At 45.4% G+C, this 72089-nt stretch overlaps 1 protein-coding gene across 1 annotated transcript; it reads right to left on the reverse strand.

The window, feature by feature from the left end:
• Positions 1-9187: 9187 nt before the first annotated feature.
• Positions 9188-46250, reverse strand: LOC311122266 (adipocyte plasma membrane-associated protein). Its single transcript, XM_084196655.1, has 9 exons — positions 46086-46250; positions 43295-43384; positions 39884-40005; positions 39604-39702; positions 34245-34397; positions 31119-31234; positions 30876-31036; positions 26590-26785; positions 9188-10228 (listed from the first exon to the last, which is right to left on the reverse strand). The coding sequence occupies exons 1-9, from the start codon at positions 46166-46168 to the stop codon at positions 10022-10024; spliced, it is 1227 nt and encodes a 408-aa protein (XP_084052781.1). The 5' UTR covers positions 46169-46250; the 3' UTR covers positions 9188-10021.
• Positions 46251-72089: the final 25839 nt, after the last annotated feature.

The following is a 72089-nucleotide window of genomic DNA, read 5'->3' on the forward strand; positions in this document are numbered from 1 at the left end:
ACCCACTCCGCCAAAGCACAGCCCCCGCACCACTAGAGGGATATCCCCAACCACCAACTTACAATCCTGAGACAAGGCCGAGTATAGCCCACAGAGGTCTCCACCACAGCACAAACCAAGGGGGGGGGCGCCAACCCAGACAGGAAGATCACGTCAGTAACTCAACCCACTCAAGTGACGCACCCCTCCCAGGGACGGCATGAAAGAGCACCAGCAAGCCAGTGACTCAGCCCCTGCAACAGGGTTAGAGGCAGAGAACCCCAGTGGAGAGGGGAACCGGCCTGGCAGAGACAGCAAGGGCTGTTCGTTGCTCCAGCCTTTCCGTTCACCTTCACACTCCTGGGCCAGACTACACTCAATCATATGACCTACTGAAGAGATAAGTCTTCAGTAAAGACTTAAAGGTTGAGACCGAGTCTGCGTCTCTCACATGGGTAGGCAGACTGTTCCATAAAAATGGAGATCTATAGGAGAAAGCCCTGCCTCCCGCTGTTTGCTTAGAAATTCTAGGGACAATTAGGAGGCCTGCGTCTTGTGACCGTAGCGTACGTATTGGTATGTACGGCAGGACCAACTCGGAAAGATAGGTAGGAGCAAGCCCATGTAACGCTTTATAGGTTAACAGTAAAACCTTGAAATCAGCCCTTGCCTTAACAGGAAGCCAGTGTAGGGAAGCTAGCACTGGAGTAATATGATCAAATTTCTTGGTTCTAGTCAGGATTCTAGCAGCCGTATTTAGCACTAACTGAAGTTTATTTAGTGCTTTATCCGGGTAGCCGGAAAATAGAGCATTGCAGTAGTCTAACCTAGAAGTAACAAATGCATGGATTAATTTTTCTGCATCATTTTTGGACAGAAAATTTCTGATTTTTGCAATGTTACGTAGATGGAAAAAAGCTGTCCTTGAAACAGTCTTGATATGTTCGTCAAAAGAGAGATCAGGGTCAAGAGTAACGCCTAGGTCCTTCACAGTTTTATTTGAGACGACTTTACAACCATCAAGATTCATTGTCAGATTTAACAGAAGATCTCTTTGTTTCTTGGGACCTAGAACAAGCATCTCTGTTTTGTCCGAGTTTAAAAGTAAAAAGTTTTCAGCCATCCACTTCCTTATGTCTGAAACACAGGCTTCTAGCGAGGGCAATTTTGGGGCTTCACCATGCTTCATTGAAATGTACAGCTGTGTGTCATCCGCATAGCAGTGAAAGTTAACATTATGTTTTCGAATAATATCCCCAAGAGGTAAAATATATAGTGAAAACAATAGTGGTCCTAAAACGGAACCTTGAGGAACACCGAAATGTACAGTTGATTTGTCGGAGGACAGACCATTCACAGAGACAAACTGATATCTTTCCGACAGGTAGGATCTAAACCAGGCCAGAACTTGTCCGTGTAGACCAATTTGGGTTTCCAGTCTCTCCAAAAGAATGTGGTGATCGATGGTGTCAAAGGCAGCACTAAGGTCTAGTAGCACGAGGACAGATGCAGAGCCTCGGTCTGACGCCATTAAAAGGTCATTTACCACCTTCACAAGTGCAGTCTCAGTGCTATGATGGGGTCTAAAACCAGACTGAAGCATTTCGTATACATTGTTTGTCTTCAGAAAGGCAGTGAGTTGCTGCGCAACAGCTTTTTCTAAAATTTTTGAGAGGAATGGAAGATTCGATATAGGCCGATAGTTTTTTATATTTTCCGGGTCAAGGTTTGGCTTTTTCAAGAGAGGCTTTATCACTGCCACTTTTAGTGAGTTTGGTACACATCCGGTGGATAGAGAGCTGTTTATTATGTTCAACATAGGAGGGCCAAGCACAGGAAGCAGCTCCTTCAGCAGTTTAGTAGGAATAGGATCCAGTATGCAGCTTGAAGGTTTAGAGGCCATGATTATTTTCATCATTGTGTCAAGAGATATAGTACTAAAACACTCAAGTGTCTCTCCCGATCCCAGGCCCTCGCAGAGCTGTGCAGATCCAGGACAGCTAAGCCCTGGAGAAATACGCAGATTCAAAGAGGAGTCCGTAATTTGCTTTCTAATGGTCATGATCTTTTCCTCAAAGAAGTTCATGAATTTATCACTGCTGAAGTGAAAGCCATCCTCTCTTGGGGAATGCTGCTTTTTAGTTAGCTTTGCAACAGTATCAAAAAGAAATTTTGGATTGTTCTTATTTTCCTCGATTAAGTTGGAAAAGTAGGATGATCGAGCAGCAGTGAGGGCTCTTCGGTACTGCACGGTACTGTCTTTCCAAGCTAGTCGGAAGACTTCCAGTTTGGTGTGGCGCCATTTCCGTTCCAATTTCCTGGAAGCTTGCTTCAAAGCTCGGGTATTTTCTGTATACCAGGGAGCTAGTTTCTTATGACAAATGTTTTTCGTTTTTAGGGGTGCAACTGCATCTAGGGTATTGCGCAAGGTTAAATTGAGTTCCTCAGTTAAGTGGTTAACTGATTTTTGTCCTCTGACGTCCTTGGGTAGGCAGAAGGAGTCTGGAAGGGCATCAATGAATTTTTGTGTTGTCTGAGAATTTATAGCACGACTTTTGATGCTCCTTGGTTGGGGTCTGAGCAGATTATTTGTTGCGATTGCAAACGTAATAAAATGGTGGTCCGATAGTCCAGGATTTTGTGGAAAAACATTAAGATCTACAACATTTATTCCATGGGACAAAACTAGGTCCAGTGTATGACTGTGGCAGTGAGTAGGTCCAGAGACATGTTGGACAAAACCCACTGAGTCGATAATGGCTCCGAAAGACTTTTGGAGTGGGTCTGTGGACTTCTCCATGTGAATATTAAAATCACCAAAAATTAGAATATGATCTGCTATGACTACAAGGTCTGATAGGAATTCAGGAAACTCAGAGAGGAACGCTGTATATGGCCCAGGAGGCCTGTAAACAGTAGCTATAAAAAGTGATTGAGTAGGCTGCATAGATTTCATGACTAGAAGCTCAAAAGATGAAAACGCCATTTTTTTTTTTGTAAATTGAAATTTGCTATCGTAAATGTTAGCAACACCTCCGCCTTTGCGGGATGCACGGGGAATATGGTCACTAGTGTAACCAGGAGGTGAGGCCTCATTTAACACAGCAAATTCATCAGGCTTAAGCCATGTTTCAGTCAGGCCAATCACATCAAGATTATGATCAGTGATTAGTTCATTGACTATGACTGCCTTTGAAGTGAGGGATCTAACATTAAGTAACCCTATTTTGAGATGTGAGGTATCACGATCTCTTTCAATAATGGCAGGAATGGAGGAGGTCTTTATCCTAATAAGATTGCTAGGGTGAACACCGCCATGTTTAGTTTTGCCCAACCTAGATCGAGGCACAGACACAGTCTCAATGGGTATGGCTGAGCTGACTACACTGACTGTGCTATTGGCAGACTCCACTAAGCTGGCAGGTTGGCTAACAGCCTGCTGCCTGGCCTGCACCCTATTTCACTGTGGGGCTAGAGGAGTTAGAGCCCTATCTATGTTGGTAGATAAGAGGAGAGCACCCCTCCAGCTAGGATGGAGTCCGTCACTCCTCAGCAGGTCAGGCTTGGTCCTGTTTGTGGGTGAGTCCCAGAAAGAGGGCCAATTATCCACAAATGTTATCTTTTGGGAGGGGCAGAAAACAGTTTTCAACCAGCAATTAAGTGCTGAGACTCTGCTGTAGAGCTCGTCACTTCCCCTAACTGGGAGGGGGCCAGAGACAATTACTCGATGCCGACACATCTTTCTAGCTGATTTACACGCTGAAGCTATGTTGCACTTGGTGACCTCTGACTGTTTCATCCTAACATCGTTGGTGCCGACGTGGATAACAATATCTCTATACTCTCTACACTCGCCAGTTTTAGCTTTAGCCAGCACCATCTTTAGATTAGCCTTAACGTCGGTAGCCCTGCCCCCTGGTAAACAATGTATGATCGCTGGGTGATTCGTTTTAAGTCTAATACTGCGGGTAATGGAGTCGCCAATGACTAGGGTTTTCAATTTGTCAGAGCTAATGGTGGGAGCCTTCGGAGTCTCAGACCCCGTAACGGGAGGAGTAGAGACTAGAGAAGACTCAGACTCAGACTCCGACTCGCTACATAATGGGGAAAACCGGTTGAAGGTTTCTGTCGGCTGAATGAGCGACACCGGTTGAGCATTCCAACAGTATTTCCCTCCAGAAGCCATGATAAAGTTGTCCGGCTGCGGGGACTGTGCGGGGGGATTTATACTAACGTTACTGTCTGTACTTACTGGTGGCACAGACGCTGTTTCTTCCTTTCCTACACTGATATTACCCTTGCCTAACGATTGCGTCTGAAGCTGGGCTTGTAGCACAGCTATTCTCGCCGTAAGGCGAGAATTCTCCTGTATATTATGAGTACAGCGACTGCAATTAGAAGACATCATGTTAATGTTACTACTTAGCTTCGGCTGTTGAAGATGTTGATGAACCATGTCCAGATAAAGCGTCCGGAGTGAAAAAGTTGAATAAGGGAAAAAAGTTGCGATGGAAAAAAGGAAAATAACGTAAAGTTGGCAGCTAAAACGCACAGGAAAATTACTCTTCTGTCTCGGGATAAACGTCCGGGGTGAAAAAGTTTAACGAAAAAAGATGAGTGAGGACAAAACTAAAAAGTTGGTAAATTTGTTGAACACAGAGATTGATTAAACGTTTATTAAAAGTAAAACGTGAATAGTTTGGCAGGTAGCCAAGTAGCAACAAACAGCACAGCAGTACGGAGACAATGCGGAAGCGAGACGGAAGTCACGTGATATCGGTTTGCACAGTGTCTATTACAACACGTTAGTACCAGGTATATCTTGTTAATAACAACACGTTAGTACCAGGTATATCTTGTTAATAACAACACGTTAGTACCAGGTATATCTTGTTAATGACAACACGTTAGTACCAGGTATATCTTGTTAATAACAACACGTTAGTACCAGGTATATCTTGTTAATAACAACACGTTAGTACCAGGTATATCTTGTTAATAACAACACGTTAGTACCAGGTATATCTTGTTAATAACAACACGTTAGTACCAGGTATATCTAGTTAATAACAACACGTTAGTACCAGGTATATCTTGTTAATAACAACACGTTAGTACCAGGTACATCTTGTTAATAACAACACGTTAGTACCAGGTATATCTTGTTAATAACAACACGTTAGTACCAGGTATATCTTGTTAACAACACGTTAGTACCAGGTATATCTTGTTAATAACAACACGTTAGTACCAGGTATATCTTGTTAATAACAACACGTTAGTACCAGGTATATCTTGTTAATAACAACACGTTAGTACCAGGTATATCTTGTTAATAACAACACGTTAGTACCAGGTATATATTGTTAATGACAACACGTTAGTACCAGGTATATCTTGTTAATGACAACACGTTAGTACCAGGTATATCTTGTTAATGACAACACGTTAGTACCAGGTATATCTTGTTAATAACAACACGTTAGTACCAGGTATATCTTGTTAATAACAACACGTTAGTACCAGGTATATCTTGTTAATAACAACACGTTAGTACCAGGTATACCTTGTTAATAACAACACGTTAGTACCAGGTATATCTTGTTAATAACAACACGTTAGTACCAGGTATATCTTGTTAATAACAACACGTTAGTACCAGGTATATCTTGTTAACAACACGTTAGTACCAGGTATATCTTGTTAATAACACGTTAGTACCAGGTATATCTTGTTAATAACAACACGTTAGTACCAGGTATATCTTGTTAACAACACGTTAGTACCAGGTATATCTTGTTAATAACAACACGTTAGTACCAGGTATATCTTGTTAATAACAACACGTTAGTACCAGGTATATCTTGTTAACAACACGTTAGTACCAGGTATATCTAGTTAATAACAACACGTTAGTACCAGGTATATCTTGTTAATAACAACACGTTAGTACCAGGTATATCTTGTTAATAACAACACGTTAGTACCAGGTATATCTTGTTAACAACACGTTAGTACCAGGTATATCTTGTTAATAACACGTTAGTACCAGGTATATCTTGTTAATAACAACACGTTAGTACCAGGTATATCTTGTTAATAACAACACGTTAGTACCAGGTATATCTTGTTAATAACAACACGTTAGTACCAGGTATATCTTGTTAATAACAACACGTTAGTACCAGGTATATCTTGTTAATACCAACACGTTAGTACCAGGTATATCTTGTTAATAACAACACGTTAGTACCAGGTATATCTTGTTAACAACACGTTAGTACCAGGTATATCTTGTTAATACCAACACATTAGTACCAGGTATATCTTGTTAATAACAACACGTTAGTACCAGGTATATCTAGTTAATAACAACACGTTAGTACCAGGTATATCTTGTTAATAACAACACGTTAGTACCAGGTATATCTTGTTAATAACAACACGTTAGTACCAGGTATATCTTGTTAATAACAACACGTTAGTACCAGGTATATCTTGTTAACAACACGTTAGTACCAGGTATATCTTGTTAATACCAACACATTAGTACCAGGTATATCTTGTTAATGACAACACGTTAGTACCAGGTATATCTAGTTAATAACAACACGTTAGTACCAGGTATATCTTGTTAATAACAACACGTTAGTACCAGGTATATCTTGTTAATAACAACACGTTAGTACCAGGTATATCTTGTTAATAACAACACGTTAGTACCAGGTATATCTTGTTAATAACACCACGTTAGTACCAGGTATATCTTGTTAATAACAACACGTTAGTACCAGGTATATCTTGTTAATAACAGCACGTTAGTACCAGGTATATCTTGTTAATAACAACACGTTAGTACCAGGTATATCTTGTTAATAACAACACGTTAGTACCAGGTATATCTTGTTAATAACAACACGTTAGTACCAGGTATATCTTGTTAACAACACGTTAGTACCAGGTATATCTTGTTAACAACACGTTAGTACCAGGTATATCTTGTTAATAACAACACGTTAGTACCAGGTATATCTTGTTAATAACAACACGTTAGTACCAGGTATATCTTGTTAATAACAACACGTTAGTACCAGGTATATCTTGTTAATAACAACACGTTAGTACCAGGTATATCTTGTTAATAACAACACGTTAGTACCAGGTATATCTTGTTAATAACACCACGTTAGTACCAGGTATATCTTGTTAATAACAACACGTTAGTACCAGGTATATCTTGTTAATAACAGCACGTTAGTACCAGGTATATCTTGTTAATAACAACACGTTAGTACCAGGTATATCTTGTTAATAACAACACGTTAGTACCAGGTATATCTTGTTAATAACAACACGTTAGTACCAGGTATATCTTGTTAACAACACGTTAGTACCAGGTATATCTTGTTAACAACACGTTAGTACCAGGTATATCTTGTTAATAACAACACGTTAGTACCGGGTATATCTTGTTAACAACACGTTAGTACCAGGTATATCTTGTTAATAACAACACGTTAGTACCAGGTATATCTAGTTAATAACAACACGTTAGTACCAGGTATATCTAGTTAATACCAACACGTTAGTACCAGGTATATCTTGTTAATAACAACACGTTAGTACCAGGTATATCTTGTTAATAACAACACGTTAGTACCAGGTATATCTTGTTAATAACACGTTAGTACCAGGTATATCTTGTTAATAACAACACGTTAGTACCAGGTATATCTTGTTAATGACAACACGTCAGTACCAGGTATATCTTGTTAATGACAACACGTTAGTACCAGGTATATCTTGTTTATAACAACACGTTAGTACCAGGTATATCTTGTTAATAACACCACGTTAGTACCAGGTATATCTAGTTAATAACAACACGTTAGTACCAGGTATATCTTGTTAATAACAACACGTTAGTACCAGGTATATCTTGTTAATAACAACACGTTAGTACCAGGTATATCTTGTTAATAACAACACGTTAGTACCAGGTATATCTAGTTAATAACAACACGTTAGTACCAGGTATATCTTGTTAATAACAACACGTTAGTACCAGGTATATCTTGTTAATAACACCACGTTAGTACCAGGTATATCTTGTTAATAACAACACGTTAGTACCAGGTATATCTTGTTAATAACAACACGTTAGTACCAGGTATATCTTGTTAATAACAACACGTTAGTACCAGGTATATCTTGTTAACAACACGTTAGTACCAGGTATATCTTGTTAACAACAACACGTTAGTACCAGGTATATCTTGTTAACAACACGTTAGTACCAGGTATATCTTGTTAACAACACGTTAGTACCAGGTATATCTTGTTAATAACAACACGTTAGTACCGGGTATATCTTGTTAACAACACGTTCGTACCAGGTATATCTTGTTAATAACAACACGTTAGTACCAGGTATATCTAGTTAATAACAACACGTTAGTACCAGGTATATCTAGTTAATACCAACACGTTAGTACCAGGTATATCTTGTTAATAACAACACGTTAGTACCAGGTATATCTTGTTAATAACAACACGTTAGTACCAGGTATATCTTGTTAATAACAACACGTTAGTACCAGGTATATCTTGTTAATAACAACACGTTAGTACCAGGTATATCTAGTTAATAACAACACGTTAGTACCAGGTATATCTTGTTAATAACAACACGTTAGTACCAGGTATATCTTGTTAATAACACCACGTTAGTACCAGGTATATCTTGTTAATAACAACACGTTAGTACCAGGTATATCTTGTTAATAACAGCACGTTAGTACCAGGTATATCTTGTTAATAACAACACGTTAGTACCAGGTATATCTTGTTAATAACAACACGTTAGTACCAGGTATATCTTGTTAATAACAACACGTTAGTACCAGGTATATCTAGTTAATAACAACACGTTAGTACCAGGTATATCTTGTTAATAACAACACGTTAGTACCAGGTATATCTTGTTAATAACAACACGTTAGTACCAGCTATATCTTGTTAATAACAACACGTTAGTACCAGGTATATCTTGTTAATGACAACACGTTAGTACCAGGTATATCTTGTTAATAACAACACGTTAGTACCAGGTATATCTAGTTAATAACAACACGTTAGTACCAGGTATATCTTGAGATATGCTTTATGTCTTCAGATCAGCTGAGTCCACAGAACAGTAAAATTGTGATATTATTAGTGTTTTTTTATTAAGTGGTCTTTCAGATAGTTATGGCAAAAGATAACAACAATGTTATGATCATTTAAAACATCCTTCCTTGTCGTCTGTTGGATCAAAAACATTCCTTCCCCTGTAGAGGTCCGAGGAGACACTAACTACAGCTGGGTTAGACCCCTATAACAGCCATCAGACAGATGCCAAACCAGCATGGCTAGTTACAACAGAATCTGTCCCCTGTACGGGTCAGAGGAGACACTTTAGACCAACATATTAACTAACTAAAGACATGGTTTTTCAGTTTAACAGTCTCTTGGTCATTCAGTGCACTGTGGAACCAAATGATCTGTATTACAAAGGTCGCAGATCAACTGAAACCTGTCCCTATGGACTGAAAACGATACCTGGTTGTGATTGGCAATAGACCCAGGGCCATGGGCAGGTATCACTGCTGCAGTCTCTGGACACGTCACAGTCAGGTAACTTGCTCCTTACACCCCTTCCCCCCAGGCCTGGTAAGAGAGGCCTGCGGCAGAAGTTGGTCCTAACCACAGTTCCTAACCTTATAGGTAAAGGAGAATCCCTGGTCCTGGATCAGTGGTTAGAACCACTTCTACCGTACCTTCTCTTCCTTCCAGTCTGTTATCTACAGTAGATAGCTAGCTAGCGGTTAGCTCCAGTCCTCCATGTTATCTACAGTAGATAGCTAGCGGTTAGCTCCAGTCCTCCATGTTATCTACAGTAGATAGCTAGCGGTTAGCTCCAGTCCTCCATGTTATCTACAGTAGATAGCTAGCTAGCGGTTAGCTCCAGTTCTCCATGTTATCTACAGTAGATAGCTAGCGGTTAGCTCCAGTCCTCCAGGACAGGAAGGAAGGGCAGGTCGGTGCTACCCAGGTAGAGTCTCCCCTGGTGGGGGAACACGTCGCTGACGGCCCAGGTCAGGGTGCCTGTAGGGTCATGGAGACTCCCCACCACCTCCCCTTCACCACCCAACTCCAACACCAGGCCGTATCTAGGCAACAACATGTTGTACCAGCTCAGAGGAACCACCTGGAATAAAACAGAACACAGGTTACAGGCTTTAATATGAATATCATTATATCATAGAGATCCACTGAGTATACCAAACATTAGGAACACCTTCCTAATGTTGAGTTGCACCCCCTTTTTCCCTCAATTTGTTGGGTCATGGACTCTACAAGGTGTCGAAAGCGTTCCACAGGGATGCTGGCCCATGTTGACTCCAATGCTTCCCACAGTTGTGTCAAGTTGGCTGGATGTCCTTTGGGTGGTGGACCATTCTTGATACACACAGGAAACTGTTGAGTCTGAAAAACCCAGCAGCGTTGCAGTTCTTGACACAAACCGGTGCGCCTGGCACCTACTACCATACCCCGTTCAAAGGCACTTAAATATGTTGTCTTGCCCATTCAACCTCTGAATGGAACACGTACACAATCCATGTCTCAATTGTATCAAGGCTTAAAAATCTTCTTTAACCGGTCTCCTCCCCTTCATCTACACTGATTGAAGTGGATTTAACAAGTGACATCAATAAGGGGTCATAGCTTTCACCTGGATTCCCCTGGTCAGTCTGTCATGGAAAGAGCAGGTGTCCTTAATGTTTTGTCCACTCAGTGCATATACCTGGAATAAAACCACCACAACACAGGATACAAGCAGGATACTGTATCATGTTAAACCTGGAAACAACCACCAGAACTATTAGCATTATACCATTGTACTATACTATAATATTACTATAGCATAGTACATTCCAGAACAGGACTGAGTACTAAATGGAATTAAAAGCAGACATTCCATCAGCATTATAAAACTGGTTGTTTGGATCCTGGATGCTGATTGGATGAGCAGCGTTCCAAGCCGAGCTGTATTGTCCGTCACAGACACCTGGTTCAGGTTACAAAGTGACTCAGTGACTCACTACTGTAATGGTCCAGGTTACAAAGTGACTCAGTGACTCACTACTGTAATGGTCCAGGTTACAAAGTGACTCAGTGACTCACTACTGTAATGGTCCAGGTTACAAAGTGGCTGGATTTGATTTCACGTTCAAAACGCCAGAATATCCGCGTGATTGGACTGCCAGAGGATTCTGAGACAGGATCTCCAACCCAGTTCATGGCGGAGCTGTTCAAGGAGGTTTTGGGCAATGAGGCTTTTCCCAATCTTCCTGAACTTGATAGAACCCACCGCAGCATGGCACCGAAACCTGGCCCAGGTGGCCGACAGCGGTTCCATCAAGACAAAGAAAAGGAGCTCGTCCTTCGGTGGGCAAGGGAACATGGCGACATCACTTTCCAAAAGATCAAGTTCTACCAGGATTTCACTTCTAGCCTGGCGAAGAAATGGGCCGCATTCAATGACATCAAGTCCACTCTGTACAAGAAGGGAATCCGCTTTGGGCTGACTTATCCTGCCCGTCTCTGTGTCACCTTTAACTGCGAGGTCCATTTTTCCAAAACTACTTGCCTGTATTATGGGAGTAACGTTAGTCCTAGTAATTCCTAGTAGTTCTACTGGTTCTGTCTGTATTGGTCTCACCTGTTTCCCGTTATGTAATTATGTCATCCCTATTTAACCCTCTGTCTCACACTGTGTGTTGTGCGTGTTTGTTCATGTTTTGGTTGTCATATGTGAGCGGGTTTGTTTCCTCCCTGCGTGGAGGTATGTTCATTAAGATACGTTTTCGATTAGCTCTGTGTCCTTCGCCTGACTTCGTCCTACCGCATCACACTGACGCCTTGACACTGTCACAGGAAAGGAAGACCCAGAGTTACCTCTGCTGCAGAGGATAAGTTCATTAGAGTTACCAGCCTCAGAAATTGCAGCCCAAATAAATGCTTCAAAGAGTTCAAGTAACAGACACATTTCAACATCAACTGTTCAGAGGAGACTGCGTGAATCAGGCCTTCATGGTCGAATTGCTGCAAAGAAACCACTACTAAAGGACACCAATAAGAAGAGGAGACCTGCTTGGGCTAAGAAACACGAGCAATGGACATTAGAACGGTGGAAATCTGTCCTTTGGTCTGGAGTCCAAATGTGAGATTTATGGTTCCAACCGCCGTGTCTTTGTGAGACGCAGAGTAGGTGAACGGATGATCTCCGCATGTGTGGTTCCCACCGTTAAGCATGGAGGAGGAGGTGTTATGGTGTGGGGGAGCTTTGCTGATGACACTGTCTGTGATTTATTTAGAATTAAAAGGCACACTTAACCAGCATGGCTACCACAGCATTCTGCAGCGATATGCCATCCCATCTGGTTTGCGCTTAGTGGGACTATAATTTGTTTTTCAACAGGACAATGACCCAACACACCTCTAGGCTGTGTAAGGGCTATTTTACCAAGAAGGAGATTGATGGAGTGCTGCAACAGAGGATTACCCAAGGATTCTTGTGCTCTGTTTCCGTTTCTCTAAAGGATTTGGGTTTCCTTTTTTTAAAGGTTTTTTTCATGCTACTCCTCTCTCAATCTCTCTTTTCCTTTTATAAGGATTAATGTCTAGTTCAACAACAAGTCAGGATGGTATTTTGACTTCTCCTCTTATAAGGATTAATGTCTAGTTCAACAACAAGTCAGGATGGTATTTTGACTTCTCCTCTTATAAGGATTAATGTCTAGTTCAACAACAAGTCAGGATGGTATTTTGACTTCTCCTCTTATAAGGATTAATGTCTAGTTCAACAACAAGTCAGGATGGTATTTTGACTTCTCCTCTTATAAGGATTAATGTCTAGTTCAACAACAAGTCAGGATGGTATTTTGACTTCTCCTCTTATAAGGATTAATGTCTAGTTCAACAACAAGTCAGGATGGTATTTTGACTTCTCCTCTTATAAGGATTAATGTCTAGTTCAACAACAAGTCAGGATGGTATTTTGACTTCTCCTCTTATAAGGATTAATGTCTAGTTCAACAACAAGTCAGGATGGTATTTTGACTTCTCCTCTTATAAGAATTAATGTCTAGTTCAACAACAAGTCAGGATGGTATTTTAACTTCTCCTCTTATAAGGATTAATGTCTAGTTCAACAACAAGTCAGGATGGTATTTTGACTTCTCCTCTTATAAGGATTAATGTCTAGTTCAACAACAAGTCAGGGTGGTATTTTGACTTCTCCTCTTATAAGGATTAATGTCTAGTTCAACAACAAGTCAGGGTGGTATTTTGACTTCTCCTCTTATAAGGATTAATGTCTAGTTCAACAACAAGTCAGGATGGTATTTTGACTTCTCCTCTTATAAGGATTACTGTCTAGTTCAACAACAAGTCAGGATGGTATTTTGACTTCTCCTCTTATAAGGATTAATGTCTAGTTCAACAACAAGTCAGGATGGTATTTTGACTTCTCCTCTTATAAGGATTAATGTCTAGTTCAACAACAAGTCAGGATGGTATTTTGACTTCTCCTCTTATAAGGATTAATGTCTAGTTCAACAACAAGTCAGGATGGTATTTTGACTTCTCCTCTTATAAGGATTAATGTCTAGTTCAACAACAAGTCAGGATGGTATTTTGACTTCTCCTCTTATAAGGATTAATGTCTAGTTCAACAACAAGTCAGGATGGTATTTTGACTTCTCCTCTTATAAGGATTAATGTCTAGTTCAACAACAAGTCAGGATGGTATTTTGACTTCTCCTCTTATAAGGATTAATGTCTAGTTCAACAACAAGTCAGGATGGTATTTTGACTTCTCCTCTTATAAGGATTAATGTCTAGTTCAACAACAAGTCAGGATGGTATTTTGACTTCTCCTCTTATAAGGATTAATGTCTAGTTCAACAACAAGTCAGGATGGTATTTTAACTTCTCCTCTTATAAGGATTAATGTCTAGTTCAACAACAAGTCAGGATGGTATTTTGACTTCTCCTCTTATAAGGATTAATGTCTAGTTCAACAACAAGTCAGGATGGTATTTTGACTTCTCCTCTTATAAGGATTAATGTCTAGTTCAACAACAAGTCAGGGTGGTATTTTGACTTCTCCTCTTATAAGGATTAATGTCTAGTTCAACAACAAGTCAGGATGGTATTTTGACTTCTCCTCTTATAAGGATTAATGTCTAGTTCAACAACAAGTCAGGATGGTATTTTGACTTCTCCTCTTATAAGGATTAATGTCTAGTTCAACAACAAGTCAGGATGGTATTTTGACTTCTCCTCTTATAAGGATTAATGTCTAGTTCAACAACAAGTCAGGATGGTATTTTGACTTCTCCTCTTATAAGGATTAATGTCTAGTTCAACAACAAGTCAGGATGGTATTTTGACTTCTCCTCTTATAAGGATTAATGTCTAGTTCAACAACAAGTCAGGATGGTATTTTGACTTCTCCTCTTATAAGGATTAATGTCTAGTTCAACAACAAGTCAGGATGGTATTTTGACTTCTCCTCTTATAAGGATTAATGTCTAGTTCAACAACAAGTCAGGGTGGTATTTTGACTTCTCTTATAAGGATTAATGTCTAGTTCAACAACAAGTCAGGATGGTATTTTGACTTCTCCTCTTATAAGGATTAATGTCTAGTTCAACAACAAGTCAGGATGGTATTTTGACTTCTCCTCTTATAAGGATTAATGTCTAGTTCAACAACAAGTCAGGATGGTATTTTGACTTCTCCTCTTATAAGGATTAATGTCTAGTTCAACAACAAGTCAGGATGGTATTTTGACTTCTCCTCTTATAAGGATTAATGTCTAGTTCAACAACAAGTCAGGATGGTATTTTGACTTCTCCTCTTATAAGGATTAATGTCTAGTTCAACAACAAGTCAGGATGGTATTTTGACTTCTCCTCTTATAAGGATTAATGTCTAGTTCAACAACAAGTCAGGATGGTATTTTGACTTCTCCTCTTATAAGGATTAATGTCTAGTTCAACAACAAGTCAGGATGGTATTTTGACTTCTCCTCTTATAAGGATTACTGTCTAGTTCAACAACAAGTCAGGATGGTATTTTGACTTCTCCTCTTATAAGGATTAATGTCTAGTTCAACAACAAGTCAGGATGGTATTTTGGGGCTTCCAGTCAGACTGGTGACATGGAACATTCACGGTTGTGGGGGGCAAATTAAATGCTCCAGAGTATTTTCACATCTGAAGAGCCTGAATACTGATATCGCATTTCTTCAAGAAACGCACCTACGTGTTAACGACCATACTAGATTGTGTAAAGCATGAGTTGGAAAGGTTTTTCATTCTAATTTTAACGGCAAAGCCAGGGGAACAGCAATAGTGATTCACAAACGAGTACAGTTTTCACCCTCACAGATCATTTCAGATCCTGGAGGACGTTATCCAGTTAGTGGCACCCTCTTCCAGACCCCTGTGGTAAATGTTTACGCCCCTAACTGGGATGACACTAGATTCATGACATCTCTTTTAGCCTCTCTCCCTAATCTTTGACACCCACCGCCTCGTCTTCGGCGGGGACCTTAACTGTGTTATTGAACCAAGACTCGACCGGTCTAATCCCAGAACACTTCCTCCTTCCGGGATGGCAAAAGCTCTTACTACATTCATGACCCAAATGGGTTGTGTTGATCCATTTGCGCTTCCTCCGCCCGGTCACAAAGGACTTCTCCTACTTCTCTCATGTTCATCAAGCCTACTCGCGCACAGACTACTTTTATTCAGATAGAGCCCTTCTCCCCTCTGGTAAAACTACAGAATATTCTGCTGTAGTAATTTCGGACCATCCCCCCCACATTCTGGATTTAGCTCTTACTCCGAACGCAAAACAACAGTCGAATTGGAGATTTAACACGGCCCTATTGTCTAACTAAGGATTCTGTGACTTTATTTCAACCAACATAGATGTATTCATTCAAAGCTGTATTACGGGGAAAGATACTTTCTTACAATGCTCATTATGTCAAACAAAGCAAAACTGAAACGTCAAGAACTGGTGGACTCAAGCCTGCCAATAGACTGCCAATATTCAACTTCACCACCCCCTGAATTATATGCAGAGAGGCTGAAACTTCAAACTCAATTTAATCTGCTTTCCACTGATAAAGCAGAGTTTCTGTTGCAACGAACAAAGGGGACGTACTACAAATATGGTGACAAGGCCAGCCGCCTTTTGGCAGACCAACCTATATGGTGACAAGGCCAGCCACCTTTTGGCAGACCAACCTATATGGTGACAAGGCCAGCCACCTTTTGGCAGACCAACTTAAACGCCAGTCAGCATCTCATACACCAACTTAAACGCCAGTCAGCATCTCATCTTATCTCCCAACCGCCTTTTGGACATGAGTAAAGTTCTGGACAACCCTCTGCATCTAAATAAGACAACAAAGGGTCTAAAGTTAATGCAATGTGGCAAGGCCCCAGGCCCTGGTGGCTTCCTCGTCGATTTGTATAAAATATTCTCAGATCAACTGACCCCATTACTATTAGATAGGTTCACAGGGCTATCCATTTGGATCATTCTCAGGTTACAAATTGAACATTCAGAAAAGTGAATGTTTTCAGATCAACCCTGCTGCCAAGCAAATTCCCCCTGGAGCCCTGCCTTTCCGTCAACCCTGCTGCCAAGCAGATTCCCCCTGGAGCCCTGCCTTTCCGTCAACCCTGCTGCCAAGCAGATTCCCCCTGGAGCCCTGCCTTTCCGTCAACCCTGCTGCCAAGCAGATTCCCCCTGGAGCCCTGCCTTTCCGTCAACCCTGCTGCCAAGCAGATTCCCCCTGGAGCCCTGCCTTTCCGTCAACCCTGCTGCCAAGCAGATTCCCCCTGGAGCCCTGCCTTTCCGTCAACCCTGCTGCCAAGCAGATTCCCCCTGGAGCCCTGCCTTTCCGTCAACCCTGCTGCCAAGCAGATTCCCCCTGGAGCCCAGCCTTTCCGTCAACCCCGCTGCCAAGCAGATTCCCCCTGGAGTCCAGCCTCTCCGTCAACCCCGCTGCCAAGCAGATTCCCCCCTAGAGCCCTGCCTTTCCGTCAACCCTGCTGCCAAGCAGATTCCCCCTGGAGCCCTGCCTTTCCGTCTGTCGGCCTCAGGTTTTTCCTATTTAGGTGTGAATGTAACACATTCTCTGGCTACCCTCCATAAAACTAACTTTACAAGTCTAGTCACACGAGTTAAAGCAGACTTACAACATTGGGATATTCTGCCTCTGTCCTTAGCTGGCAGAATCCAATCTGTTAAAATGAACATTTTACCTTGGTTTCTATACCTTTTTCAATGTCTTCTGATCTTTCTGCCAAAATCATTTTTTACCAAGTTGGATAAGCTCATCAGTCATTTTATCTGGGCAGGCAAATCACCTAGGATACAGTGGCTTGCGAAAGTATTCACCCCACTTGGCATTTTTCCTATTTTGCTGCCTTACAACCTGGAATTTAAATGGATTTTGGGGGGGTTTGTATCATTTGATTTACACAACATGCCTACCACTTTGAAGATGCAAAATAAAAATGTTTGTGATACAAACAAGAAATAAGACAAAAAAACTGAAAACTTGAGCGGGCATAACTATTCACCCCCCAAAGTCAATACTTTGTAGAGTCACCTTTTGCAGCAATTACAGCTGCAAATCTCTTGGGGTATGTCTCTATAAGCCTGGCACATCTAGCCACTGGGATTGTTGCCCATTCTTCAAGGCAAAACTGCTCCAGCTCGTTCAAGTTGGATGGGTTCCGCTGGTGTACAGCAATCTTTAAGTCATACCACAGATTCTCAATTGGATTGAGGTCTGGGCTTTGACTAGGCCATTCCAAGACATTTAAATGTTTCCCCTTAAACCACTAGAGTGTTGCTTTAGCAGTATGCTTAGGGTCATTGTCCTGCTGGAAGGTGAACCTCTGTCCCAGTCTCAAATCTCTGGAAGACTGAAACAGGTTTCCCTCAAGAATTTCCCTGTATTTAGCGCCATCCATCATTCCTTCAATTCTGACCAGTTTCCCAGTCCCTGCCGATGAAAAACATCCCCACAGCATGATGCTGCCACCACCATGCTTCACTGTGGGGATGGTGTTCTCGGGGTGATGAGAGGTGTTGGGTTTGCGCCAGACATAGCGTTTTTCTTGATGGCCAAAAAGTCTCATCTGACCAGAGTACCTTCTTCCATATGTTTGGGGAGTCTCCCACATGCCTTTTGGCGAACACCAAACGTGTTTGCTTATTTTTGTCTTTAAGCAATGGCTTTTTTCTGGCCACTCTTCCGTAAAGCCCAGCTCTGTGGAGTGTACGGCTTAAAGTGGTCCTATGGACAGATACTCCAATCTCCGCTGTGGAGCTATGCAGCTCCTTCAGGGTTATCTTTGGTCTCTTTGTTGCCTCTCTGATTAATGCCCTCCTTGCCTGGTCCGTGAGTTTTGGTGGGCAGCCCTCTCTTGGCAGGTTTGTTGTGGTGCCATATTCTTTCAATTTTTAATAATGGATTTAATGGTGCTCCGTGGGATGTTCAAAGTTTCTGATATTTTTTTATAACCCAACCCTGATCTGTAGTTCTCCACAACTTTGTCCCTGACCTGTTTGGAGAGCTCCTTGGTCTTCATGGTGCCGCTTGCTTGGTGGTGCCCCTTGCTTAGTGGTGTTGCAGACTCTGGGGTCATTCAGAACAGGTGTATATATACACTGAGATCATGTGGCAAATCATGTGACACTTAGATTGCACACAGGTGGACTTTATTTAACTAATTATGTGACTTCTGAAGGTAATTAGTTGCAACAGATCTTATTTAGGGGCTTCATAGCAAAGGGGGTGAATCCATGTGCACGCACCACTTTTCCGTTATTAATTTTTTTAGAATTTTTCATTTCTCTTCACCAATGTGGACTATTTTGTGTATGTCCATTACATGAAATCCAAATAAAAATCAAATTTAAATTACAGGTTGTAATGCAACAAAATAAGAAAAACGCCAAGGGGGATGAATACTTTTGCAAGGCACTGTACGTAGAGCAATACTTCAAAGAAGGAGACAAGATGGAGGATTGGCACTTCCACATGTACTGCTTTACTATTGGGCAGCCAATATTCAAAAGATGACGGTCCTAACCCTAACCCCCTGACACACACCCCTAACCCTAACCCCCTGATACACACCCATAACCCCCTGATACACACCCCTAACCCCCTGATACACACCCCTAACCCCCTGATACACACCCCTAACCCCCTGACACACACCCCTAACCCTAACCCCCTGATACACACCCCTAACCCCCTGATACACACCCCTAACCCCCTGACACACACCCCTAACCCTAACCCCCTGATACACACCCCTAACCCCCTGATACACACCCCTAACCCCCTGACACACACCCCAAACCCCCTGACACACACCCCAAACCCCCTGATACACACCCCTAACCCCCTGACACACACCCCTAACCCCCTGACACAAACCCCTAACCCCCTGATACACACCCCTAACCCCCTGACACACACCCCTAACCCCCTGATACACACCCCTAACCCCCTGATACACACCCCTAACCCCCTGACACACACCCCTAACCCCCTGATACACACCCCTAACCCCCTGATACACACCCCTAACCCCCTGATACACACCCCTAACCCCCTGACACACACCCCTAACCCCCTGATACACACCCCTAACCCCCTGACACACACCCCTAACCCCCTGACACACACCCCTAACCCCCTGATACACACCCCTAACCCCCTGACACACACCCCTAACCCCCTGATACACACCCCTAACCCTAACCCCCTGACACACACCCCTAACCCCCTGATACACACCCCTAACCCCCTGATACACACCCCTAACCCCCTGATACACACCCCTAACCCCCTGATACACACCCCTAACCCCCTGATACACACCCCTAACCCCCTGATACACACCCCTAACCCCCTGATACACACCCCTAACCCCCTGATACACACCCCTAACCCCCTGATACACACCCCTAACCCCCTGATACACACCCCTAACCCCCTGATACACACCCCTAACCCCCTGACACACACCCCTAACCCCCTGATACACACCCCTAACCCCCTGACACACACCCCTAACCCCCTGACACACACCCCTAACCCCCTGATACACACCCCTAACCCCCTGACACACACCCCTAACCCCCTGACACACACCCCTAACCCCCTGATACACACCCCTAACCCCCTGACACACACCCCTAACCCCCTGATACACACCCCTAACCCCCTGATACACACCCCTAACCCCCTGATACACACCCCTAACCCCCTGATACACACCCCTAACCCCCTGACACACACCCCTAACCCCCTGATACACACCCCTAACCCCCTGATACACACCCCTAACCCCCTGATACACACCCCTAACCCCCTGATACACACCCCTAACCCCCTGATACACACCCCTAACCCCCTGATACACACCCCTAACCCCCTGATACACACCCCTAACCCCCTGACACACACCCCTAACCCCCTGATACACACCCCTAACCCCCTGATACACACCCCTAACCCCCTGATACACACCCCTAACCCCCTGATACACACCCCTAACCCCCTGATACACACCCCTAACCCCCTGATACACACCCCTAACCCCCTGATACACACCCCTAACCCCCTGATACACCCCTAACCCCCTGATACACACCCCTAACCCCCTGACACACACCCCTAACCCCCTGATACACACCCCTAACCCCCTGATACACACCCCTAACCCCCTGATACACACCCCTAACCCCCTGACACACACCCCTAACCCTAACCCCCTGACACACACCCCTAACCCCCTGATACACACCCCTAACCCCCTGATACACACCCCTAACCCCCTGATACACACCCCTAACCCCCTGACACACACCCCTAACCCCCTGATACACACCCCTAACCCCCTGATACACACCCCTAACCCCCTGACACACACCCCTAACCCCCTGATACACACCCCTAACCCCCTGATACACACCCCTAACCCCCTGATACACACCCCTAACCCCCTGATACACACCCCTAACCCCCTGATACACACCCCTAACCCCCTGATACACACCCCTAACCCTAACCCACTGACACACACCCCTAACCCCCTGATACACACCCCTAACCCCCTGATACACACCCCTAACCCCCTGATACACACCCCTAACCCCCTGATACACACCCCTAACCCCCTGACACACACCCCTAACCCCCTGATACACACCCCTAACCCCCTGATACACACCCCTAACCCCCTGACACACACCCCTAACCCCCTGATACACACCCCTAACCCCCTGATACACACCCATAACCCCCTGATACACACCCCTAACCCCCTGATACACACCCCTAACCCCCTGATACACACCCCTAACCCCCTGACACACACCCCTAACCCCCTGATACACACCCCTAACCCCCTGACACACCCATAACCCCCTGATACACACCCCTAACCCCCTGATACACACCCCTAACCCCCTGATACACACCCCTAACCCCCTGACACACACCCCTAACCCCCTGATACACACCCCTAACCCCCTGATACACACCCCTAACCCCCTGACACACACCCCTAACCCCCTGATACACACCCCTAACCCCCTGATACACACCCCTAACCCCCTGATACACACCCCTAACCCCCTGACACACACCCCTAACCCCCTGATACACACCTCTAACCCCCTGATACACACCCCTAACCCCCTGATACACACCCCTAACCCCCTGATACACACCCCTAACCCCCTGATACACACCCCTAACCCCCTGATACACACCCCTAACCCCCTGATACACACCCCTAACCCCCTGATACACACCCCTAACCCCCGATACACACCCCTAACCCCCTGATACACACCCCTAACCCCCTGACACACACCCCTAACCCCCTGACACACACCCCTAACCCCCTGATACACACCCCTAACCCCCTGATACACACCCCTAACCCCCTGATACACACCCCTAACCCCCTGATACACACCCCTAACCCCCTGATACACACCCCTAACCCCCTGACACACACCCCTAACCCTAACCCCCTGATACACACCCCTAACCCCCTGAAACACACCCCTAACCCCCTGACACACACCCCTAACCCCCTGATACACACCCCTAACCCCCTGACACACACCCCTAACCCCCTGATACACACCCCTAACCCCCTGATACACACCCCTAACCCCCTGATACACACCCCTAACCCCCTGATACACACCCCTAACCCCCTGACACACACCCCTAACCCCCTGATACACACCCCTAACCCCCTGATACACCCCCCTAACCCCCTGACACACACCCCTAACCCCCTGATACACACCCCTAACCCCCTGACACACACCCCTAACCCCCTGATACACACCCCTAACCCCCTGATACACACCCCTAACCCCCTGACACACACCCCTAACCCCCTGACACACACCCCTAACCCCCTGATACACACTCCTAACCCCCTGATACACACCCCTAACCCCCTGATACACACCCCTAACCCCCTGATACACACCCCTAACCCCCTGATACACACCCCTAACCCCCTGATACACACCCCTAACCCCCTGATACACACCCCTAACCCCCTGATACACACCCCTAACCCCCTGACACACACCCCTAACCCTAACCCCCTGATACACACCCCTAACCCCCTGACACACACCCCTAACCCCCTGATACACACCCCTAACCCCCTGATACACACCCCTAACCCCCTGACACACACCCCTAACCCCCTGATACACACCCCTAACCCCCTGATACACACTCCTAACCCCCTGATACACACCCCTAACCCCCTGATACACACCCCTAACCCCCTGATACACACCCCTAACCCCCTGATACACACCCCTAACCCCCTGATACACACCCCTAACCCCCTGATACACACCCCTAACCCTAACCCCCTGATACACACCCCTAACCCCCTGACACACACCCCTAACCCCCTGACACACACCCCTAACCCCCTGATACACACCCCTAACCCTAACCCCCTGATACACACCCCTAACCCCCTGACACACACCCCTAACCCTAACCCCCTGATACACACCCCTAACCCCCTGATACACACCCCTAACCCCCTGATACACACCCCTAACCCCCTGATACACACCCCTAACCCCCTGATACACACCCCTAACCCCCTGACACACACCCCTAACCCCCTGATACACACCCCTAACCCCCTGATACACACCCCTAACCCCCTGACACACACCCCTAACCCCCTAATACACACCCCTAACCCCCTGACACACACCCCTAACCCCCTGATACACACCCCTAACCCCCTGATACACACCCCTAACCCCCTAATACACACCCCTAACCCCCTGACACACACCCCTAACCCCCTTATACACACCCCTAACCCCCTGACACACACCCCTAACCCCCTGATACACACCCCTAACCCCCTGATACACACCCCTAACCCCCTGATACACACCCCTAACCCCCTGATATACACCCCTAACCCCCTGATACACACCCCTAACCCCCTGATACACACCCCTAACCCCCTGATACACACCCCTAACCCTAACCCCCTGATACACACCCCTAACCCCCTGACACACACCCCTAACCCCCTGATACACACCCCTAACCCTAACCCCCTGATACACACCCCTAACCCCCTGATACACACCCCTAACCCCCTGATACACACCCCTAACCCCCTGATACACACCCCTAACCCCCTGACACACACCCCTAACCCCTGATACACACCCCTAACCCCCTGATACACACCCCTAACCCCCTGATACACACCCCTAACCCCCTGATACACACCCCTAACCCTAACCCCCTGACACACACCCCTAACCCCCTGATACACCCCCCTAACCCCCTGATACACACCCCTAACCCCCTGATACACACCCCTAACCCTAACCCCCTGACACACACCCCTAACCCCCTGATACACACCCCTAACCCCCTGATACACACCCCTAACCCCCTGATACACACCCCTAACCCCCCGATACACACCCCTAACCCCCCGATACACACCCCTAACCCCCTGATACACACCCCTAACCCTCTGATACACACCCCTAACCCTAACTCCCTGATACACACCCCTAACCCCCTGACACACACCCCTAACCCCCTGATACACACCCCTAACCCCCTGATACACACCCCTAACCCCCTGATACACACCCCTAACCCCCTGATACACACCCCTAACCCCCTGACACACACCCCTAACCCCCTGACACACACCCCTAACCCTAACCCCCTGATACACACCCCTAACCCTAACCCCCTGATACACACCCCTAACCCTAACCCCCTGATACACACCCCTAACCCCCTGATACACACCCCTAACCCCCTGATACACACCCCTAACCCCCTGATACACACCCCTAACCCTAACCCCCTGACACACACCCCTAACCCCCTGACACACACCCCTAACCCCCTGACACACACCCCTAACCCCCTGATACACACCCCTAACCCCCTGATACACACCCATAACCCCCTGATACACACCCCTAACCCTAACCCCCTGATACACACCCCTAACCCCCCGATACACACCCCTAACCCCCTGATACACACCCCTAACCCCCTGACACACACCCCTAACCCCCTGACACACACCCCTAACCCCCTGATACACACCCCTAACCCTAACCCCCTGATACACACCCCTAACCCCCTGATACACACCCCTAACCCCCTGATACACACCCCTAACCCTAACCCCCTGACACACACCCCTAACCCCCTGACACACACCCCTAACCCCCTGACACACACCCCTAACCCCCTGATACACACCCCTAACCCCCTGATACACACCCATAACCCCCTGATACACACCCCTAACCCCCTGACACACACCCCTAACCCCCTGACACACACCCCTAACCCTAACCCCCTGATACACACCCCTAACCCCCTGATACACACCCCTAACCCCCTGATACACACCCCTAACCCCCTGATACACACCCCTAACCCCCTGATACACACCCCTAACCCCCTGATACACACCCCTAACCCTAACCCCCTGATACACACCCCTAACCCCCTGATACACACCCCTAACCCCCTGATACACACCCCTAACCCTAACCCCCTGATACACACCCCTAACCCCCTGATACACACCCCTAACCCCCTGACACACACCCCTAACCCCCTGATACACACCCCTAACCCCCTGATACACACCCCTAACCCCCTGATACACACCCCTAACCCCCTGATACACACCCCTAACCCCCTGATACACACCCCTAACCCCCTGATACACACCCCTAACCCTAACCCCCTGACACACACCCCTAACCCCCTGACACACACCCCTAACCCCCTGATACACACCCCTAACCCCCGATACACACCCCTAACCCCCTGATACACACCCCTAACCCCCTGATACACACCCCTAACCCCCGATACACACCCCTAACCCTAACCCCCTGACACACACCCCTAACCCTAACCCCCTGATACACACCCCTAACCCTAACCCCCTGACACACACCCCTAACCCCCTGACACACACCCCTAACCCCCTGATACACACCCCTAACCCCCTGATACACACCCCTAACCCCCTGATACACACCCCTAACCCCCTGATACACACCCCTAACCCCCTGACACACACCCCTAACCCCCTGACACACACCCCTAACCCCCTGATACACACCCCTAACCCCCTGACACACACCCCTAACCCCCTGATACACACCCCTAACCCTAACCCCCTGATACACACCCCTAACCCCCTGATACACACCCCTAACCCCCTGATACACACCCCTAACCCCCTGATACACACCCCTAACCCCCTGATACACACCCCTAACCCCCGATACACACCCCTAACCCCCTGATACACACCCCTAACCCCCTGATACACACCCCTAACCCCCGATACACACCCCTAACTCCCTGATACACACCCCTAACCCCCTGATACACACCCCTAACCCCCTGATACACACCCCTAACCCCCTGATACACACCCCTAACCCCCTGACACACACCCCTAACCCCCTGACACACACCCCTAACCCCCTGACACACACCCCTAACCCCCTGACACACACCCCTAACCCCCTGATACACACTCCTAACCCCCTGATACACACCCCTAACCCCCGATACACACCCCTAACTCCCTGATACACACCCCTAACCCCCTGATACACACCCCTAACCCCCTGATACACACCCCTAACCCCCGATACACACCCCTAACCCCCTGATACACACCCCTAACCCCCTGACACACACAGGGGCGTGGGAGAGAGGTTTCAGCGTTGTGTCATTTTCTTGGACATTGGCAGTCATGTGAAAGTCCCTGCCAGATATATGAACAAAAACCCATGAAGACTAGAGCCTTACAACACTAATCATTAACACTGTTCACAACACAGAATGAGGATGAAGGTGAAACTAACCTTAGCCAGAAAGCGTTTGACCGCTGGGTACGGACCAATCAGGTCCAGGAATGGAGGCATGAGCTTCCTGAAGCGTGTGGTCGTTATGCCAACCAGGAAGGTTCCACGGTCGCTAAGACGGATGTTGTCAGGGTAACCGGGCATATTGCTCATGATGACCTCCTTGGTGCCAGCCTTGGGGCCTTTCAGCCAGTACCTGGAGGGAGAGAAGGAACCATGATGTTCATTAAAACAAAAGGCCTTTCAGCCAGTACCTGGAGAGAGAGAAGGAACCATGATGTTCATTAAAACAAAAGGCCTTTCAGCCAGTACCTGGCGGGAGAGAAGGAACCATGATGGTCATTAAAACAAAAGGCCTTTCAGCCAGTACCTGGAGGGAGAGAAGGAACCATGATGTTCATTAAAACAAAAGGCCTTTCAGCCAGTACCTGGAGGGAGAGAAGGAACCATGATGGTCATTAAAACAAAAGGCCTTTCAGCCAGTACCTGGAGGGAGAGAAGGAACCATGATGGTCATTAAAACAAAAGGCCTTTCAGCCAGTACCTGGAGGGAGAGAGAGAGAGAGAGGGAGAGAGAGAGAGAGGGAGAGACAGAGAGACTGAGTGAGAGAGACAGAGAGACTGAGTGAGAGAGACAGAGAGACTGAGTGAGAGACAATCAATCATTTCCAGACCCAGGGACATATACTAGTCTGTGGCAACCTAAATGCCAGAACTGGACAAGAACCTGACACCCTCAGCACACAGGGGGACAAACACCTACCTGGAGGTGACAGCATTCCCTCCCCAATATGCCCCCCTAGGCACAACTACGACAACATAACCAACAAAAACGGGTCACGACTCCTGCAGCTCTGTCGCACGCTGGGTATGTACATAGTCAATGGTAGGCTTCGAGGGGACTCCTATGGTAGGTACACCTATAGCTCATCTCTTGGCAGTAGTACTGTAGACTACTTTATCACTGACCTCAACCCAGAGTCTCTCAGAGCGTTCACAGTCAGCCCACTGACACCCCTATCAAAATCACAGTCTACTTGAACAGAGCAATACTCAATCATGAGGCATCAAAGCCAAAGGAACTGAATAATATTAAGAAATGCTATAGATGGAAGGAAAGTAGTGTTGAAACCTACCAAAAAACAATTAGGAAACAACAAATTCAATCCATTCTAGACAACTTCCTGGACAAAACGTTCCACTGTAATAGTGAAGGTGTAAACTTGGCAGTAGAAAACCTAAACAGTATATTTGACCTCTCAGCTTCCCTATCAAATCCAAAAATCTCTAACAGAAAACCAAAGAAAAGTAATAACAGTGATAAATGGTTTGATGAAGAATGCAAAAACCTAAGAAAGAAATTGAGAAACCTATCCAACCAAAAACATAGAGACCCAGAAAACCTGAGCCTACGCCTTCACTATGGTGAATCACTAACACAATTCAGAAATACACTACGGAAAAAGAAGGAACAGCATGTCAGAAATCAGCTCAATGTAATTGAAGAATCCATAGACTCTAACCACTTCTAGGAAAATTGGAAAACACTAAACAAACAACAACACGAAGAGCTATCTATCCAAAACGGAGATGTATGGGTAAACCACTTCTCCAATCTTTTTGGCCCTATAACAGAGAACAAACAGCAAAAAAATATACATGATCAAATGCAAATCTTAGAATCAACTATTAAAGACTACCAGAACCCACTGGATTCTCCAATTACAATGAATGAACTACAGGACAAAATACAAACCCTCCAACCCAAAAAGTCCTGTGGTGTTGATGGTATCCTCAATGAAATTATAAAATATACAGACAACAAATTTCAATTAGCTATACTTAAACTCTTTAACATCATCCTTAGCTCTGGCATCTTCCCCAATATTTGGAACCAAGGACTGATCACCCCAATCCACAAAAGTGGAGACAAATTTGACCCCAATAACTACCGTGGGATATGCGTCAACAGCAACCTTGGGAAAATCCTCTGCATTATCATTAACAGCAGACTAGTTCATTTCCTCAGTGAAAACAATGTACTGAGCAAATGTCAAATTGGCTTTTTACCAAATTACCGTACGACAGACTACGTATTCACCCTGCACACCCTATTTGACAAACAAACAAACCAAAACAAAGGCAAAGTCTTCTCATGCTTTGTTGATTTCAAAAAAGCTTTTTTTTTCTCAATTTGGCATGAGGGTCTGCTATACAAATTGATGGAAAGTGGGGTTGGGGGAAAAACATACGACATTATAAAATCCATGTACACAAACAACAAGTGTGCGGTTAAAATTGGCAAAAAACACACACATTTCTTTCCACAGGGCCGTGGGGTGAGACAGGGATGCAGTTTAAGCCCCACCCTCTTCAACATATATATCAACAAATTGGCGAGGGCACTAGAACAGTCTGCAGCACCCGGGCCTCACCCTACTAGAATCTGAAGTCAAATGTCTTCTGTTTGCTGATGATCTGGTGCTTCTGTCGCCAACCAAGGAGGGCCTACAGCAGCACCTAGATCTTCTGCACAGATTCTGTCAGACCTGGGCCCTGACAGTAAATCTCAGTAAGACAAAAATAATGGTGTTCCAAAAAAGGTCCAGTTGCCAGGACCACAAATACAAATTCCATCTAGACACCGTTGCCCTAGAGCACACAAAAAACTATACATACCTCGGCCTAAACATCAGCACCACAGGTAACTTCCACAAAGCTGTGAACGATCTGAGAGACAAGGCAAGAAGGGCCTTCTATGCCATCAAAAGGAACATAAAATTTGACATACCAATTAGGATCTGGCTAAAAATACTTGAATCAGTTATAGAACCCATTGCCCTTTATGGTTCTGAGGTCTGGGGTCCGCTCACCAACCAAGAATTCACAAAATGGGACAAACACCAAATTGAGACTCTGCATGCAGAATTCTGCAAAAACATCCTCCGTGTACAACGTAAAACACCAAATAATGCATGCAGAGCAGAATTAGGCCAATACCCGCTAATTATCAAAATCCAGAAAAGAGCCATTAAATTCTATAACCACTTAAAAGGAAGCGATTCCCAAACCTTCCATAACAAAGCCATCACCTACAGAGAGATGAACTTGGAGAAGAGTCCCCTAAGCAAGCTGGTCCTGGGGCTCTGTTCACAAACACAAACAGACCCCACACAGCCCCAGGACAACAACAACAACAACACAACTAGACCCAACCAAATCATGAGAAAACAAAAAGAGAATTACTTGACACATTGGAAAGAACAAACAAAAAAACAGAGCAAACTAGAATGCTATTTGGCCCTAAACAGAGAGTACACAGTGGCAGAATACCTGACCACTGTGACTGACCCAAACTTAAGGAAAGCTTTGACTATGTACAGACTCAGTGAGCATAGCCTTGCTATTGAGAAAGGCTGCCGTAGGCAGACCTGGCTGTCAAGAGAAGACAGGCTATGTGCACACTGCCAACAAAATGAGGTGGAAACTGAGCTGCACTTCCTAACCTCCTGCCAAATGTATGACCATATTAGAGAAACATATTTCCCTCATATTACAGCGATCCACAAAGAATTCGAAAAAACAAACCCAATTTTGATAAACTCCCTTATCTACTGGGTGAAAAACCACAGTGTGCCATCACAGCAGCAAGATTTGTGACCTGTTGCCACAAGAAAAGGGCAACCAGTGAAGAACAAACACCATTGTAAATACAACCCATATTTATGTTGATTTATTTTCCCATTTGTACTTTAACTATTTGCACATCATTACAACACTGTATATATACATAATATGACATTTGAAATGTCTTTATTCTTTTGGAACTTCTGAGTGTAATGTTTACTGTTAATATTTATTGTTTATTTCACTTTTGTTTACTATCTACTTCACTTGCTTTGGCAATGTTAACACACGTTTCCCATGCCAATAAAGCCCTTAAATTGGAGAGAGAGAGAGAGAGAGAGAGAGAGAGAGAGAGAGAGAGAGAGAGAGAGAGAGAGAGAGAGAGAGAGAGAGAGAGAGAGAGAGAGAGAGAGAGAGAGAGAGAGAGAGAGAGAGAGAGAGAGAGAGAGAGAGAGAGAGAGAGAGAGAGAGAGAGAGAGAGACGGAACCATGATTGTCATCAAACAAAAGGCCTTTCTGTAGTGTGAAGGTTCCAGCCAACACCTCTGATAACAGAATAATATTTACATGTTAAAAGGAAAAAGAGAGGGAGGACAGTTACTATGGAAAACACTGTCCTCTGTGTATGTGTGTGTGTGTATGTGTGAGTGTGTGTGTACCTGAGGATGCATCCGATGCTGGTCTCGGCCAGCAGCAGGAAGCTCTCGTCAGGTGACAGGGCGATGCCGTTGGGCATGTAGAGACCATCCAGCAGGACACGCACATGCCCTGACACAGGGTCAAAGGTCAGGAGACGCCCCAGAGCGTTGGTCTCTATCACCTAGAGGTCAGGGGTCAGAGGTCAGGGGTTATAGAGCTTATATAAGAAGAAAGGTCATTTCTAGGAATACAGACGGACAGACCTCTAGCTTGACGTGTCGTCGTCCCCAGCGAGAGGAGGAGTCAGTAAAGTAAATGGTTCCAGTCTGAGAGGAGATCTCCAACCCGTTCAGGAATGCAAACGGAACCCCGTCAGCTCCTAGAGCACAGCACACACAGATATTCCATATGTTAACTGGATTAGGCTTGTTGTGGTAATATCAGTTCTAAACAGATATTCCATATGTTAACTGGATTAGGCTTGTTGTGGTAATATCAGTTCTAAACAGATATTCCATATGTTAACTGGATGTACATTAGGCTTGTTGTGGTAACATCAGTTCTAAACAGATATTCCATATGTTAACTGGATCAGGCTTGTTGTGGTAACATCAGTTCTAAACAGATATTCCATATGTTAACTGGATGTACATTAGGCTTGTTGTGGTAACATCAGTTCTAAACAGATCATCCATATGTTAACTGGATGTACATTAGGCTTGTTGTGGTAACATCAGTTCTAAACAGATATTCCATATGTTAACTGGATGTACATTAGGCTTGTTGTGGTAACATCAGTTCTAAACAGATCATCCATATGTTAACTGGATGTACATTAGGCTTGTTGTGGTAACATCAGTTCTAAACAGATCATCCATATGTTAACTGGATGTACATTAGGCTTGTTGTGGTAACATCAGTTCTAAACAGATCATCCATATGTTAACTGGATGTACATTAGGCTTGTTGTGGTAACATCAGTTCTAAACAGATCATCCATATGTTAACTGGATGTACATTAGGCTTGTTGTGGTAACATCAGTTCTAAACAGATCATCCATATGTTAACTGGATGTACATTAGGCTTGTTGTGGTAACATCAGTTCTAAACAGATCATCCATATGTTAACTGGATGTACATTAGGCTTGTTGTGGTAACATCAGTTCTAAACAGATCATCCATATGTTAACTGGATGTACATTAGGCTTGTTGTGGTAACATCAGTTCTAAACAGATATTCCATATGTTAACTGGATGTACATTAGGCTTGTTGTGGTAACATCATTTCTAAACAGATATTCCATATGTTAACTGGATGTACATTAGGCTTGATGTGGTAACATCATTTCTAAACAGATATTCCATATGTTAACTGGATGTACATTAGGCTTGTTGTGGTAACATCAGTTCTAAACAGATCATCCATATGTTAACTGGATGTACATTAGGCTTGATGTGGTAACATCAGTTCTAAACAGATATTCCATATGTTAACTGGATGTACATTAGGCTTGATGTGGTAACATCAGTTCTAAACAGATATTCCATATGCTAACTGGATGTACATTAGGCTTGATGTGGTAACATCAGTTCTAAACAGATCATCCATATGTTAACTGGATGTACATTAGGCTTGTTGTGGTAACATCAGTTCTAAACAGATATTCCATATGTTAACTGGATGTACATTAGGCTTGTTGTGGTAACATCAGTTCTAAACAGATCATCCATATGTTAACTGGATGTACATTAGGCTTGATGTGGTAACATCAGTTCTAAACAGATCATCCATATGTTAACTGGATGTACATTAGGCTTGTTGTGGTAACATCAGTTCTAAACAGATATTCCATATGCTAACTGGATGTACATTAGGCTTGTTGTGGTAACATCAGTTCTAAACAGATCATCCATATGTTAACTGGATGTACATTAGGCTTGTTGTGGTAACATCAGTTCTAAACAGATATTCCATATGTTAACTGGATGTACATTGTCAGACCTTGACTGCTGTCCAGTCAGAGTTAACCCTCTACAGTCGAAGCCCTGTCTAAGCCAGGGAAGGGTTTCTAAGCTAACATACTGTAGGGAACTGTTTTAAGATGGTCACACCAAGGATTACCCCCTCCCCCCTCCCCGGCTTAGACAGGGCCTAGACTCAAGAGGGTTAAGGTTAGGGTTAGACTGTCAGACCTGCTGTCCAGTCAGAGTTAAGGTTAGGGTTAGACTGTCAGACCTGCTGTCCAGTCAGAGTTAAGGTTAGGGTTAGACTGTCAGACCTGCTGTCCAGTCAGAGTTAAGGTTAGGGTTAGACTGTCAGACCTGCTGTCCAGTCAGAGTTAAGGTTAGGGTTAGACTGTCAGACCTGCTGTCCAGTCAGAGTTAAGGTTAGGGTTAGACTGTCAGACCTGCTGTCCAGTCAGAGTTAAGGTTAGGGTTAGACTGTCAGACCTGCTGTCCAGTCAGAGTTAAGGTTAGGGTTAGACTGTCAGACCTGCTGTCCAGTCAGAGTTAAGGTTAGGGTTAGACTGTCAGACCTGCTGTCCAGTCAGAGTTAAGGTTAGGGTTAGACTGTCAGACCTGCTGTCCAGTCAGAGTTAAGGTTAGGGTTAGACTGTCAGACCTGCTGTCCAGTCAGAGTTAAGGTTAGGGTTAGACTGTGAATGTGAAGGATCAGACCTTGTTTGCTGTCTAGTAGCAGGGTCTTGTGTCCAGTCTGGGGGTTAGGGGTCAGGGGTTACCTGTCTTGCTGTCTAGTAGCAGGGTCTTGTGTCCAGTCTGGGGGTTAGGGGTTACCTGTCTTGCTGTCTAGTAGCAGGGTCTTGTGTCCAGTCTGGGGGTTAGGGGTTACCTGTCTTGCTGTCTAGTAGCAGGGTCTTGTGTCCAGTCTGGGGGTCAGGGGTTACCTGTCTTGCTGTCTAGTAGCAGGGTCTTGTGTCCAGTCTGGGGGTCAGGGGTCAGGGGTTACCTGTCTTGCTGTCTAGTAGCAGGGTCTTGTGTCCAGTCTGGGGGTTAGGGGTCAGGGGTTACCTGTCTTGCTGTCTAGTAGCAGGGTCTTGTGTCCAGTCTGGGGGTTAGGGGTCAGGGGTTACCTGTCTTGCTGTCTAGTAGCAGGGTCTTGTGTCCAGTCTGGGGGTTAGGGGTCAGGGGTTACCTGTCTAGCTGTCTAGTAGCAGGGTCTTGTGTCCAGTCTGGGGGTTAGGGGTTACCTGTCTAGCTGTCTAGTAGCAGGGTCCAGTCTGGGGGTTAGGGGTCAGGGGTTACCTGTCTTGCTGTCTAGTAGCAGGGTCTTGTGTCCAGTCTGGGGGTTAGGGGTTAGGGGTTACCTGTCTTGCTGTCTAGTAGCAGGGTCTTGTGTCCAGTCTGGGGGTTAGGGGTCAGGGGTTACCTGTCTTGCTGTCTAGTAGCAGGGTCTTGTGTCCAGTCTGGGGGTCAACAGAAAACAGTCCAAAGTAGGAGTCAGCTACGATCAGCTGACCACCGCTGTCCAACCGCAGGCCATGAGGACGACCACAGACTGGCTCGTAGTCTGTGCTGCTACCTAGAGACACACAACAACAACAGATAGAAATAGACAAACTCATAATTCTGTTATTCCTTTAGCTCAGTCTTCCCTTCTAACCACTAACCCTTAACCTTCTAACCTTCGAACCCTCTAATCTGAGGTCTTGGGTTGAGATATCAGCTCTCTGGGTTCTGTCAACTGTCTTCTCTCTCTGTTTCTCTCTCCATCTCGCTCCCCCCCCCCCCCCCTCTTTCGGTCTCTCCTTCTCTGGAACAACAACAGAGGATGTATAGAGATGTACTGGACCATGTCTAACACAACCTGGCAGACACAGTCACATAGTCTGTTTTGGCCTGAGCTCAGAGGAAGACAATCGGCTGCCGGCCACTTCAACAGAGATCTGAACAGAACACTCACTGTCTGTTTTGGCCTGAGCTCAGAGGAAGACAATCAGCTGCCGGCCACTTCAACAGCGATCTGAACAGAACACTCACAGTCTGTTTAGGCCAGAGCTCAGAGGAAGACAATCAGCTGCCGGCCACTTCAACAGAGATCTGAACAGAACACTCACAGTCTGTTTTGGCCTGAGCTCAGAGGAAGACAATCAGCTGCCGGCCACTTCAACAGAGATCTGAACAGAACACTCACGCAGTCTGATTTGGCCTGAGCTCAGAGGAAGACAATCAGCTGCCGGCCACTTCAACAGAGATCTGAACAGAACACTCACAGTCTGTTTAGGCCTGAGCTCAGAGGAAGACAATCAGCTGCCGGCCACTTCAACAGAGATCTGAACAGAACACTCACAGTCTGTTTAGGCCTGAGCTCAGAGGAAGACAATCAGCTGCCGGCCACTTCAACAGAGATCTGAACAGAACACTCACAGTCTGTTTTGGCCTGAGCTCAGAGGAAGACAATCAGCTGCCGGCCACTTCAACAGAGATCTGAACAGAACACTCACAGTCTGTTTAGGCCAGAGCTCAGAGGATGACAATCAGCTGCCGGCCACTTCAACAGAGATCTGAACAGAACACTCACAGTCTGTTTTGGCCTGAGCTCAGAGGAAGACAATCAGCTGCCGGCCACTTCAACAGAGATCTGAACAGAACACTCACGCAGTCTGATTTGGCCTGAGCTCAGAGGAAGACAATCAGCTGCCGGCCACTTCAACAGAGATCTGAACAGAACACTCACAGTCTGTTTAGGCCTGAGCTCAGAGGAAGACAATCAGCTGCCGGCCACTTCAACAGAGATCTGAACAGAACACTCACATAGTCTGTTTTGGCCTGAGCTCAGAGGAAGACAATCAGCTGCCGGCCACTTCAACAGAGATCTGAACAGAACACTCACAGTCTGTTTAGGCCTGAGCTCAGAGGAAGACAATCAGCTGCCGGCCACTTCAACAGAGATCTGAACAGAACACTCACAGTCTGTTTAGGCCTGAGCTCAGAGGAAGACAATCAGCTGCCGGCCACTTCAACAGAGATCTGAACAGAACACTCACAGTCTGTTTTGGCCTGAGCTCAGAGGAAGACAATCAGCTGCCGGCCACTTCAACAGAGATCTGAACAGAACACTCACAGTCTGTTTTGGCCTGAGCTCAGAGGAAGACAATCAGCTGCCGGCCACTTCAACAGAGATCTGAACAGAACACTCACAGTCTGTTTAGGCCTGAGCTCAGAGGAAGACAATCAGCTGCCGGCCACTTCAACAGAGATCTGAACAGAACACTCACTGTCTGTTTTGGCCTGAGCTCAGAGGAAGACAATCAGCTGCCGGCCACTTCAACAGAGATCTGAACAGAACACTCACAGTCTGTTTAGGCCAGAGCTCAGAGGAAGACAATCAGCTGCCGGCCACTTCAACAGAGATCTGAACAGAACACTCACAGTCTGTTTTGGCCTGAGCTCAGAGGAAGACAATCAGCTGCCGGCCACTTCAACAGAGATCTGAACAGAACACTCACGCAGTCTGATTTGGCCTGAGCTCAGAGGAAGACAATCAGCTGCCGGCCACTTCAACAGAGATCTGAACAGAACACTCACAGTCTGTTTAGGCCTGAGCTCAGAGGAAGACAATCAGCTGCCGGCCACTTCAACAGAGATCTGAACAGAACACTCACAGTCTGTTTAGGCCTGAGCTCAGAGGAAGACAATCAGCTGCCGGCCACTTCAACAGAGATCTGAACAGAACACTCACAGTCTGTTTTGGCCTGAGCTCAGAGGAAGACAATCAGCTGCCGGCCACTTCAACAGAGATCTGAACAGAACACTCACAGTCTGTTTAGGCCAGAGCTCAGAGGATGACAATCAGCTGCCGGCCACTTCAACAGAGATCTGAACAGAACACTCACAGTCTGTTTTGGCCTGAGCTCAGAGGAAGACAATCAGCTGCCGGCCACTTCAACAGAGATCTGAACAGAACACTCACGCAGTCTGATTTGGCCTGAGCTCAGAGGAAGACAATCAGCTGCCGGCCACTTCAACAGAGATCTGAACAGAACACTCACAGTCTGTTTAGGCCTGAGCTCAGAGGAAGACAATCAGCTGCCGGCCACTTCAACAGAGATCTGAACAGAACACTCACATAGTCTGTTTTGGCCTGAGCTCAGAGGAAGACAATCAGCTGCCGGCCACTTCAACAGAGATCTGAACAGAACACTCACAGTCTGTTTAGGCCTGAGCTCAGAGGAAGACAATCAGCTGCCGGCCACTTCAACAGAGATCTGAACAGAACACTCACAGTCTGTTTAGGCCTGAGCTCAGAGGAAGACAATCAGCTGCCGGCCACTTCAACAGAGATCTGAACAGAACACTCACAGTCTGTTTTGGCCTGAGCTCAGAGGAAGACAATCAGCTGCCGGCCACTTCAACAGAGATCTGAACAGAACACTCACAGTCTGTTTTGGCCTGAGCTCAGAGGAAGACAATCAGCTGCCGGCCACTTCAACAGAGATCTGAACAGAACACTCACAGTCTGTTTAGGCCTGAGCTCAGAGGAAGACAATCAGCTGCCGGCCACTTCAACAGAGATCTGAACAGAACACTCACTGTCTGTTTTGGCCTGAGCTCAGAGGAAGACAATCAGCTGCCGGCCACTTCAACAGAGATCTGAACAGAACACTCACAGTCTGTTTAGGCCTGAGCTCAGAGGAAGACAATCAGCTGCCGGCCACTTCAACAGAGATCTGAACAGAACACTCACAGTCTGTTTAGGCCTGAGCTCAGAGGAAGACAATCAGCTGCCGGCCACTTCAACAGAGATCTGAACAGAACACTCACAGTCTGTTTAGGCCTGAGCTCAGAGGAAGACAATCAGCTGCCGGCCACTTCAACAGAGATCTGAACAGAACACTCACAGTCTGTTTTGGCCTGAGCTCAGAGGAAGACAATCAGCTGCCGGCCACTTCAACAGAGATCTGAACAGAACACTCACAGTCTGTTTAGGCCTGAGCTCAGAGGAAGACAATCAGCTGCCGGCCACTTCAACAGAGATCTGAACAGAACACTCACAGTCTGTTTAGGCCTGAGCTCAGAGGAAGACAATCAGCTGCCGGCCACTTCAACAGAGATCTGAACAGAACACTCACAGTCTGTTTAGGCCTGAGCTCAGAGGAAGACAATCAGCTGCCGGCCACTTCAACAGAGATCTGAACAGAACACTCACAGTCTGTTTAGGCCTGAGCTCAGAGGAAGACAATCAGCTGCCGGCCACTTCAACAGAGATCTGAACAGAACACTCACAGTCTGTTTAGGCCTGAGCTCAGAGGAAGACAATCAGCTGCCGGCCACTTCAACAGAGATCTGAACAGAACACTCACTGTCTGTTTTGGCCTGAGCTCAGAGGAAGACAATCAGCTGCCGGCCACTTCAACAGAGATCTGAACAGAACACTCACAGTCTGTTTAGGCCTGAGCTCAGAGGAAGACAATCAGCTGCCGGCCACTTCAACAGAGATCTGAACAGAACACTCACAGTCTGTTTAGGCCTGAGCTCAGAGGAAGACAATCAGCTGCCGGCCACTTCAACAAAGATCTGAACAGAACACTCACAGTCTGTTTAGGCCTGAGCTCAGAGGAAGACAATCAGCTGCCGGCCACTTCAACAGAGATCTGAACAGAACACTCACAGTCTGTTTTGGCCTGAGCTCAGAGGAAGACAATCAGCTGCCGGCCACTTCAACAGAGATCTGAACAGAACACTCACAGTCTGTTTAGGCCTGAGCTCAGAGGAAGACAATCAGCTGCCGGCCAGTTCAACAAAGATCTGAACAGAACACGTGTGTAACAGTGTTGCTTCCGTCCCTCTCCTCGCCCCTACCTGGGCTTGAACCAGGGACCCTCTGCACACATCGACAACAGTCACCCTCGAAAGCACCGTTACCCGCCGCGGCCCTTGCAGAGCAAGGGAAACAACTACTTCAAGGTCTCAGAGCGAGTGACGTCACCGATTGAAATGCTACTAGTGCGCACCGCTAACTAGCTAGCCATTTCACACCGGTTACACATACACACAGCTAAACACTTCCCAACAGAAGGAAGAGACAGTCTCAGTGTTCCATACCAGGGGGCGCACTCCAGTAGAACATCTGAAATATGTTTTCTCACCTGTTTCATACCTACTGAACACAACCCTGATCCGTAGACAGGAGACCCCAAAACAGATTCCATCATACAGTGGGGAAAAAAAGTATTTAGTCAGCCACCCACTTAAAAAGATGAAAGAGGCCTGTAATTTTCATCATAGGTACACGTCAACTATGACAGATTACATGGCCATTAAGGCCAGATGGTTCTTCAAGATGTTCAAACGTTCATAAATGACCAGCAATAGTATAAAGTAATCCTTCTACACCCCCCCCACCCCCCTCCCCCTCCCCCCATAAAAAATAAAATACAATAAAAGGTGGTTGTCCCACTGGTTATCATAAGGTGAATGCACCAATGTGTAAGTGGCTCTGGATAAGAGCGTCTGCTAACTGATGTAAATGTAAACGATATTCCCAGTGGTTGTAGAGGGTGCAACAGGTCAGGACCTCAGGAGGAAATGTCACTTGGCTTTTTATAGCCGAGCATTCAGAGGTCGAGACAGCGGGAGAGAGAGAGAGAGAGAGAGAGAGAGAGAGAGAGAGGTTTCCCATGCCAATAACACCCTATGAATTTAATTGAATCGAGAGAGAGTTGAAAACAGCAGGTCCGGGACAAGGCAGCACGTCCGGTGAACAAGCAGTTAAGTTAGTTACTGACCACACTCCTGTAAGTCCTGTCCCATGTGGGTGATGAGGGTTAGAGTCTCCTGCTGGATCCTCCACAGCTTCCCATCCACCGTCCCTGTGTACACGTTACCTAGGAGACAGCAGGGGTTAGAGGTCAGGGTCAGACAGGCCACAGGGTCTCATAACAGTGGTAGGAGTTCTAAAAGGGTATTTCCAGTGAAAGGTCATATAAACACTGACGAGGCTGATGAAAAGACACGATTAAATTAAAACCTGCTGAATGATAAAACAACTCAGACAAGAGTTCTTACCCTCCTGGTCGGCAGTGAAGGATTCTGGTCCATGTAGTTGTCCAGTGAACAGTCTGCGTCCGTTCTGTAGTCTGGTGTTGACAGCCAGTGGGCCCTCCAGGAGTGGAGGGGGTCCTTTGAATCTGACAGACAGACAATAACTATTTAACCCCTAAACTGACAGACAGACAATAACTCTTCAACCCCTAAACTGACAGACAGACAATAACTCTTCAACCCCTAAACTGACAGACAGACAATAACTATTTAACCCCTAATCTGACAGACAGACAATAACTATTTAACCCCTAAACTGACAGACAGACAATAACTATTTAACCCCTAAACTGACAGACAGACAATAACTATTTAACCCCTAAACTGACAGACAGACAATAACTATTTAACCCCTAAACTGACAGACAGACAATAACTCTTCAACCCCTAAACTGACAGACAGACAATAACTATTTAACCCCTAAACTGACAGACAGACAATAACTATTTAACCCCTAAACTGACAGACAGACAATAACTATTTAACCCCTAAACTGACAGACAGACAATAACTCTTCAACCCCTAAACTGACAGACAGACAATAACTATTTAACCCCTAAACTGACAGACAGACAATAACTATTTAACCCCTAAACTGACAGACAGACAATAACTATTTAACCCCTAAACTGACAGACAGACAATAACTATTTAACCCCTAAACTGACAGACAGACAATAACTATTTAACCCCTAAACTGACAGACAGACAATAACTCTTCAACCCCTAAACTGACAGACAGACAATAACTATTTAACCCCTAAACTGACAGACAGACAATAACTATTTAACCCCTAAACTGACAGACAGACAATAACTATTTAACCCCTAAACTGACAGACAGACAATAACTATTTAACCCCTAAACTGACAGACAGACAATAACTATTTAACCCCTAAACTGACAGACAGACAATAACTATTTAACCCCTAAACTGACAGACAGACAATAACTATTTAACCCCTAAACTGACAGACAGACAATAACTATTTAACCCCTAAACTGACAGACAGACAATAACTCTTCAACCCCTAAACTGACAGACAGACAATAACTATTTAACCCCTAAACTGACAGACAGACAATAACTATTTAACCCCTAAACTGACAGACAGACAATAACTATTTAACCCCTAAACTGACAGACAGACAATAACTATTTAACCCCTAAACTGACAGACAGACAATAACTATTTAACCCCTAAACTGACAGACAGACAATAACTATTTAACCCCTAAACTGACAGACAGACAATAACTCTTCAACCCCTAAACTGTTTCCCTCTGATAACACCAACCTGTCTCTATACACAACCCTTCACCTCCAACCAAATCCCTAATAACATCTCCTTCCTCCCGAACAACATGTAAGGCTCAGAGTCTATGGGTGAGGGGAAGATGTGTGTGTGTGTGTGTGTGCGTGTGTGTGTGTGTGTGTGTGTGTGTGTGTGTGCGTGTGTTTGTGACATCAAATGTTATTTGTCACATGCGCCGAACACAACAGGTGAATACAACCTTACAGTGAAATGCTTAGTTACAAGCCCTTAACCAACAATGGCATTTAAAAGTAAAAAAATAGTTAAGAAATTATTTACTAAATAAACTCAAGTTTTAAAAAAGTAACACAATAACATAACGAGGCTATATACAGGGGGGTACCGGTACCGAGTCAATGTGCAGGGGCACAGGTTAGTCGAAGTAATTGAGGTAATATGTACATGTAGGTAGAGGTAAAGTGACTACGCATAGATAATAAACAGAGTAGCAGCAGCGTGTCAATGTAAATAGTCTGGGTAGCCATTTGATTAACTGTTCAGCGGTCTCATGGCTTGGGGGTAGAAGCTGTTAAGGAGCCTTTTGGAACTAGACTTGGTGCTCCGGTACCGCTTGCCGTTCGGTAGCAGAGAGAACAGTCTATGACTAGGGTGGCTGGAGTCTTTGACCATTTTTAGGAGCTTCCTCTGACACCGCCTGGTATAGAGGTCCTGGATGGCAGGAAGCTTGGCCCTAGTGATGTGCTGGGCCGTACGCACTAACCTCTGTAGTGCCTTGCGGTCGGATGCCAAGCAGTTGCCATACCAGGCGGTGTTGCAACCAGTCAGGATGCTCTTGATGGTGCAAATGTATAACTTTTTGAGGATCTGAGGACCCATGCCAAATCTTTTCAGTCTCCTGAGGGGGAAAAGGCATTGTCGTGCCCTCTTCATGACTGTCTTGGTGTGTTTGGACCATGATAGTTTGTTGGTGATGTGGACACCAAGGAACTTGAAGCTCTTGACCTGCTCCACTACAGCCCCATCGATGTGAATGGGGGCGTGCTCTGCCCTTCTTTTCCTGTAGTCCACGATCATCTCCTTTGTCTTGATCACATTGAAGGATATGTTGTTGTCCTGGCACCACAGTGCCAGGTCTCTGACCTCCTCCCTATAGGCTGTCTCATCGTTGTCGGTGATCAGGCCTACCACTGTTGTGTCGTCGGCAAACTTAATGATGGTGTTGGAGTCGTGCCTGGCCATGCAGTCATGGGTGAACAGGGAGTACAGGAGGGGACTGAGCACGCACCCCTGAGGGGCCCCCGTGTTGAGGATCAGTGTGGCAGATGTGTTGTTGCCTACCCTTACCACCTGGGGGCGGCCCGTCAGGAAGTCCAGGATCCAGTTGCAGAGGGAGGTGTTTAGCCCCAGGGTCCTTAACTTAGTGATGAGCTTTGAGGGCACTATGGTGTTGAACGCTGAGCTGTAGTCAATGAACAGCATTCTCACATAGGTGTCCCTTTTGTCCAGGTGGGAAAGGGCAGTGTGGAGTGCAATAGAGATTGCATCATCTGTGGATCTGTTGGGGTGGTATGCGAATTGGGGTGGTATGCGAATTGGAGTGGGTCTAGGGTTTTCTGGGATAATGGTGTTGATGTGAGCCATGACCAGCCTTTCAAAGGACTTCATAGCTACAGACATTGTGTTACGGGTCGGTAGTCATTTAGGCAGGTTACCTTGGCGTTCTTGGGCACAGGGACTATGGTGGTCTGCTTGAAACATGTTGGTATTACAGACTCAGTCAGGGACAGGTTGAAAATGTCAGTGAAGACACTTGCCAGTTGGTCAGCGTATGCTCGGAGTACACGTCCTGGTAATCCGTCTGGCTCTGCGGCCTTGTGAATGTTGTCCTGTTTAAAGGTCTTACTCACATCGGCTACAGAGAGCGTGATCGCACAGTCGTCCAGAACAGCTGGTGCTCTTATGCATGCTTCAGTGTTGCTTGCCTCAAAGCGAGCATAGAAGTCATTTAGCTCGTCTTCCCTTCGTAGTCCGTAAAAGCCTGCAAGCCCTGCCACATCCGACGAGCGTCAGAGCCGGTGTAGTGTGTGTGTACTTACACGTAAGGCTGAGGGTCTATAGGTGAGGGGAGGAGGTAGATCCCCACAGCCACAGATAGCAGGACCACTGAGAGCGCTCTCTTCCAAAGCCTGAAGACAGGAGACAACACAACAGATATCACATACCACATATACACTGAGTCAAAATTTGAGATTTTTGGTTCCAATCGCCGTGTCTTTGTGAGACGCGGTGTGGGTGAACAGATGATCTCCACATGTGTATTTCCCACCGTAAAGCATGGAGGAGGAAGTGTGATGGTGTGGGGGAGCTTTGCTGGTGACACTGTCTGTGATTTATTTAGAATTCAAGGCACACTTAACCAGCATGGCTACCACAGCATTCTGCAGCGATACGCCATCCAATCTGGTTTGGGCTTAGTGGGACCATCATTTCTTTTTCAACAGGACAATGACCCAACACACTTCCAGGATGTGTAAGGGCTATTTTACCAAGAAGGAGAGTGATGGAGTGCTGCATCAGATGACCAGGCCTCCACAATCCCCCGACCTCAACCCAATTGAGATGGTTTGGGATGAGTCAGACCGCAGAGTGAAGGAAAAGCAGCCAACAAGTGCTCAGCATATGTGGGAACTCCTTCAAGACTGTTGGAAAAGCATTCCAGGTGAAGCTGGTTGAGAGAATGCCAAGAGTGTGCAAAGCTGTCATCAAGGCAAAGGGTGGCTATTTGAAGAATCTCAAATATAAAATATATTTTGATTTGTTTAACACTTTTTTGGTTACTACATGATTCCATATGTGTTATTTCATAGTTTTGATGTCTTCACTATTATTCTACAATGTAAAAAATAAAGAAAAACCCTGGAATGAGTAGGTGTGTCCAAACTTTTGACTGGTACTGTATATATACACACAGTATATACTGATAACATGTCATCTCTCTCGCCATCAAACAACAACTGAACCTTAACCCTAACAGCCCCTCGCTCTCATATCTTGTAACAAGGAGATACAGTGATTTATTTACATTTAGGTCATTTAGCAGACGCTCTTATCCAGAGCGACTTACAGTTAGTGAATACATATTTTTTTATACTGGCCCCCCACAACCCTGGCGTTGCAAACGCCATGCTCTATCAACTGAGCTACATCCCTGCCGGCCATTCCCTCCCCTACCCTGGACGACGCTGGGCCAATTGTGCGCCGCCCCATGAGTCTCCCGGTCGCGGCCGTCTGCGACAGAGCCTGGATTTATCACCTCCTCTCTTCTGTCTCTAGTTAATAAATCAACTGTGTTGTTGTGTCATACCTCCACCCCCCCCCAGCCCTTATCTGGCTGACTATGGAATTACCTCCATACCTCCACCCCCCCCCCCAGCCCTTATCTGGCTGACTATGGAATTACCTCCATACCTCCACCCCCCCCCCAGCCCTTATCTGGCTGACTATGGAATTACCTCCATACCTCCACCCCCCCCCCCAGCCCTTATCTGGCTGACTATGGAATTACCTCCATACCTCCACCCCCCCCCAGCCCTTATCTGGCTGACTATGGAATTACCTCCATACCTCCACCCCCCCCCCAGCCCTTATCTGGCTGACTATGGAATTACCTCCATACCTCCACCCCCCCCCCCAGCCCTTATCTGGCTGACTATGGAATTACCTCCATACCTCCACCCCCCCCCCCCAGCCCTTATCTGGCTGACTATGGAATTACCTCCATACCTCCACCCCCCCCCCCAGCCCTTATCTGGCTGACTATGGAATTACCTCCATACCTCCACCCCCCCCCCCCAGCCCTTATCTGGCTGACTATGGAATTACGAAAGACTAGCTCAGCTGGTAGAGCACGGCGCTTGTAACGCCAAGGTAGTGGGTTCGATCCCCGGGACCACCCATACACAAAAAAATGTATGCGCGCATGACTGTAAGTCGCTTTGGATAAAAGCGTCTGCTAAATGGCATATTATTCCTATGATAGAGCAAGGTATTTCCACACCATCTTTAATCTCCTCTGAGCTGCAGTTATTGGGTAATATTCTAATAGGCAGTGGTGGAAAAAGTACCCAATTGTCATACTTGAGTAAAAGTATAGATACCTTAATAAACAGTTACTCAAGTAAAAGTGAAAGTCACCCAGTAAAATACTACTTGAGTAAAAGTCTAAAAGTATTTGGTTCTAAATATACTAAAGTATCAAAACTAAATGTAATTGCTAAAATATAGTTAAGTACCAAAAGTAAAAGTATAAATCATTTCAAATTCCTTATATTAAGCAAACCAGAAGGCACCACGCTTTCTCTTGATAAGTGCATGAATTGGAAAATGTTCCTGTTCTGCTAAGTATTCAACATGTAACAAGTACATTTGGGTGTCAGGGAAAATGTATGGAGTAAAAAGTACATTATTTTCTTTGGGAATGTAGTGAAGTAAAAGTTGTCAAAAGTACAGATACCAAAAAAAACTACTTAAGTAGTACTTTAAATTATTTGTACTTAAGTACTTTACACTGCTAATAGGCTACATTCAAAGTTTAATTTCAATCGTTTCATAACATGTCTTTTTCCCAGGCGAGTTGCACTTGTGTAACAACAATCTTTATCATAATCAATTATCAACTCGGGACAAAAACGTGAACAACTCAAAATTCTACCAAAACATGACTGCGGTCTTTCATCCAACAGTAGCCTATCTAAACTATCTATCTACCAAAAACATAGTTCATCTGCCAACTTGTTTTTGAGTGACAACTACACTCATGCTTAAAATCGTTCACGCTTCTTCAATATTGTTCTATCACGAAGCAAAACAACACCGGTAAAAACGTACATGGTGAATCCCTCTGCAGATCGCGCCCGTCCGGTTAGATCACAGCCTGGTTGGATCCGGTCTCCGGTGAGACTCGCCGCCATGAAGCAAAGCTGCTGGCTGGTCTGGTGAGCGCCACGGAGTGTGTGTGCTGTTCGGAGAGAGTGTGTGTGTGTGTTGCCTTGAGATTATTCATAGTGAGTTCATCCAGGGGACAGATGACTGGAGGGGAGGTGTGAGACGGGCTGGGGGAGGTGTGAGATGGGCTGGGGGAGGTGTGAAACGGGCTGGGGGAGAATTTGAGACGGGCTGGGGGAGAATTTGAGACGGGCTGGGGGAGGTTTGAGACGGGCTGGGGGAGGTTTCATTTGATTTGGGATCTTTGTTGTTCGTCAACTATCATGATATTGTCTGGCCACTAGAGGGAGCCACTCGACAAGGCCTTGGGCCTGAGCTTAATGGCTCCCTCAGTCTGCACAGTCTGTTTACAGATCAACTTTTATCTGTCACATGCTTCGGAAACAACAGGTGGAGACTAACGGTGAAATGCTTACTGAAGGGCCCTTCCCAACAATGCAGAGGAAAAGACTAACAGGAGGAATAGCTTAGTGGGGCGGCAGGTAGCTTAGTGGTTAAGAGCGTTGTGCCAGTACCGAAAGGTCGCTGGTTCTAATCCCAGAGCCGACTAGGTGAAAAATCTGTCGATGTGCCCTTCAGCAAGGCACTTAACCTAAATTGCTCTGGATAAGAGCGTCTGCTAAATGACTAAAATGTCAAATAAATAAATATACAATGAGTAATGTTAACTTGGTACAGTGTACCAGTACCCTACTAGGTCATTGAGGTAGTAGATACAGTGGGGGGGGGAAGTATTTAGTCAGCCACCAATTGTGCAAGTTCTCCCACTTAAAAAGATGAGAGAGGCCTGTAATTTTCATCATAGGTACACGTCAACTATGACAGACAGATTGAGAAGAAAAAAAATCCAGAAAATCACATTGTAGGATTTTTTATGAATTTATTTGCAGATTATGGTGGAAAATAAGTATTTGGTCAATAACAAAAGTTTCTCAATACTTTGTTATATACCCTTTGTTGGCAATGACACAGGTCAAACGTTTTCTGTAAGTCTTCACAAGGTTTATGTAAGGGATAAATGGCGACGTTCTGTACATTACCTTGGAGATAATGGACGACGCAGTCCGCCGTGGCCCTTTGCGGATTTCCTTTTCCCAAGGTAATGTACAGAACGGAGGCTTTAATCCCGCTTATAACACAGTTGTCAAAGAGAACAATACCAAATCACACATTTAGAAAAATAAATGGTTGATATTTTCATACTTGGTCATATTTTGGTTGCTAGAGACGCGACCCAGTGTGATATGTGTTGTTCTGTCTGTTGTCCCCTTGGTGCTAGCTAGTCAGCTAGCTACGGCTGTTTGTTCTGTCTGTTGTTCTCCCTTGTTGCTAGCTAGTCAACTAGCTACGGCTGTTTGTTCTGTCTGTTGTTCTCCCTTGTTGCTAGCTAGTCAGCTAGCTACGGCTGTTTGTTCTGTCTGTTGTTCTCCCTTGGTGCTAGCTAGTCAGCTAGCTACGGCTGTTTGTTCTGTCTGTTGTTCTCCCTTGGTGCTAGCTAGTCAGCTAGCTACGGCTGTTTGTTCTGTCTGTTGTTCTCCCTTGTTGCTAGCTAGTCAGCTAGCTACGGCTGTTTGTTCTGTCTGTTGTTCTCCCTTGTTGCTAGCTAGTCAACTAGCTACGGCTGTTTGTTCTGTCTGTTGTTCTCCCTTGGTGCTAGCTAGTCAGCTTGCTACGGCTGTTTGTTCTGTCTGTTGTTCTCCCTTGTTGCTAGCTAGTCAGCTTGCTACGGCTGTTTGTTCTGTCTGTTGTTCTCCCTTGTTGCTAGCTAGTCAGCTAGCTACGGCTGTTTGTTCTGTCTGTTGTTCTCCCTTGGTGCTAGCTAGTCAACTAGCTACGGCTGTTTGTTCTGTCTGTTGTTCTCCCTTGTTGCTAGCTAGTCAACTAGCTACGGCTGTTTGTTCTGTCTGTTGTCCCCTTGGTGCTAGCTAGTCAACTAGCTACGGCTGTTTGTTCTGTCTGTTGTCCTCCCTTGGTGCTAGCTAGTCAACTAGCTACGGCTGTTTGTTCTGTCTGTTGTCCTCCCTTGGTGCTAGCTAGTCAACTAGCTACGGCTGTTTGTTCTGTCTGTTGTTCTCCCTTGGTGCTAGCTAGTCAACTAGCTACGGCTGTTTGTTCTGTCTGTTGTTCTCCCTTGTTGCTAGCTAGTCAACTAGCTACGGCTGTTTGTTCTGTCTGTTGTTCTCCCTTGTTGCTAGCTAGTCAACTAGCTACGGCTGTTTGTTCTGTCTGTTGTTCTCCCTTGTTGCTAGCTAGTCAACTAGCTACGGCTGTTTGTTCTGTCTGTTGTTCTCCCTTGTTGCTAGCTAGTCAACTAGCTACGGCTGTTTGTTCTGTCTGTTGTTCTCCCTTGTTGCTAGCTAGTCAGCTAGCTACGGCTGTTTGTTCTGTCTGTTGTTCCCTTGTTGCTAGCTAGTCAACTAGCTACGGCTGTTTGTTCTGTCTGTTGTTCTCCCTTGTTGCTAGCTAGTCAACTAGCTACGGCTGTTTGTTCTGTCTGTTGTCCTCCCTTGGTGCTAGCTAGTCAACTAGCTACGGCTGTTTGTTCTGTCTGTTGTTCTCCCTTGTTGCTAGCTAGTCAGCTAGCTACGGCTGTTTGTTCTGTCTGTTGTTCCCTTGTTGCTAGCTAGTCAACTAGCTACGGCTGTTTGTTCTGTCTGTTGTTCTCCCTTGGTGCTAGCTAGTCAGCTTGCTACGGCTGTTTGTTCTGTCTGTTGTTCTCCCTTGTTGCTAGCTAGTCAGCTTGCTACGGCTGTTTGTTCTGTCTGTTGTTCTCCCTTGTTGCTAGCTAGTCAGCTAGCTACGGCTGTTTGTTCTGTCTGTTGTTCTCCCTTGGTGCTAGCTAGTCAACTAGCTACGGCTGTTTGTTCTGTCTGTTGTTCTCCCTTGGTGCTAGCTAGTCAGCTAGCTACGGCTGTTTGTTCTGTCTGTTGTTCTCCCTTGTTGCTAGCTAGTCAGCTAGCTACGGCTGTTTGTTCTGTCTGTTGTTCTCCCTTGTTGCTAGCTAGTCAACTAGCTACGGCTGTTTGTTCTGTCTGTTGTTCTCCCTTGGTGCTAGCTAGTCAGCTTGCTACGGCTGTTTGTTCTGTCTGTTGTTCTCCCTTGTTGCTAGCTAGTCAGCTTGCTACGGCTGTTTGTTCTGTCTGTTGTTCTCCCTTGTTGCTAGCTAGTCAGCTAGCTACGGCTGTTTGTTCTGTCTGTTGTTCTCCCTTGGTGCTAGCTAGTCAACTAGCTACGGCTGTTTGTTCTGTCTGTTGTTCTCCCTTGTTGCTAGCTAGTCAACTAGCTACGGCTGTTTGTTCTGTCTGTTGTCCCCTTGGTGCTAGCTAGTCAACTAGCTACGGCTGTTTGTTCTGTCTGTTGTCCTCCCTTGGTGCTAGCTAGTCAACTAGCTACGGCTGTTTGTTCTGTCTGTTGTCCTCCCTTGGTGCTAGCTAGTCAACTAGCTACGGCTGTTTGTTCTGTCTGTTGTTCTCCCTTGGTGCTAGCTAGTCAACTAGCTACGGCTGTTTGTTCTGTCTGTTGTTCTCCCTTGTTGCTAGCTAGTCAACTAGCTACGGCTGTTTGTTCTGTCTGTTGTTCTCCCTTGTTGCTAGCTAGTCAACTAGCTACGGCTGTTTGTTCTGTCTGTTGTTCTCCCTTGTTGCTAGCTAGTCAACTAGCTACGGCTGTTTGTTCTGTCTGTTGTTCTCCCTTGTTGCTAGCTAGTCAACTAGCTACGGCTGTTTGTTCTGTCTGTTGTTCTCCCTTGTTGCTAGCTAGTCAGCTAGCTACGGCTGTTTGTTCTGTCTGTTGTTCCCTTGTTGCTAGCTAGTCAACTAGCTACGGCTGTTTGTTCTGTCTGTTGTTCTCCCTTGTTGCTAGCTAGTCAACTAGCTACGGCTGTTTGTTCTGTCTGTTGTCCTCCCTTGGTGCTAGCTAGTCAGCTAGCTACGGCTGTTTGTTCTGTCTGTTGTTCCCTTGTTGCTAGCTAGTCAACTAGCTACGGCTGTTTGTTCTGTCTGTTGTTCTCCCTTGTTGCTAGCTAGTCAACTAGCTACGGCTGTTTGTTCTGTCTGTTGTCCTCCCTTGGTGCTAGCTAGTCAACTAGCTACGGCTGTTTGTTCTGTCTGTTGTTCCCTTGTTGCTAGCTAGTCAACTAGCTACGGCTGTTTGTTCTGTCTGTTGTTCTCCCTTGGTGCTAGCTAGTCAACTAGCTACGGCTGTTTGTTCTGTCTGTTGTTCTCCCTTGTTGCTAGCTAGTCAGCTAGCTACGGCTGTTTGTTCTGTCTGTTGTTCTCCCTTGTTGCTAGCTAGTCAACTAGCTACGGCTGTTTGTTCTGTCTGTTGTTCTCCCTTGTTGCTAGCTAGTCAGCTTGCTACGGCTGTTTGTTCTGTCTGTTGTTCTCCCTTGTTGCTAGCTAGTCAGCTAGCTACGGCTGTTTGTTCTGTCTGTTGTTCTCCCTTGGTGCTAGCTAGTCAACTAGCTACGGCTGTTTGTTCTGTCTGTTGTTCTCCCTTGTTGCTAGCTAGTCAACTAGCTACGGCTGTTTGTTCTGTCTGTTGTTCTCCCTTGTTGCTAGCTAGTCAACTAGCTACGGCTGTTTGTTCTGTCTGTTGTTCTCCCTTGTTGCTAGCTAGTCAACTAGCTACGGCTGTTTGTTCTGTCTGTTGTTCTCCCTTGTTGCTAGCTAGTCAACTAGCTACGGCTGTTTGTTCTGTCTGTTGTTCTCCCTTGTTGCTAGCTAGTCAGCTAGCTACGGCTGTTTGTTCTGTCTGTTGTTCCCTTGTTGCTAGCTAGTCAACTAGCTACGGCTGTTTGTTCTGTCTGTTGTTCTCCCTTGTTGCTAGCTAGTCAGCTAGCTACGGCTGTTTGTTCTGTCTGTTGTTCTTCCTTGTTGCTAGCTAGTCAACTAGCTACGGCTGTTTGTTCTGTCTGTTGTTCTCCCTTGTTGCTAGCTAGTCAACTAGCTACGGCTGTTTGTTCTGTCTGTTGTTCTCCCTTGGTGCTAGCTAGTCAACTAGCTACGGCTGTTTGTTCTGTCTGTTGTCCTCCCTTGGTGCTAGCTAGTCAACTAGCTACGGCTGTTTGTTCTGTCTGTTGTCCTCCCTTGGTGCTAGCTAGTCAACTAGCTACGGCTGTTTGTTCTGTCTGTTGTCCTCCCTTGGTGCTAGCTAGTCAACTAGCTACGGCTGTTTGTTCTGTCTGTTGTTCTCCCTTGTTGCTAGCTAGTCAACTAGCTACGGCTGTTTGTTCTGTCTGTTGTTCTCCCTTGGTGCTAGCTAGTCAACTAGCTACGGCTGTTTGTTCTGTCTGTTGTCCTCCCTTGGTGCTAGCTAGTCAACTAGCTACGGCTGTTTGTTCTGTCTGTTGTTCTCCCTTGTTGCTAGCTAGTCAACTAGCTACGGCTGTTTGTTCTGTCTGTTGTTCTCCCTTGGTGCTAGCTAGTCAACTAGCTACGGCTGTTTGTTCTGTCTGTTGTTCCCTTGGTGCTAGCTAGTCAGCTAGCTACGGCTGTTTGTTCTGTCTGTTGTTCCCTTGTTGCTAGCTAGTCAACTAGCTACGGCTGTTTGTTCTGTCTGTTGTTCTCCCTTGGTGCTAGCTAGTCAACTAGCTACGGCTGTTTGTTCTGTCTGTTGTTCCCTTGTTGCTAGCTAGTCAACTAGCTACGGCTGTTTGTTCTGTCTGTTGTTCTCCCTTGGTGCTAGCTAGTCAACTAGCTACGGCTGTTTGTTCTGTCTGTTGTTCTCCCTTGGTGCTAGCTAGTCAACTAGCTACGGCTGTTTGTTCTATCTGTTGTTCCCTTGGTGCTAGCTAGTCAGCTAGCTACGGCTGTTTGTTCTGTCTGTTGTTCCCTTGTTGCTAGCTAGTCAACTAGCTACGGCTATTTGTTCTGTCTGTTGTCCTCCCTTGTTGCTAGCTAGTCAGCTAGCTACGGCTGTTTGTTCTGTCTGTTGTTCTCCCTTATTGCTAGCTAGTCAACTAGCTACGGCTGTTTGTTCTGTCTGTTGTTCTCCCTTGTTGCTAGCTAGTCAACTAGCTACGGCTGTTTGTTCTGTCTGTTGTTCTCCCTTGTTGCTAGCTAGTCAACTAGCTACGGCTGTTTGTTCTGTCTGTTGTTCCCTTGGTGCTAGCTAGTCAGCTAGCTACGGCTGTTTGTTCTGTCTGTTGTTCTCCCTTGGTGCTAGCTAGTCAACTAGCTACGGCTGTTTGTTCTGTCTGTTGTTCTCCCTTGGTGCTAGCTAGTCAACTAGCTACGGCTATTTGTTCTGTCTGTTGTTCTCCCTTGTTGCTAGCTAGTCAGCTAGCTACGGCTGTTTGTTCTGTCTGTTGTTCTCCCTTGGTGCTAGCTAGTCAGCTAGCTACGGCTGTTTGTTCTGTCTGTTGTTCTCCCTTGGTGCTAGCTAGTCAACTAGCTACGGCTGTTTGTTCTGTCTGTTGTTCTCCCTTGTTGCTAGCTAGTCAACTAGCTACGGCTAACACAGTCACGCCTCTGCAGACACAATAACAGCAAAGCAGCTGCATTTGCCGTTTTGTTTCAGCTGTTTTCTAGTGACATTCATTTGGATACATCCAGAACAATGAGCTGATGACGCCCTATGTTGCCTGGCATAGCTAGAAAAGTTGGCCTTCTCCTCGTCAGGACACTCGACACTGTTCATTATGAGGAGATCGCATTGCATATCAAACACTAGGCTAGAAGCTAAATCGTTTCTTACTAGCCAATATCACAACCGAATTAAAAAAGATCCGTTGCTGAAAACAGTCAAACTAGAAACATATGGAAGATTTGACAACATAGCGCCACTTGCGTCATGACTGCAACAGTAATTCAGTAATTCAGGTTCATCCCTCACCACGTTGGGTCATCAGATGCTCCAAATAAAATACTGGATGTCTCTGAAAAAACACGTTTTTCCTCGTTGGACCTGCGTTGACAATGTATCCAATTTCGGTGTGTGTGGTTGTTGGTTTAGCTTTCTGTAACTTGGTTCCAAGTACGGTCTGCATGTGTAGGAGCATATTACGTGATGACTGCAAGGTGTCCTGATAGTTTGCTAGCCGTATCATACTGGGCACATAATATGTGAGATACACAGATTAACTAAAAACACTAGCACTGCAAACACTCAGAACAAAGAGACCAACTGGCAAGTGTCTTCACTGACATTTTCAACATGTCCCTGACTGAGTCTGTAATACCAACATGTTTCAAGCAGACCACCATAGTCCCCGTGCCCAAGGACTCTAAGATAACCTGCCTAAATGACCTAAATGAAAGGCTGGTCATGGCTCACATCAACACCATTATCCCAGAAACCCTATACCCACTCCAATTTGCATACCGCCCCAACAGATCCACAGATGATGCAATCTCTATCGCACTTCACACTGCCCTTTCTCACCTGGACAAGAGGAACACCTACGTGAGAATGCTATTCATTGACTACAGCTCAGCGTTCAACACCATAGTGCCCTCAAAGCTCATCACTAAGCTAAGGATCCTAGGACTAAACACCTCCCTATGCAACTGGATCCTGGACTTCCTGACGGGCCGCCCCCAGGTGGTAAGGGTAGGTAACAACACATCTGCCACACTGATCCTCAACACGGGGGCCCCTCAGGGATGCGTGCTCAGTCCCCTCCTGTACTCCCTGTTCACCCATGACTGCATGGCCAGGCACGACTCCAACACCATCATTAAGTTTGCCGACGACACAACAGTGGTAGGCCTGATCACCGACAACGATGAGACAGCCTATAGGGAGGAGGTCAGAGACCTGGCCGTGTGGTGCCAGGATAACAACCTCTCCCTCAACGTGACCAAGACAAAGGAGATGATTGTGGACTACAGGAAAAAAAAGAGGACTGAGCATGCCCCCATTCTCATCGACGGGGCTGTAGTGGAACAGGTTGAGAGCTTCAAGTTCCTTGGTGTCCACATCACCAACGAACTATCATGGTCCAAACACACCAAGACAGTCGTGAAGAGGGCACAACAAAGCCTATTCCCCCTCAGGAGACTGAAAAGATTTGGCATGGGTCCTCAGATCCTCAAAAAATTCTACAGCTGCACCATCGAGAGCATCCTGACTGGTTGCATCACCGCCTGGTATGGCAACTGCTTGGCCTCCGACCGCAAGGCACTACAGAGGGTAGTGCGTACGGCCCAGTACATCACTGGGGCCAAGCTTCCTGCCATCCAGGACCTCAGGCGGTGTCAGAGGAAGACCCTCAAAATTGTCAAAGACTCCAGCCACCCTAGTCATAGACTGTTCTCTCTGCTACCGCACGGCAAGCGGTACCGGAGTGCCAAGTCTAGGTCCAAAAGACTTCTCAACAGCTTCTACCCCCAAGCCATAAGACTCCTGAACAGCTAATCATGGCTACCCGGACTATTTGCACTGCCCCCCCCCCACCCCATCTTTTTACGCTGCTGCTACTCTGTTAATTATCTATGCATAGTCACTTTAACTCTACCCACATGTACATATTACTTCAACTACCTCAACTAGCCGGTGCCCCCAGCACATTGACTCTGCACCGGTACCCCCCTGTATATATAGCCTCCCTACTGTTATTTTATTTTACTTCTGCTCTTTTTTTCTCAACACTTTTTTGTTGTTTTATTCTACTTTTTTTATTAAAAATGAATGCACTGTTGGTTAAGGGCTGTAAGTAAGCATTTCACTGTAATGTCTGCACCTGTTGTATTCGGTGCATGTGGCCAATAAAATTTGATTTGATTTGAGCTGCAGTGCCTGGATTTAGCAGTCTCCCTCTTCAAGTCCCCGAGACTGAAAAATATTAGAGTTTATATATTTAATTCTTAAATATTGGCAGGTTGGTTTTCACAGCTATTTCACAAGGTGTTCTGCAGTAGGTACATATATATACAACCACAAAGGGGTGCTAAGGAGCTATGTGAGATAGAAACAATGACTCATAATAGAGGACTAGTGAAATGATGTTATTTCAGTGTAGACAAATAAGGGGAGGGAAGCTCAAGATTAAAACATGCCAGCCAGACAAGCGAGTGTATGAATCAAACAGATATTAATGGAGTGGAAATTATACTGAACAAAAATATAAACGCAACATGTAAAGTGTTGGTCCCATGTTTCATGAGCTGAAATAAAACATCCCAGAAATGTTCCATACACACAAAAAGCTTCTACAGTTTTGCCCACAAATGTGTTTACATCCCTGTTAGTGAGCATTTATCCTTCGCCAAGATAATCCATCCACCTGACAGGTGTGGCATATCAAGAAGCTGATTAAACAGCATGACAATTACACAGGTGCACCTTGTGCTGCGGACAATAAAAGGCCACTCTAAAATGTGCCGTTTTGTCACGCAACACAATGCCACTGATGTCTCAAGTTTTGAGGGAGCGTGCAATTGGCATGCTGACTGCAGGAGAGTCCACCAGAGCTGTTGCTAGAGAATTGTGGGTTCGATTCCCACGGGGGGCCAGTATGAAAAAATAATAATGTATGCACTCACTAACTGTAAGTCGCTCTGGATAAGAGCGTCTGCTAAATGACTAAAAATGTAAATGTAAATTGAATGTTCATTTCTCTACCATAAGCCGCCTCCAACATCATTTTAGAGAATTTGGCAGTACATCCAACTGGCCTCACAACTGCAGACCACGTGTAACCATGCCAACACCAGCCCAGGACCTCCACATCTGTCTTCTTCTTCTTGGGATCGTCTGAGACCAAACACACGGCCAAGGCAACAAAGGAGTGGCTCAAGAAGAAGAAAAAAAATAAGTATTTGATCCCCTGCTGATTTTTTACGTTTGCCCACTGACAAAGACATGATCAGTCTATAATTTTAATGGTAGGTTTATTTGAACAGTGAGAGACAGAATAACAACAAAAAAATCCAGAAAAATGCATGTAAAAATGTTATAAATTGATTTGCATTTTAATGAGGGAAATAAGTATTTGACTCTGCAAAACATGACTTAGTACTTGGTGGCAAAACCCTTCTTGGCAATCACAGAGGTCAGACGTTTCTTGTAGTTGGCCACCAGGTTTGCACACATCTCGGGAGGGATTTTGTCCCACTCCTCTTTGCAGATCTTCTCCAAGTCATTAAGGTTTCGAGGCTGACGTTTGGCAACTCAAACCTTCAGCTCCCTCCACAGATTTTCTATGGAATTAAGGTCTGGAGACTGGCTAGGCCACTCCAGGACCTTAATGTGCTTCTTCTTGAGCCACTCCTTTGTTGCCTTGGCCGTGTGTTTTGGGTCATTGTCGCTGGAATACCCATCCACAACCCATTTTAAATGCCCTGGCTGAGGGAAGGAGGTTCTCACCCAAGATTTGACGGTACATAGCCCCGTCCATTGTCCCTTTGATGCGGTGAAGTTGTCCTGTCCCGTTAGCAGAAAAACATCCCCAAAGCATAATGTTTCCACCTCCATGTTTGATGGTGGGGATGGTGTTCTTGGGGTCATAGGCAGCATTCCTCCTCCTCCAAACACGGCGAGTTGAGTTGATGCCAAAGAGCTCAAATTTGGTCTCATCTGACCACAACACCTTCACCCAGTTCTCCTCTGAATCATTCAGATGTTCATTGGCAAACTTCAGACAGGCCTGTATATGTGCTTTCTTGAGCAGGGGGACCTTGCGGGCGCTGCAGGATTTCAGTCCTTCATGACGTAGTGTGTTGCCAATTGTTTTCTTGGTGACTATGGTCCCAGCTGCCTTGAGATCATTGACAAGATCCTCCGGTGTAGTTCTGGGCTGATTCCTCACCATTCTCATGATCATTGCAACGCCACATGGTGAGCTCTTGCATGGAGCCCCAGGCCGAGGGAGATTGACAGTTCTTTTCTGTTTCTTCCATTTGCAAATAATCGCACCAACTGTTGTCACCTTCTCACCAAGCTGCTTGGCGATGGTCTTGTAGCCCATTCCAGCCTTGTGTAGGTCTTCAATCTTGTCCCTGACATCAATGGAGAGCTCTTTGGTCTTGGCCATGGTGGAGAGTTTGGAATCTGATTGATTGCTTCTGTGGACAGGTGTCTTTTATACAGGTAACAAGCTGAGATTAGGAGCACTCCCTTTAAGAGTTTGCTCCTAATCTCAGCTCGTTACCTCTATAAAAGACACCTGGGAGCCAGAAATCTTTCTGATTGAGAAGGGGTCAAATACTTATTTCCCTCATTAAAATGCATATCAATTTATAACATTTTTGACATGTGTTTTTCTGGAATGTTTTGTTGTTATTCTGTCTCTCACTGTTCAAATAAACCTACCATTAAAATTATAGACTGATCATTTCTTTGTCAGTGGGCAAACGTACAAAATCAGCAGGGGATCAAATACTTTTTTCCCTCTCTGTAGGTAACCTTGTTGGCGGTGGCGGTCAGCGTTGGCCTTCTGACGACGCACGGCGCGTTGGAGGTGGACGTGAGCAGCGTTCCACATCTTCTCCACGCGCCGAAACCAGTCATCCACCGCTGGAGCCACGGTCTGGCTCTGATGCCACGGTGCCAGAACCGGCTGATAACCTAAAACACATTGGAATGGCGTTAGGTTAGTGGAGGAGTGGGGGAGAGAGTTCTGGGCATATTCGGACCATGGTAAGAACACCAACCACTCCCCCGGCCGGTCCAGGCAGTAGGACCGCAGGAACCTACCCACATCCTGATTCACCCGTTCCACCTGCCCATTAGACTCGGGTGGAAACCCAGAGGTCAGGCTGACGAGACCCCCAGATGTTCCATGAACGCCTTCCAGACCCTGGGTGTAAACTGGGGACCCCGGTCAGACACTATGTCCTCTGGTACCCCGTAGTGCCGGAAGACATGAGTAAGCAGGGCCTTCGCAGTCTGGAGGGCCGTGGGGAGACCGGGCAGAGGAAGGAGGCGGCAGGCTTTGGAAAAGCAGTCCACAACGACCAGGATGGTGGTGTTACTTTGAGAGAGGGGAAGATCAGTAAGGAAGTCAATACTCAGGTGGGACCATGGTCGTTGTGGAACTGGTAAGGGATGTAACTTACCCGCTGGGAGGTGCCTAGGTGCCTTACTCTGGGCGCACACTGAGCAGGAGGAGACACACCCTCACGTCCTTAGCCAAGGTAGGCCACCAGTACTTTCCAGTTAGGCAGCGCACTGTACGACCGATACCTGGGTGACCAGAGGAGGGTGACGTGTGTGCCCAGTAGTTCAGACAGTCACTGACAAGAGCAGGCACGTACCGCAGCCCAGCTGGGCACTGAGGTGGAGATGGATCTGTGCGTAATGCCTGCTCTATGTCCGCTAGGCCACTCCAGGACCTTGAGATGCTTCTTACGGAGCCACTCCTTAGTTGCCCTGGCTGTGTTTCGGGTTGTTGTCATGCTGGAAGACCCAGCCATGACCCATCTTCAATGCTCTTACTGAGGGAAGGAGGTTGTTTTACTAAAACGTAAAAACGTTAAACGGCGTAGTGTGTTACTAGTGGTTTTCTTTGAGACTGTGGTCCCAGCTCTCTTCAGGTCGTTGACCAGGTCCTGCTGTGTAGTTCTGGGCTGATCCCTCACCTTCCTCATGATCATTGATGCCCCACAAGGTGAGATCTCGCATGGAACCCCAGACCGAGGGTGATTGATCGTCATCTTGAACTTCTTCCATTTTCTAATAATTGCGCCAACAGTTGTTGCCTTCTCACCAAGCTGCTTGCCTATTGTCCTGTAGCCCATCCCAGCCTTGTGCAGGTCTACAATTTTATCCCTGATGTCCTTACACAGCTCTCTGGTCTTGGCCATTGTGGAGAGGTTGGAGTCTGTTTGATTGAGTGTGTGGACAGGTGTCTTTTATACAGGTAACGAGTTCAAACAGGTGCAGTTAATACAGGTAATGAGTGGAGAACAGGAGGGCTTCTTAAAGAAAAACTAACAGGTCTGTGAGAGCCGGAATTCTTACTGGTTGGTAGGTGATCAAAAACTTATGTCATGCAATAAAATGCAAATTAATTACTTAAAAATCATACTATGTGATTTTCTGGATTTTTGTTTTAGATTCCGTCTCTCACAGTTGAAGTGTACATATGATAAAAATTACAGACCTCTTCATACTTTGTAAGTAGGAAAACCTGCAAAATCGGCAGTGTATGAAATACTTGTTCTCCCCACTGTATAATATAGGCTTATCTCCGAGAAGGGGGCATTCAATTAAATAAACACAATATTTCAATTTACACTGTTAACCTTGTGGGCTTCAATTAGGGCCAATAGTCCAATAACCTCTTACCAAACCCTGTTGGAACCCTATTACTGATGCAGTCAGTCAGCAGACATAAGGCAGCCATCTCCTCTCCCTCCCTCCCTCCCTCCCTCCCTCCCTCCCTCCCTCCCTCCCTCCCTCCCTCCCTCCTTCCCTCCCTCCATTCATCCCTCCATCCATCCATCCCTCCTCCCTCCCTCCCTCCCTCCCTCCCTCCCTCCCTCCCTCCCTCCCTCCCTCCCTCCCTCCCTCCCTCCCTTCCTCCCTCCCTCCCTCCCTCCATTCATCCCTTCCTCCCTCCCTCCCTCCCTCCCTCCCTCCCTCCCTCCCTCCCTTCCTCCCTCCCTCCCTCCCTCCCTCCCTCCCTCCCTCCCTCCCTCCCTCCCTCCTCCCTCCCTCCCTCCCTCCCTCCCTCCCTCCCTCCCTCCCTCCCTCCCTCCATCCATCCATCCTCCCTCCCTCCCTCCCTCCATTCATCCTGCTATCTGATGATGACAGTAGCCTAGCCGGTGCTGTTCCTGCCTCCCTCTGTACAGATTAGGGCGGGGCGTTGGAGGAGAGAGAGACAGAGAGAGACAGAGAGAGAGAGGGGTGGGAGAATGCAGCCTCTGTCTCTGCTCTCCTTCCGTGTGTAGGATCATCAGGCAGCCTCTGTCTCCGCTCTAAAATGATGGCCACTGGCGCGTTACTCCCTCCATCCATGTTCCCGACCCATCGCGGATGTTAGGACGGCTGTTGAAAAATCGACACACACGTTTCAGATATGGCCCATACCGGGGCGTTCTGACACAGGAACGGTACCAAGTGGATTATCTAAACGCACGTTTAGGAGGACCGGGGGGGGAGAGGGGAGGCTATTGTGCTCCTAGGGTCGGCGGGGAGAGAGAGAGAGGATAGCTCGATGGTCTGATGGTGCAGAAAATCGCCATTGTCTGGATGTGCAAATCGCCGGCGAGCCCTGAGAACAGAAGCCCGATCGACTCCTTCAATGAACAAAAGTAGAGATACCATGATCTCATCGGTGCCTTGCGTTTTATATCTGCTGTGCTGTATCCAGGTAAGAAGGAGCAGTTTATATTAAATCATTATTGATCAATAGAGAGAGAGAGAGAGAGACAGAGCCGCACATGAAGCATGACTCTGGTCTGGGCTTTCGGGCAACAGCCTCTGGTCTAATGTCCGAGGATAGCCTTTCAACGTGTATTTATGGTTAAAACACGACCGATAATACTCGTATTCCTATATCATGCCAAACGTGGTCTACGTCTGGAGATAACACGCTATGGCATGCTGGGTCTGGGTTCTGTAATATTTCTCCAGGCTAAATTGGGTCATTCGACTGTGAGGCTGTCGGGGGTGTTCGCGCTTTGATCCCACTGTATGCCAGCATCACTAGACTGACATCATCCTGGAGCAGGGTAGAACGGAACGATGCAGCTTCTGGCATCATATATATTACAACTGCAGGCCGACGAAACAATGTATCCAGCCCTGAAACAGGTTGCGTTCCGATCCCAGCTGTCTGTCTGACCAGAATGAGTTTCCGTTCCATCTAGACTGGGAGCTACATTGTATCATTTACAGACAGACAACAGGATGGGTCCATGATGCTGCAGGCCGAGGCTACTGCATAACACAGAACACATTGATACAATGTAACATCCTATGTTCTTTTTAAACCATGTAGGCTATCAAATAAGGTTTCTTGTGCCTCAAGAAAGGAATCAACATTATTTTGAGTAAACTTATTTTACATTTACATTTACATTTTAGTCATTTAGCAGACACTCTTATCCAGAGCGATTTACAGTTAGTGAGTGCATACATTTTTCATACTTAGATTTTCACCGGTATCCTGACAGAATTCTATCACCAGTTCTCTGTGTAAAATACATTCTGTATTGTGTGTAGTCACAACGTAGGCTACTTGATAGGTAGCTTTAGTTTATAGCTGTGTTGTGTGTAGTCACAACGTAGGCTACTTGATAGGTAGCTTTAGTTTATAGCTGTGTTGTGTGTAGTCACAACGTAGGCTACTTGATAGGTAGCTTTAGTTTATAGCTGTGTTGTGTGTAATCACAACGTAGGCTACTTACATTTTACATTTACATTTTAGTCATTTAGCAGACGCCACGACCGGGAGACCCATGGGGCGGCGCACAATTGGCCCAGCGTCATCCAGGGTAGGGGAGGGAATGGCCAGCAGGGATGTAGCTCAGTTGATATAGCATGGCGTTTGCAACTCCAGGGTTGTGGGTTCTATTCCCACGGGGGGCCAGTATGAAAATAAATAAATATATATATATAATAATGTACCACTAACTGTAAGTCGCTCTGGATAAGAGTGTCTGCTAAATGACTAAAATGTAAATGTAGCTGTAGTTTATAGCTGTGTTGTGTGTAGTCACAAGGGAGGCTACTTGATAGACTATGAGGTGGATGTTTATTCTATTAGGTGGATGTATAGACTATTAGGTGGATGTATAGACTATGAGGTGGATGTTTATCATATTAGGTGGATGTATAGACTATTAGGTGTATGTATAGACTATGAGGTGGATGATTATTCTATTAGGTGGATGTATAGACTATGAGGTGGATGTATATTCTATTAGGTGGATGTATAGACTATGAGGTGGATGTATATTCTATTAGGTGGATGTATATTCTATTAGGTGGATGTATAGACTATTAGGTGGATGTATATTCTATTAGGTGGATGTATAGACTATGAGGTGGATGTATAGACTATGAGGTGGATGTATATTATATTAGGTGGATGTATAGACTATGGGGTGGATGTATAGACTATGAGGTGGATGTATAGACTATTAGGTGGATGTATATTCTATTAGGTGGATGTATAGACTATGAGGTGGATGTATATTCTATTAGGTGGATGTATAGACTATAAGGTGGATGCATATTCTATTAGGTGGATGTATAGACTATGAGGTGGATGTATATTCTATTAGGTGGATGTATAGACTATGAGGTGGATGTATATTCTATTAGGTGGATGTATAGACTATGAGGTGGATGTATATTCTATTAGGTGGATGTATAGACTATGAGGTGGATGTATAGACTATGAGGTGGATGTATATTCTATTAGGTGGATGTATAGACTATGAGGTGGATGTATAGACTATGAGGTGGATGTATAGACTATGAGGTGGATGTATATTCTATTAGGTGGATGTATAGACTATGAGGTGGATGTATAGACTATTAGGTGGATGTATATTCTATTAGGTGGATGTATAGACTATGAGGTGGATGTATATTCTATTGAGTGGATGTATAGACTATGAGGTGGATGTATATTCTATTGAGTGGATGTATAGACTATGAGGTGGATGTATAGACTATTAGGTGGATGTATATTCTATGAGGTGGATGTATAGACTATGAGGTGGATGTATATTCTATTAGGTGGATGTATAGACTATGAGGTGGATGTATAGACTATTAGGTGGATGTATATTCTATTAGGTGGATGTATAGACTATGAGGTGGATGTATATTCTATTGAGTGGATGTATAGACTATGAGGTGGATGTATATTCTATTGAGTGGATGTATAGACTATGAGGTGGATGTATAGACTATTAGGTGGATGTATATTCTATTAGGTGGATGTATAGACTATGAGGTGGATGTATATTCTATTAGGTGGATGTATAGACTATGAGGTGGATGTATATTCTATTAGGTGGATGTATATTCTATTAGGTGGATGTATATTCTATGAGGTGGATGTATAGACTATGAGGTGGATGTATAGACTATGAGGTGGATGTATAGACTATGAGGTGGATGTATATTCTATTAGGTGGATGTATATTCTATGAGGTGGATGTATAGACTATGAGGTGGATGTATAGACTATGAGGTGGATGTATAGACTATGAGGTGGATGTATAGACTATGAGGTGGATGTATATTCTATTAGGTGGATGTATATTCTATTAGGTGGATGTATATTCTATGAGGTGGATGTATAGACTATGAGGTGGATGTATAGACTATGAGGTGGATGTATATTCTATTAGGTGGATGTATATTCTATTAGGTGGATGTATATTCTATGAGGTGGATGTATAGACTATGAGGTGGATGTATAGACTATGAGGTGGATGTATAGACTATGAGGTGGATGTATAGACTATGAGGTGGATGTATATTCTATTAGGTGGATGTATATTCTATTAGGTGGATGTATATTCTATGAGGTGGATGTATAGACTATGAGGTGGATGTATAGACTATGAGGTGGATGTATATTCTATTAGGTGGATGTATATTCTATTAGGTGGATGTATATTCTATGAGGTGGATGTATAGACTATGAGGTGGATGTATAGACTATGAGGTGGATGTATAGACTATGAGGTGGATGTATAGACTATGAGGTGGATGTATATTCTATTAGGTGGATGTATATTCTATTAGGTGGATGTATATTCTATGAGGTGGATGTATAGACTATGAGGTGGATGTATAGACTATGAGGTGGATGTATAGACTATGAGGTGGATATATATTCTTTTAAGTGGATGTATAGACTATGAGGTGGATGTACAGACTATGAGGTGGATGTATAGACTATGAGGTGGATGTATAGACTATGAGGTGGATGTATAGACTATGAGGTGGATGTATAGACTATGAGGTGGATGTATATTCTTTTAAGTGGATGTATATTCTATTAGGTGGATGTATAGACTATGAGGTGGATGTATATTCTATTAGGTGGATGTATAGACTATAAGGTGGATGCATATTCTATTAGGTGGATGTATAGACTATGAGGTGGATGTATATTCTATTAGGTGGATGTATAGACTATGAGGTGGATGTATATTCTATTAGGTGGATGTATAGACTATGAGGTGGATGTATATTCTATTAGGTGGATGTATAGACTATGAGGTGGATGTATAGACTATGAGGTGGATGTATATTCTATTAGGTGGATGTATAGACTATGAGGTGGATGTATAGACTATGAGGTGGATGTATAGACTATGAGGTGGATGTATATTCTATTAGGTGGATGTATAGACTATGAGGTGGATGTATAGACTATTAGGTGGATGTATATTCTATTAGGTGGATGTATAGACTATGAGGTGGATGTATATTCTATTGAGTGGATGTATAGACTATGAGGTGGATGTATATTCTATTGAGTGGATGTATAGACTATGAGGTGGATGTATAGACTATTAGGTGGATGTATATTCTATGAGGTGGATGTATAGACTATGAGGTGGATGTATAGACTATGAGGTGGATGTATATTCTATTAGGTGGATGTATAGACTATGAGGTGGATGTATAGACTATTAGGTGGATGTATATTCTATTAGGTGGATGTATAGACTATGAGGTGGATGTATATTCTATTGAGTGGATGTATAGACTATGAGGTGGATGTATATTCTATTGAGTGGATGTATAGACTATGAGGTGGATGTATAGACTATTAGGTGGATGTATATTCTATTAGGTGGATGTATAGACTATGAGGTGGATGTATATTCTATTAGGTGGATGTATAGACTATGAGGTGGATGTATATTCTATTAGGTGGATGTATATTCTATTAGGTGGATGTATATTCTATGAGGTGGATGTATAGACTATGAGGTGGATGTATAGACTATGAGGTGGATGTATAGACTATGAGGTGGATGTATATTCTATTAGGTGGATGTATATTCTATGAGGTGGATGTATAGACTATGAGGTGGATGTATAGACTATGAGGTGGATGTATAGACTATGAGGTGGATGTATAGACTATGAGGTGGATGTATATTCTATTAGGTGGATGTATATTCTATTAGGTGGATGTATATTCTATGAGGTGGATGTATAGACTATGAGGTGGATGTATAGACTATGAGGTGGATGTATATTCTATTAGGTGGATGTATATTCTATTAGGTGGATGTATATTCTATGAGGTGGATGTATAGACTATGAGGTGGATGTATAGACTATGAGGTGGATGTATAGACTATGAGGTGGATGTATAGACTATGAGGTGGATGTATATTCTATTAGGTGGATGTATATTCTATTAGGTGGATGTATATTCTATGAGGTGGATGTATAGACTATGAGGTGGATGTATAGACTATGAGGTGGATGTATAGACTATGAGGTGGATATATATTCTTTTAAGTGGATGTATAGACTATGAGGTGGATGTACAGACTATGAGGTGGATGTATAGACTATGAGGTGGATGTATAGACTATGAGGTGGATGTATAGACTATGAGGTGGATGTATAGACTATGAGGTGGATGTATATTCTATTAGGTGGATGTATAGACTATGAGGTGGATGTATAGACTATTAGGTGGATGTATATTCTATTAGGTGGATGTATAGACTATGAGGTGGATGTATATTCTATTGAGTGGATGTATAGACTATGAGGTGGATGTATATTCTATTGAGTGGATGTATATTCTATGAGGTGGATGTATAGACTATGAGGTGGATGTATAGACTATGAGGTGGATGTATATTCTATTAGGTGGATGTATAGACTATGAGGTGGATGTATAGACTATTAGGTGGATGTATATTCTATTAGGTGGATGTATAGACTATGAGGTGGATGTATATTCTATTAGGTGGATGTATATTCTATTAGGTGGATGTATATTCTATGAGGTGGATGTATAGACTATGAGGTGGATGTATAGACTATGAGGTGGATGTATAGACTATGAGGTGGATGTATATTCTATTAGGTGGATGTATATTCTATGAGGTGGATGTATAGACTATGAGGTGGATGTATAGACTATGAGGTGGATGTATAGACTATGAGGTGGATGTATAGACTATGAGGTGGATGTATATTCTATTAGGTGGATGTATATTCTATTAGGTGGATGTATATTCTATGAGGTGGATGTATAGACTATGAGGTGGATGTATAGACTATGAGGTGGATGTATATTCTATTAGGTGGATGTATATTCTATTAGGTGGATGTATATTCTATGAGGTGGATGTATAGACTATGAGGTGGATGTATAGACTATGAGGTGGATGTATAGACTATGAGGTGGATGTATAGACTATGAGGTGGATGTATATTCTATTAGGTGGATGTATATTCTATTAGGTGGATGTATATTCTATGAGGTGGATGTATAGACTATGAGGTGGATGTATAGACTATGAGGTGGATGTATAGACTATGAGGTGGATATATATTCTTTTAAGTGGATGTATAGACTATGAGGTGGATGTACAGACTATGAGGTGGATGTATAGACTATGAGGTGGATGTATAGACTATGAGGTGGATGTATAGACTATGAGGTGGATGTATAGACTATGAGGTGGATGTATATTCTTTTAAGTGGATGTATATTCTATGAGGTGGATGTATAGACTATGAGGTGGATGTATATTCTTTTAAGTGGATGTATAGACTATGAGGTGGGTGTATAGACTATGAGGTGGATGTATATTCTATTAGGTGGATGTACAGACTATGAGGTGGATGTATAGACTATGAGGTGGATGTACAGACTATGAGGTGGATGTATAGACTATGAGGTGGATGTATAGACTATGAGGTGGATGTATAGACTATGAGGTGGATGTATATTCTATGGGGTGGATGTATAGACTATGAGGTGGATGTATAGACTATGAGGTGGATGTATAGACTATGAGGTGGATGTATAGACTATGGGGTGGATGTATAGACTATGAGGTGGAATTGGTTGACCTCTGTCCATACAGTTGTGGTTGTGGTTGTTGTGCCTGTCCATTTAGCAGACTCTCTTTTCCAGAGCGACTCAGGTCGTGTCTACACTTGACACTTACATGCTACTTCTGCTATCAGAATACAAAAGATCACATTGAAAAGACGGGTCTAGACGCACAAAAGTCTCTTTGTGGTCTGACTGTGTTCAGATCTGTGACCACTTCAGGTGGTGGTCAGGGATGCATTGTGTGCAGATTTCTCCTCAGTCTGGACGCAGTCAGGCAACCGAAGGCGCGTACAGTGGGCGACTCATCAGCGCTCGTCCCACAAGTCTCCAGTTTTGGGACCGAGGCACATTTTCATTAAGACGTTGGAGTAAATACGTTCCTAGCGTGTGAGGAACGTGTTTGCTGGCCTCATAAATGCTAGCCAGCTAGCTAATATTTAGAAAAATAAGTTTTGTTTGGCTGGAGTTATGCTAACCCGTTTGCAATCCCTTTAGGGTTGCTTGCTAGCTTGTTGGCTAGCTACAGAGGTTAGCTGGCTAGTTAGCTACCGTAGTTAGCTTCTGCCATAAGTTGTTTTATTATTATCATATTTTGTCTGATCCACCGTTTGTAGAATGCATACTGGCATTTGAATATAGCATGGGAAAAGGGAATCTGGACACACTGTGGACACGGTAGACACATTTACATGTAGGTGTAGACGCCATGACGCTTTCGGAATTCCATGATCAGAACTCTATGATCAGAATACTAAAGCTGCATGAACTGTCAAGTCTAGACACGGCCTTACAATCATTTGAGTCCCACTTGAGTCCATACTGAAAATACACTCAGTGTCCAGTTTATTAGGTACACCACCCCATTCACGAAAATGATTCGCTCCTAAAGACCTTGAGTCACGTGGCCGTGGCTTGCTATATAAAGCAGGCAGACAGGCATCGAGGCATTCAGTTACTGTTGGATTGAACATTAGAATGGGCAAAACGAGTGACCTAAGCGACTTTGAGCCTGGTATGATCGTCGGTGCCAGGCGCGCAGGATCCAGTATCTCAGAGACGGCCGGCTTCTTGGGCTTTTCACGCACCACAGTGTCCAGGGTTTACCGAGAATAGTGCAACAAACATATTAAACATCCAGTCAGCGGAAGCCCTGTGGACGAAAAACAGCTTGTTGATGAGAGAGGTCCAAGGAGAATGGCAAGAATCGTGCACGCTAACAGGCGGGCCACAAACAGACAAATAACGGTGCAGTACAACAGTGGTGTGCAGAACGGCATCTCGGAATGCACAACTCGTCGGTCCTTGTCAAGAACGGGCTATTGCAGCAGACGACCACACCGCGTTCCACTCCTATCAGATAAAAACAAGAAGAAGCAGCTCCAGTGGACACGCCATCACCAACACTGGACAACTGGAAAAACATTGAATCGATGAATCCCGGTTCCTTTTGCGTCATGCTGATGGCAGAGTCAGGATTTGGTACAGGCTGGTGGCGGTGGTGTAATGGTGTGGGGAATGTTTTCCTGTATGTGGTTCAGGCTGTTCTGTATGTGGTTTTCACTCTGAAGCAGATTCTCTTCAAGGACACTACAGGTTACATAATACCTGATTTCAGGCAGAGAAAGACTGCAGGTTACATAATGACTGGTTTCAGACAGAGAAAGCCTACAGGTTACATAATGACTGGTTTCAGACAGAGAAAGACACTACAGGTTACATAATGACTGGTTTGGTCTTGCCATGGTCTGAGCAGAGTCTGGTCTAGGACCTCCCTCATCATTCCTGGAGAATAAACTATTCCAGGGTTACACATGATTGATCCTGCTCTACTAGCACAATGAGGTTCAGGCTGTTCTGTATGTGGTTCAGGCTGTTCTGTATGTGGTTCAGGCTGTTCTGTATGTGGTTCAGGCTGTTCTGTATTTAGTTCAGGCTGTTCTGTATGTGGTTCAGGCTGTTCTGTATGTGGTTCAGGCTGTTCTGTATGTGGTTCAGGCTGTTCTGTATGTGGTTCAGGCTGTTCTGTATGAGGTTCAGGCTGTTCTGTATTTAGTTCAGGCTGTTCTGTATGAGGTTCAGGCTGTTCTGTATGTAGTTCAGGCTGTTCTGTATGTAGTTCAGGCTGTTCTGTATGTGGTTCAGGCTGTTCTGTATGTAGTTCAGGCTGTTCTGTATGTGGTTCAGGCTGTTCTGTATTTGGTTCAGGCTGTTCTGTATGTGGTTCAGGCTGTTCTGTATGTGGTTCAGGCTGTTCTGTATGTAGTTCAGGCTGTTCTGTATGTGGTTCAGGCTGTTCTGTATGTGGTTCAGGCTGTTCTGTATGTGGTTCAGGCTGTTCTGTATGTGGTTCAGGCTGTTCTGTATGTGGTTCAGGCTGTTCTGTATGTGGTTCAGGCTGTTCTGTATGTGGTTCAGGCTGTTCTGTATTTGGTTTAGGCTGTTCTGTATTTGGTTCAGGCTGTTCTGTATTTGGTTCAGGCTGTTCTGTATTTGGTTTAGGCTGTTCTGTAATTGGTTCAGGCTGTTCTGTATGTAGTTCAGGCTGTTCTGTATGTAGTTCAGGCTGTTCTGTATGTGGTTCAGGCTGTTCTGTATGAAGTTCAGGCTGTTCTGTATTTAGTTCAGGCTGTTCTGTATGTAGTTCAGGCTGTTCTGTATGTGGTTCAGGCTGTTCTGTATGTGGTTCAGGCTGTTCTGTATGTAGTTCAGGCTGTTCTGTATGTGGTTCAGGCTGTTCTGTATTTAGTTCAGGCTGTTCTGTATGTAGTTCAGGCTGTTCTGTATGTGGTTCAGGCTGTTCTGTATGTAGTTCAGGCTGTTCTGTATGTAGTTCAGGCTGTTCTGTATGTGGTTCAGGCTGTTCTGTATGTAGTTCAGGCTGTTCTGAATGAGGTTCAGGCTGTTCTGTATGTGGTTCAGGCTGTTCTGTATGTGGTTCAGGCTGTTCTGTATGTGGTTCAGGCTGTTCTGTATGTGGTTCAGGCTGTTCTGTATGTGGTTCAGGCTGTTCTGTATTTGGTTCAGGCTGTTCTGTATTTGGTTCAGGCTGTTCTGTATTTGGTTCAGGCTGTTCTGTATTTGGTTCAGGCTGTTCTGTATGTAGTTCAGGCTGTTCTGTATGTGGTTCAGGCTGTTCTGTATGAGGTTCAGGCTGTTCTGTATGTGGTTCAGGCTGTTCTGTATGTGGTTCAGGCTGTTCTGTATGAGGTTCAGGCTGTTCTGTATGTGGTTCAGGCTGTTCTGTATGTGGATCAGGCTGTTCTGTATGTGGTTCAGGCTGTTCTGTATTTGGTTTAGGCTGTTCTGTAATTGGTACAGGCTGTTCTGTATTTGGTTCAGGCTGTTCTGTATTTGGTTCAGGCTGTTCTGTATGAGGTTCAGGCTGTTCTGTATTTGGTTCAGGCTGTTCTGTATGAAGTTCAGGCTGTTCTGTATGAAGTTCAGGCTGTTCTGTATGAAGTTCAGGCTGTTCTGTATGTGGTTCAGGCTGTTCTGTATGAAGTTCAGGCTGTTCTGTATGTGGTTCAGGCTGTTCTGTATTTAGTTCAGGCTGTTCTGTATGTAGTTCAGGCTGTTCTGTATGAAGTTCAGGCTGTTCTGTATTTGGTTCAGGCTGTTCTGTATGTAGTTCAGGCTGTTCTGTATGTGGTTCAGGCTGTTCTGTATGAAGTTCAGGCTGTTCTGTATGAAGTTCAGGCTGTTCTGTATGTGGTTCAGGCTGTTCTGTATGTAGTTCAGGCTGTTCTGTATGAAGTTCAGGCTGTTCTGTATGTAGTTCAGGCTGTTCTGTATGAAGTTCAGGCTGTTCTGTATGTAGTTCAGGCTGTTCTGTATGTGGTTCAGGCTGTTCTGTATTTGGTTCAGGCTGTTCTGTATTTGGTTTAGGCTGTTCTGTAATTGGTTCAGGCTGTTCTGTATGAAGTTCAGGCTGTTCTGTATTTAGTTCAGGCTGTTCTGTAGGTAGTTCAGGCTGTTCTGTATGTAGTTCAGGCTGTTCTGTATGTGGTTCAGGCTGTTCTGTATGTGGTTCAGGCTGTTCTGTATGTAGTTCAGGCTGTTCTGTATGAAGTTCAGGCTGTTCTGTATGAGGTTCAGGCTGTTCTGTATGTGGTTCAGGCTGTTCTGTATGAAGTTCAGGCTGTTCTGTATGAGGTTCAGGCTGTTCTGTATGAGGTTCAGGCTGTTCTGTATGAGGTTCAGGCTGTTTTGTATCCACTCTCCTCTCCTCTCCTCTCCTCTCCTCTCCTCTCCTCTCCTCTCCTCTCCTCTCCTCTCCTCTCCTCTCCTCTCCTCTCCTCTCCTCTCCTCTCCTCTCCTCTCCTCTCTTGTCCTCTCCTCTCCTCTCCTCTCCTCTCCTCTCCTCTCCTCTCCTCTCCTCTCCTCTCCTCTCCTCTCCTCTCCTCTCCTCTCCTCTCCTCTCCTCTCATCTCATCTCATCTCATCTCATCTCATCTCATCTCATCTCATCTCATCTCATCTCATCTCATCTCATCTCCTCTCCTCTCCTCTCCTCTCCTCTCCTCTCCTCTCCTCTCCTCTCCTCTACTCCTCCTCTCCTCCTCTCCTCCTCTCCACTCCTCTCCTCTACTCCTCCTCTCCTCTCCTCTCCTCTACTCATACTCAACTTTAGTGAGGCGCCTCCTCAGCAGTTAGTTAGACTCATTGGAGCATCGCTCTCTAATTACTACACTGTCCCTCTTAGCTGGTTTAATTGTTCTGTCCAGAGAGAATGTGTAGAGGTGATGTTCTGTCTAGGTCCAGAGAGAATGTGTAGAGGTGATGTTCTGTCTAGGTCCAGAGAGAATGTGTAGTGGTGATGTTCTGTCTAGGTCCAGAGAGAATGTGTAGTGGTGATGTTCTGTCTAGGTCCAGAGAGAATGTGTAGTGGTGGTAGTGTGTGAACATCTTCTCTCCTCCTCCACTCCTCT

The sequence above is a fragment of the Coregonus lavaretus genome (genome assembly GCF_964263955.1).
Source record: "Coregonus lavaretus genome assembly, contig: HAP1_SCAFFOLD_259, whole genome shotgun sequence".
NCBI lineage: Eukaryota > Metazoa > Chordata > Actinopteri > Salmoniformes > Salmonidae > Coregonus > Coregonus lavaretus.

What these genes read in the sequence shown, in the direction of transcription:
- LOC311122266 (XM_084196655.1), bottom strand. Translation starts at nt 46,168, where the DNA reads ATGGCGGCGAGTCTCACCGGAGACCGGATCCAACCAGGCTGTGATCTA. An exon ending in CTTCACTGCCGACCAGGAGG is followed by an intron (nt 39,703 to 39,883) that starts GTAAGAACTCTT and finishes GCTGTCTCCTAG; the next exon opens with GTAACGTGTACACAGGGACG. An exon ending in GCTACTAGACAGCAAGACAG is followed by an intron (nt 31,235 to 34,244) that starts GTAACCCCTGAC and finishes GCTGTGCTCTAG; the next exon opens with GAGCTGACGGGGTTCCGTTT.